Raw genomic sequence first — 72,089 nt, forward strand, 5'->3', positions numbered from 1 at the left:
GGTGTGGTTCAGCTCAACTTAATAGCTTAAATATTTAGATACTAAATATTATGAGAATAGGAATATAAGGACATTACTGAAGCTTGTCTTCACAAGGATCATGTAATGGAGTGGCATTCCATAGTACATTTGGCATTACAATTTTTGTTACTATTTTGACAATTTTCTGTCAGTTCCTACTCCTAACATTATAATTCAGGAGCCAGAACTTATGCATTTACCTCCAATAATCAAGCAAAAGACATAATAACTCAAACAAATGCATTTATTAAATTGGTATGGTATGGTATGAAGCGATAGCAACCATACATTTTCCCTGTAAATCTGAAGTTACATTGTCCCACAAACACACACACACACTATCAGTTCAAAGAGTGGGCAGATATACAAAGGACACCAGTGAAGAGTCATACATATACAGAACACATTATCAACACATTTCACACGCCTGGTCCTTGGGAACCCTGATATACTTTCTCTCCTTGTGATGTCCTCTTGTTTGTCTCCTAGGGAACTGGGCAGGTTGCTTAGCTGGGATTCCTCAGCTTGTCTTCTCCACAGTTTAGCTCCCAACTGCCAGAACTAATTCCAGGCCTGGAAAGCTTATATTGGCTAACAGCCCAATAATTGTGTTAAATTTGATTGAAGAATTTCTTTACTTCTTCTAAAGCAATAATACAACCATATCATTATACTTTCTTTTAAACCTTAATATCTTTTAATGTCTGTTAACTGTCCCCTGCACTCTGTAATTTCATCTAGTTAACTGAGGTGAACTCATTTGATCACATATCCTATAATCACCTCCCTGCCCTCTCCCAGTACAGACCTACTACATACATGAATGTAAGGAAGGCAAAAAAGGAAATAGTTTTCTCTGTCATACAGAGTGAGTCACTTGGAGATTATTTTTGGTCAACTAATATTTTTTAGTCTAGAACATAAACAAGGTAGCATTAGTTATTTCAAGAAATATACAATTAGAGGTTGATTAGTCGTATAGAAAGAGTAAGGGAAAACAGATGGCCAGCCTGAGGTTATACAGGTGCCTAGGAAATGTGAAAATTACCAGGGAAAGGGCTCTCATCTATTAGGGAGATCTCCTTTAGAGCACCCTTGAGAGAACATAGATAATAACTCATATGATAATAAGGTATAGGAAAATTGTGATATATACAGCACTGAGTCTAGAGTTAGGAAGATTTGATTACAAAAATAGCCTCAGACACTGAGTAGCTGCATGATTCTGAACAAGGCATTTACTTCTGACTGCCTCAGTTTCCTTAAATTTAAAATAATGCATGACAGAATCGACCTCCCAGGCTCTTAATGAGGATCAAATGAGACAATATTTAGAAAGCACTTATCAGAATGCCTGCTTTAGAATAAGTATTTAATAAGTGTTTATTTCTTTTCTTCCTATTGTGATAGAAGGGATACCCAATTTGAATGAGAATCTAAATCCACTCAGGAGTTTAAGTATAAATTTTTTATTGCTATTTTGTGTCACTTCTGTTAAATTTTCTTTTCCTTTGTTCCAGTGATAACTTGCCTCTTGTGTGTTGGCCAGAAACAATAGTTCATCTCCTTAAATCATTCATAACTCACCATGATGCATGTACTACCTCCTCATTTCAACCAGTTAGAAATAGTTTTTTTAAAGATGAAACTCAGGTGCCATTATCCTATATAAGAATTTTCCTGGTGCCTCTAGTTTTTCAAATTTCTCCCCCACTTTACAATATTCTATATAGTATATTCTTTGTGTTTACTTATTATATTCATGTTTAGTGTTCCTTCCTTCTCCATCCCTCCAGGAGAATATAAACTCTCTGAGTGTAGAGATTCTATTTTTTTGTTGTGTATCTGTTTTCACTTTCAGTTACTCCAAAATATCTTACATGAAGTAAGAGTTTGATGAATGTTTGCTGAGTGAGTTGGATTGAATTACTCCAAATAATATTCCCATCTTGAATATTATTATTTGTATCATTATTTGTTTCAAGAATTAATTTAAAAGAGATTTGTAATACTTAAAATTAGCTCAGTTTAAAAGATGAATGTTTTCCTTGAATCTTTAACTTTTTGGTCTTCAAGCATTTTTTTTTTCTTAAAGAATGTCATTATTTAGATTCTTAAAAGATAGATGACAATGTGAACATTGTGCCTCATTATTAGTGAATAAAGGAACATAGACACTCTATTGGTAAGGTGAAGATTTTTTCAGGAACAAAAAAATAGCCTATTTTTTATGTCTTTTCTTTTGATTAACCTTAATAACATGTTTCACAAATTGGCCAAGAGATATTGAAGTTCTTCTTTTATGACTTGAAGGAAGAAAGGAAAGAATAAGAGCTTGGAATTATATGACATTTCCCCCCAGAATCTCCAATTCCATTCCTCCATCTTAAATTTAGAATTAGGTAATTCAGGAGAAGCTTTGTTGAAAATGCACCCAAGGAGATCTTGTACTTGAGAGCATTTTGTAAATGGTTATACTGTTAATACTGTTACCTTTAAAGATAAGCTCTTACTACCATTACCAGAAGACAGTGGGCAGATAGTTCAAATGTGAATTTACTGTGAATCTATATTTTTCCAAACTGATTAGTGATGTAAAGATCATTAGTGATATAAATTTTATGTAAATTACACTGATTACAGTTCTTCAGTTGGGAGTACTTACTATATACAATAGAGTTGAAGCAGAATTTAGAGGTGAAATACTGGGAAATTAAAATTGAGAGGTTTTACAAATTTAATACATACATTACCTGGAGATGAAAAAATACCTAGTTACTAATTAGATCAGTATCTAGTTAACAAGAATAGTTAGTCAAAATAAAAAGCTACCTGATCCTGAGCATTTGTTGAACATTTGTATATAAATAAATACCCTCTCCTTTGAATAGAAAAGGTAAAGATGCCTTTTTATAGCTCTTCCTTGTGGTTGGCCTTGGTCATTATAATTTTACAATCTATGGTTTTGATTGTTTAGTTGTTATTTTTCTCTGAATTACATTGCTGAGGTATATTTACACAAACACATATATACACACATACATATATACAAAAATGTATATATATGTATGTGTGTACATATACTTATTTTTTTTCTGATTTTACTTACTTTCTATTTGATCATTTCATTTGTTTTTCCATACTGATCTATGTCAATTCCTTACTAAGTGACATTCCATGACATTCCATGACTTTTTCCTTGCTATTTCTCAATATCATCATTGTTTTCAGTTCTTTACTTCTAAAAGAAAATGTGCCACTATAAATAGCTATTTATTATCACTAATAACTTTCATCTATGCATCTGATAACTGGTTTGTACTTAGTTTTTGTATAACATCTCTCCCATTAATTTGTAATTCTTTGAGGAGAATCCTTGGGAAGAATTCTTCTCCTTTTTATTTGTATCTTCAGGTTTTAGATGCAGTACCTGACATACTGTAAGCTCTTTTTTTTTTTTTTTAAATTTTTATTTAATAATTACTTTATATTGACACTCGTTTCTGTTCCAATTTTTTTCCCTCCCTCCCTCCACCCCCTCCCCTAGATGGCAAGCAGTCCTTTATATGTTGGATATGTTGCAGTATATCCTAGATACAATATATGTTTGCAGAACCGAACAGTTCTCTTGTTGCATAGGGAGAATTGGATTCAGAAGGTATAAATAACCCGGGAAGAAAAACAAAAATGCAGATAGTTCACATTCGTTTCCCAGTGTTCTTTCTTTGGGTGTAGCTGCTTTTGTCCATCATTTATCAATTGAAACTCAGATCTCTTTGTCAAAGAAATCCCCTTCCATCAAAATATGTCCTCATACAATATCGTTGTCGAAATGTATAATGATCTCCTGGTTCTGCTCATTTCACTTAGCATCAGTTCATGTAAGTCTCGCCAGTCCTCTCTGTATTCATCCTGCTGGTCATTTCTTACAGAACAATAATATTCCATAACATTCATATACCATAATTTACCCAGCCATTCTCCAATTGATGGGCATCCATTCATTTTCCAGTTTCTAGCCACTACAAACAGGGCTGCTACAAACATTTTGGCACATACAGGTCCCTTTCCCTTCTTTAGTATTTCTTTGGGATATAAGCCCAATAGAAACACTGCTGGATCAAAGGGTATGCACAATTTGATAGTTTTTTGGGCATAATTCCAGATTGCTCTCCAGAATGGTTGGATTCGTTCACAACTCCACCAACAATGCAATAGTGTCCCAGTTTTCCCGCATCCCCTCCAACATTCATCATTATTTTTTCCTGTCATCTTAGCCAATCTGACAGGTGTGTAGTGGCATCTCAGAGTTGTCTTAATTTGCATTTCTCTGATCAATAATGATTTGGAACACTCTTTCACATGAGTGGTAATAGTTTCAATTTCATCCTCTGAAAATTGTCTGTTCATATCCTTTGACCATTTATCAATTGGAGAATGGCTTGATTTCTTATAAATTTGAGTCAGTTCTCTATATATTTTGGAAATGAGGTCTTTATCAGAACCTTTAACTGTGAAAATGTTTTCCCAGTTTGTTGCTTCCCTTCTAATCTTGTTTGCATTAGTTTTATTTGTACAAAGGCTTTTTAATTTGATGTAATCGAAATTTTCTATTTTGTGATCAGTAATGGTCTCTAGTTCATCTTTGGTCACAAATTTCTTTCTCCTCCACAAGTCTGAGAGATAAACTATTCTATGTTCCTCTAATTTATTTATAATCTCCATACTGTAAGCTCTTAAAAGCTTGTTGACTTGACTTGATTCCCCTCTTGCTCATCTGAGTTTGTCATAATTATTGTATTGTTTTCACATCAAGAATTACAAAGTCAACTTAAAGACTTAGTAGAGTTGACACCAGTTGCCAAAAATGTTATTTAAAACTTATCTAAGGAGATCAATTGCACAAAATGGAGTCAGATTTTGGAAATTATTGACTTACTATTGGGGGGACATCTAACCCACTATACACTTAAATCCAAGTATGGGGGTTAATTCAGTATAGTGAAGAGTTAATATTCCTCTTAATGGTCAAATACCCCCAAAGAGTGGCCATGGACTGGAAGAAACTGGCTCAGTGTGTAGCAGAATTGGATTACTGGAACTGTATAAGACTTGAAAAAACAGAATCATAGAAATTAGAAATAAAAGAGACTGTTAGATCATATTGTCCATCCCCTGCCAAGACAAATTGTTGCCGACAGTATATTATAGCTTTATACTTTGCAGTAGATTTTTACAGGCTTCCCAGGAGAGGTTTCTGATCTGTCCAGAATAATGAATGGGGGTGTATTTTTTATAGTATCTCACTGCTAGAAAGCCCAGATTTTTCTGACAACACTAGCATTGGGAACGCTGTGAAGTTCAGTACCAATTTCCATTAGTTTTTTTTTTTTTTTTTTTTTTTTTTTTTTGGCATTGCTGGGTAAAGAAATGGACTTTGCTTTTAAGGAAAGAGAAATTCTAGAAATTTCCTAGTGCTGTGGTCTGCTAATTGTTTTATAGAAAACGTACTACAGTTTATGCATTGTTCTGTTCTGTTGAAGAGCTCTTCTAAATAAGGATCATGAAAGAAAGGCACAAATGGAACACCTCAAATCATTGATTTGAGGAAATCATTCTCCTAGAACAATTTAATTTAATGGCCCAAATCATAGATTTGGGCCATTAAATTAAATTGTTCTAGGGGAATGAATCAAACACCTAGAGCCTGTTGTAGGATCAGAATGTCAGAAAACATCTTATTCTTATTTGTCATCAGCTGGTTAATGATGTTTAACTTGAGCAGATAAACTTTTATCAAAGATCCATTCAGGAGCTATGTCAACATAGAATAAGTTATTGCCTTGAATTCTACTTCTGGGAAGACAAGTGTCTGAATTCAGTACCAGTGCCTCTGGTATTACCAGAGAGCAACATGAGTGAAAAGAAGAGAGAAGTATATGGTGCTACCAGCTTACAGATCATAGAACCCTAGTGGCTTGAAGTCCCACTTCTGTAGCTCTCATTGATCTCTCCCTCCTGTCAACTCTTACTGCACTTACTGTCTGACATTCCCATCCTCGAGTGGAATGATAGCATTGTAAGATCAAAGGATCAGAGATTCAGAGCTGAAAGGGACTTCAGAAGCCATCTCATCTAACCTCTTGCTCATGTTACAGACAAGGAAACTGAGGCCCAAGGAGATTAAGGCATTTGCCCAAGGTTAAGATTTGAACACAGACCCTCTATTCCAATGCCTCCACTTTTTACAAAGGAGGAAATTGAAATACAGAAGATAAATCAGTCTGAGTGAGGTCACAAAGCTATTTAATAGTAGAGTTGTTACTAGCACCCAAGGTTTCCTTGTTCCCAGTACAGTGCTTTTCCCCTGGCATGAAGGTCTTGTGGTTGACTAAACAAAGTACTTGAAGTGGGATTTTTTATTTTTCTACCTTTTTAAAATACTAAAACTTGAGAAAAAAAAAAGGCTGTCCTGTAGAAGTGAATGAGTTTTAACAATTTCTTTGGAATCTAACCTTACAAATAGAAATTCAGGCACAAACACACAAAAACACATATACACATATGCACATACACATTTACACACATACACACACCCACACACAAACACACCATTTGAAAAATTGAACTTCTCACAGAAACCAATTCCATTTTTAGTGATGAAGTCACATTGTAGACTTTAATAACTATTATCAGAAACCAAACCATGAAACAAACTGGTGATTATTTATACTGGAAAAGAATGTAATGGATCAGTCAAGTTCCATGAGATTTTCTTTGGGAGATAGGGAGGATGTTGGGAAAATACACAATTGGAGGCTGTTATTATTAGTGAACATTCCTAAGGGGCACTCCACCCTTCTACATGCATATTTATTCAGAGACCACTATGTGTAAGAACTTCTGGGGGCAATTAAGTGGTACAGTGGATAGAGTATGGGGCCTACAGTCAGGAAAACCCCTTCCTGAGTTCAAATCTAACCTCGACATTTACTAGTTGTATGCCCCTGGGCAAGTCACTTAATCCATTTGCCTCAGTTTCCTCATCTGTAAAATGAGCTGGAAAGGGGAATGGTAATCTACTCCAATATTTTTGCTAAGAAAACCCCAAAGAGAGTTACAAATAAATGTGTGGGGGCCATAATTGAAATAACAAAACAACAAAAAAGACCAAAGAGCTCTTGTCAAATGTATAGCAGGTACTTTTGTCCATACTACCACTTAAAAGGATTGAAGAAATTTTTCATGATAGAACTCGCATGGTACAGGTTTGGAAAATGTTGCTTTCATCTGATCCACAATTGTAACCTAGGAGGTGGCAGGGTCCTACCTCCCTGCCTCCCACCCTCACTATAGAAAATTACCACACTAATGAAACAGATTCTTCCAGTATCAAATGATTTTCCTAAAAGTACCGGAAGTACTTGTGAAAATGGTATTAACTCTTTAGACCTATTTAGGAAATTTCTGATTCCTCTGTGGCACACTGGTGGTATAAATAAAGAAAAGATAAATTCCCATATTTTACTTATCTATTAGCAAGAGTATATTTGCAGCACTATGAGAATCTGATGTAAAATTATACTTAGTAAGAGCTACATATCTGCCTGTGGCTCAGCATAACATATGGAAAGAACAATGCCTATGAAATCAAAGGACCTGTTTCCAAATACTGCTTTACTTATCACCTCTAAGATTTTGGAGAATTAGTTATTCTTGTTGGAATTTATTTTCCTCATCTCTGAAACTGGAGTTGGGGGGATGGGCAGTGGGGTGAACTAAATGGCCTCTGAGGTTACTTCTAGTTATTTTATAAAATTTTGTTGCTATGTATATAAAACTGGGAACATAGGATAATGAACAAGACAGAGTATTAATTGAACAATTGAATTGAACAAATGAATTTGGATTACATAGAATTTTAATTAATTTATGTATTCAATTTGAAATTTGTATTATCCATTATATGTATGATACAATTTGGTATAGTTCATAGGTATCTTGGAATGGAAATGATATGGGTTCCCAATTCTTTCTCTTAGATTTACCAACTCTTGCCCTTGGGCAAAACTTGTAACCTTTTCACATTTTCACTACCTTTCCAGGATTTATCTGCTAAGAGATTGTATATGATATGTGTAATGGTGAAGCAATATGTTTCCTCCACAGAAGATGCATTCTTTCAGAATCATACTTTTGTGTATCAAATAACAACTTTATATATCAAAAAAGGCATTTAAATATGAATTCAATTTTTCCAATAGAATGTCAGGTTATTTATTTATTTATTTATTTTACATTATACTTTTTTTGTTTGGCATATTTTTTAATATCTGCACCTTAGCCGTTTCTAAAAATGGGAGGGCAGTAATAGTATTTACCTCTTATTTGGGGCATGAATTATTGGTGCATAGATGAATGAATACATTGATGTATTGATGGATGTTATGGTAAGGGTTAGAGAGAAAGTAGTCTTGGTGTAGAATATCTTTTATTATGCTGGTCATTCTTTATAATCTGAGCTTGGTCCTTCTCCAGGGTTTCTCCTTTGAGTTGTACCTAATCTTATCATCAATTTTCATTGAAATCTGTGGAGGAATGGGGACAATTCTGCTTTTGTTTCTTGGTTAGGAACCTCTTAATTCTGAATTCTAATACCTTTGATTGTTCATGTACATATGAATAGTTTCAATGTATACACTCGTCCCCTAATTCTGTTGCTCTCTACATTATTTTGCAAATCTTTCCATATTTTTCTACTTTTTCTATTCTTTTCTTAAAACCTTTCTCAACCAAGAATAAAGTACAACAGATAAACCTAGTTCTTAAAATGTACAGAAAAATCTTGATTAAATCCAAAATGTGCTTTCTAATAAAATAAAGATATCATATAGAAATGTATGTATGCACCCACACACACCACACACACAGAGTAATTCTCAATCACTGAATCCAAGTCCAGATATTGTTTTGTTTTGGATTTCATTAACACTGCAGCTTTGAAAAATGTATACCACTGGATAGCATACAACTATATATATACTTTGATTGCAACATTACAAATGGATACATTTATTTTATTAAATGTAAATGTCATACAACTCTGAGATACCACTACATACCTCTCAGATTGGCTAAGATGACTTGAAAAGATGATGATGAATGTTGAAAGGGATGTGGGAAAACTGGGACACTGATACACTATTGATAGAACTGTGAACAGATCCAACCATTTGGGAGAGCAATTTGGAACTATGCTTAAAGAGCTATCAACTATGTATACTCTAATCCAGCAGTGGATCAGATATATCTCAAAGAGATCTTAAAGGAGAGACAGGGATCCATGTGCAAAAATGTTGATGGCAGCCCTTTTCGTAGTGGCAAGAAATTGAAAACTGAATGGATTTCAGTTGGAGAATAGCTGAATAAGTTATGGTATATGAAAGTTATAGATTATTGCTCTATAAGAGACTATCAGGAGGATGATTTTAGAGAGGCCTGCGAAGACACATGAACTGTTGCTAAGTGAAATGAGCAGAACCAGGAAATCATTGTATCTGGCAACATTATATGATGATCAATTCTGATGAATTTGATTCTTTCCAATAATGAGATGATTGTGGTCAATTCCAATGATCTTGTGATAAAGAGAGCCATCTACACCCACAGAGAGGACTGTGGGAACTGAATGTGAACCACTATAGCATTTTAACTCTTATTGTTGTTGTTTGTTTGAATTTTGTTTTCTTACTCATTTTCTTTCCTTTTTGATCTGATTTTTTTTTTGTGCAACAAAAGAATTATATAAATGTTTATATATATTGGATTTAACATATATTTTAACATGTATAACATATATTGGATTACTTGCCATCTAGGGGAGAGGATGGGAAAAGGAAAGGGAAAATCTGAAGCACAAAGCCATGCAAGGGTCAATGTTGGAAAATTATCCATGAATATGTTTTGAAAATAAAAAGCTTTTAAAAAAACAAAAAAGGATGGTGCCAATTTAAATGTTATGAAGATAAAATGGAATTTAAGTCCCTTACAAATTCATAGCTCTTGCACTAATAAGCCATTGATTTTTCCTCTGGATCCCTGTGCCCTGCAAAACTTTTGAATTCTATTATGTGTGGGTTGTATTATGTTATACTGTGTTAGGACAGTTTAATTCCAAATCCATTTAAAGATGTCTACTCTGATGTAAAGCACTCTTTAATCTGAAGTCCAAAAGTACATCTCAGAATTGTTCTAGTTATTTTTCTAAAATTTGGTCATTAATAAATTTTAGCTATTCACAAAAGGGAAAAGTTCACATATACTGAGAAATATGCTGATAAATGTTTAACAACCAACTCTCTGAGAGATAGATATACATCTATCTGTCTATTGATCTATCTACACACATACACACACACACATATACACATATATATTCACAGCATACTTTTATGTTTAATCTGAATTATTAAGTTAGCTAGGTGGCACAGTGGATAGAGCACCAGCCCTGAAGTGAGGAGGATCTCAGTTCAACTCCGATCTCAGACACCTAACACTTCCTAGCTGTGTGACCCTGGGCAAGTCATTTAACCCCAATTGCTTCAGTAAAAAAATAAAATAAAATAAAAATAAAAATAAATCTGAATTATTGATATTTTCTCCATTACTTTCTTAAGTCTAAACAATCAATAACAAAATAAATGCAAATTTTGTAGTTTTTGCAAATATATAATATTTACACTAACAATTTAACAAAGGTCTCTGGTGAAATAGGCACTATTCGGCTCCTGCACATCCCTGAATGCATCTGTCCAATTATGAACATTATGAAGGACAATCAACCAAAATCTTTTGAAGAACTTAAATCAGTGTAATTACTTCTGAAAAGAAATTGCCCGGTGTTTTCTTGACAATTTAGAGTAGATATTTCATCAAAAAAAGCTCATCGGACACAAAGTTGTAAAACAGGCCAAATTTCTCTTTGGGGTTCATGGTCTTCCTGTCGAATCCCTTCTCCTTCCCACATCTTCTATTCTATTCCTTCTGCCCTGAGTACCTCCATATTCCCTCTATCCTCTTCCTATATAATCTCAGAATCTCCAAGCTGGAAAGGATGGCAGAGCTCAGTTAAGCCAACCCCACACATGTACAGTAGATCCCACTCAACAACATTCTCAACAAGTGTTCCTGTAGGCTCTGTTGAAGACCTGAATAAAGTGGAGGCTCCTACTTCCCAAGGTAGCTCTTACACTTTTGTGCAACTTTGACTATTAGAAAATTTTTCCTATTGAAATCTATGACTTAAACATTCACCAATTGCTTGTAATTTGTCCTCAAAACATTATCTCCTGTTTACATTATAACCCTTCAAAAACTTGAAGGAAATTATCATATCCCTCTTAAATGTTCTAATTAGCCTCTTCTCCAGGATAAACATCCTTTGTATAATCAACTGATTCTTGAAGGGCATAGTTTCCATTTCCATTAGGGGCAGCTATAGAGAATGGCAAATCTGAAGCAAGAAGACCTGAGTTCAAATGCAGCGGCAGACATTTACTAGCTGTGTGATCCTGCACAGATTACTTCCCTTGTTTGCCTTGCTTTCTTCTTCTGTAAAAGGGAAATAATAATAGCACCTACCTCCCAGGGCTGTTATAAGAATAAAATGAGATATTTGTAAAAGTACTTAGCATAGTGCCTGACACATAATAAATCCTAAATAAATATTATTGTTCTTATTCTGATCAATTCTATTTGAACATTAAATATTTACTATTTTTAAAAAGTAGACTCCTTTAGGAGCTTACTTTTTTCTAGGCATGACAGTATCAATGCAGATAAGTTATTAAGACATAATTTGAGAAGGCAGAAGCCATTATCCATCAAGAAAGTCTTCACAGAGAAAGTTGGAACTGAATTGAATCATAAAGGAAAATAAGAGGGGGAAGTGAGAATAGAAAGAAATACAGACTAGATATAGCTGTAGGAATGGGAATGGTTTATGCAAATGCAATATTTGGCCACCTTCTGGATAAAATCCAGTTTTGCAATGATTTTTCTAAAATGTGACATTCAGAACTGAATGAAGTATGCCAGAAATGATAAGTAGAATATAGCAAGACTATCACCTCTCTCTCTCTCTTTTTTTTTCCTGGACATTGTGCCTCTTGCAATGCAGTCTAAGCTCAAAACTAGTTTTTTTTTTTTTTTTGGGGGGGGCTGCCTTTTCTATAGCTAACTTACATTGAACCTTCAATCCATTGTGATACCTCTGGATTTTTAAAAATGAACTTTTGTTCATTTTTTTTTTGTTTTGTTGTTTTGTTGCAGGATTTAAAAAAAAATAGAAGTGTAATAGTTTACATTTATCTCAGTGAATTCTGCCCTATTCTTTTCATCCTGACATTCATTCAATCTGTCAAATTTATGCAAATATGATAAGCTTGCATCTATCCAAGTTTGATAAAAATGTTGGACTTCTAGGACCAAGAAAGATTTCCTGGGGCAACCCAGTACACCCCCCTTCATTTTAACAAGTAAAATATGGTATTTCCTTAAGCAGCCAGCCTAATAACTGGTGGGGAGGGGAAGAAGAGAAAGAGACTGAGACAGCCAGAGACAGGGAGAGAGACAAAAAGAGAGAAAATGAGAGAGTAAGAGAAAGGAAGAGAGGGAGAAAGACAAAGGGAGACAAAGAGACAGAGAAAACAGATAGCATTTTATAATGTTTTCCTTATGCTTTTCATAAATATAGCTTTGCATTTTGAATACTTATAAATTTTCCCTTTTAAAATGTGTACTAAAATTTTCATAAGTTATTAAAGCTAGAAGGGATCTTACCTGTGCTGCACAAATGCCTCCTTTTACAGGTGAAGAAACTAAATCCAAGAGAAAATAAGCGGCTTTCCCAAGATCAAATGGGTAGTGAGTGGGAAAGCAGAGATGTGAACTCAGGTTTTCTGACTTCAGTACTTCTATCCTCTTTCTTTCCATTGTGCCATAATGTAATTTCAGACATCAAGTCCACCAGATTGATAACTCCATCCCTAGCCCATTTTTGAACAACAGCCATAAGAAAAAAGAAAATCAATATAATAAAAGAAACTAATTAAAATAGCTTGCGTGTAAATAGTGTTTTAAGATTACAAAGCACGTTACAAATATCATCTCATTTTACCCTCACTACAATTCTGGAAAAGAGATTTATTCTACTCATTTTACAGATGAGGAAACTAAAGCAGAGCTTAAGTGACTTACTCAGAGTCATACCACTTGTGTCAGAAGTCTTCCTGACTCAGAGCCCAACACTCTATGCACTTTACCACTTAGATGCCTATAATTATTAGCATATGCCCACATATAAAGAGTGATGTGGAATTATTATAAAGACTCTGATCCCTATACATATATCCACAAAAATCCCTGAATGATTTGATTTTTCCTCATAAAGAATCAAAGATGTTAATTTATTTATGGCATCTCTACAATTGGTTTGTGATCAACTTTCTCTCTACTATTTGATGTGATTATGAAGGCTTTAGCATTCATTGGAGCATAATGAGATGGAATGGTAGCATTCATTAAAAACTGTTTCCCATTTATAAATTATAAAAATAACTGGCTTTTACATAGGGATCCCCAAAGTCTTATGCATTTTTAAGTTATTACAGCTATTAAAACTTAAAACTGCATAAGAATTTTGTAACTCCCTATATAGTGCTGTGAGTTTTGCAAAGCACTTTCTTCACTAAAGCCTGTCAGGGAGAAAATACAAATTGTATTATTGGCATTTACAGATGTGAATATTACTGCTGTGAGAGGTCACATGATTTGTCTATGATTATATAGCTAAAAAATGTATGACTAGAGTAAAATTTGAACCCAAGTCCAGTTCCCTATCATTCTATTTCACGTTGCTGTAAATAAATCTAATCAATCTATTTATGTTTGAGCAAGAATATTGAAATTCACTATAATAACTGTCCAACAGAAGTGAGCCAAGTGATTTCAATATCAATACTTGCACATAAAATTTAACATGATATTCTTTTATGAGAAATGGGAAAATGATGATTTCTGAATAGTTGTACTACATTGTTGGCATGGAAGATATCCCATTGTGCCAGATGCTAATATTTTCTCCCATACCCAAATCTAACTCTTTTTTATATTAAATGCTCACCTGCATAAGACAAAACATTTTTGAGCTAATGTCTAAATTTAAATTAAAATGTACATTTCATACTCCAACTAAAAGCATAGCTCATAAAAGCCTTATGCTTTATATTATTTCTTTGACAGATTTTTATAATACAGCTCTTCTGAGAGAAATGGAACTAAATCAATCTCCCTCCTCATACTTTTCATCATTTGGATTTGGAGGTACCCTGCTTGTGAACACTTAAAAGAGACTAAAATACTCTGCCTCTGTCAGAGATTGACAGACCGATCCGAATGTTCAGATGAGAATCTAGCCTCAATTAGGTGGAAGAGTCTTGGTTCTGCTGAATAGTAATAATAATTCTCCAACCCAGAGGTTAGACTTTGAGAAACATTCAGAAGTAATAAGCCCTCTGAGGGTTTACACCAGGGGACCATGGACATTTGCATTCCCACTCTAGCCCCAAGGAGCACTCCAGGTCTCTGCACACCCATTTTATAGTGGTAATGCATTCTGAGCACACCCAGGAGAATGCTCCTGGGGACTCAGAAAACCCTCCCCAACTCTTTTTCTCTCTCTGACCCTTCTGAGTGTGCTGTGCTCATGAGAGTTCGGGAATTCTGTTTTCTCTCTGGCTGGCACAATGCAGTTTGAAGATAGAACATGGGGGGTGAATGTGTTTCCTATCACATGGGGGAAAACTGAGTATAAAGAAATTTCTTCTCCCTAGTGTTTAAGTCATTCCCTGGGGGGGTTACAATGCAAAAATGTTATCCAGTAGTTTGAAAAAGTTAATATTACTTTTCTGACTTTCTCAATTGGTTCATGCTAGAGGGAGAGTACTGGCAATTCATTTTATATTGTAAAATTTTTAAAAATTCATATATGGATATATTTGTAGACTTATAGATTCTAAGTTGGAAAGAAACTTAGTGGTCATTTGGTTTGTCTTCCTCATTTACAGGCGAGGAAACTCAAAACCAAAATGATTTGTCCCCAGTACTAAGCGTAGTAAGTAGGTTCAGTGGACTGATTTTTCATTTTGGACCCACAGGTTCAGCAATAATCCCTGCCCTGCCATTTGATATTTGTGAAGACTTGGGCAAGAAAGTTAATATTACAACTCCTTAATTCTTGCTTTTTTGGGGGGGAATACAGCCAGGCCTGAAAAAGAACATACTGTTTATAATCATGGAACTTGGCCCCTTATTAAAGTAAAAATAATTTGACCAGGGAAATTTTCCATCTTGATTCATATGTATATATATATGTGTATATATATATATATATATATACACATACATGCATACATATACATACATATATGTGTGTGTATACATATATATATACATATATATACATACACACACACACACACACAACACACACACACACACACACACACACACACATATATATATATATTATATATATATATATATATATATATATATATATATATATATATATATATAGTGAATGAGATAGGTGGTGTCAAAGAATAGGAAAATATGGAGTCCAAGAGTTTGTGTTCAAATTCTGCAAATGCTCACTAGGGTGGGCTTCAAGTTTTCCAAAAAAGAAATTAAAGGTTAGACCAAATCGGGAATAGATGAACCTACTTACAATCCATCTTGATCTCTTGTTACCCTTCTACAGGTAGTCCTTCTGTATTTGTATTATATACTTTGCTATGAAAATCAGGAATACCTCAAAGGTACCAGTTCTCTTTCACCTAATTTTATTTTTTACATATGTATGATATCAAATAAGGTGTTTTCCAAGAAGAATATAGGCATAATGGATTTTTTTTTATAAGTAAACAACAGACAATAGGATTTCATAAAATCATAGAAGCAATCTTAGCTATCATTTATTCAGAGAGGATTTTATTGAGAATTCACAAATACAAAAAGGTCCAGGGATATGTTTCAGAGTGCTTGTGAAGAAAAAACACATCTTTATTTTCACTAACCTCCATACAAAATTTAATATTTCCTCCAGTTACTAAGGTAGGAAACAAACATACTGAAAAGGATTGGTAAGCTTCACCAGCCTGCAAATAGATCCACGACACACAAAAAGGCAAAGAAACCCTGACCAGACCTAACCCCAACATTTCTATTGACAGAGCAACTGGGAGTCAGGGTGGACAAATGATTTGCTAATTAGAGATGGGCTCAGATGGAGGAGAGCTGAAAGAGCAAAGGGAAAGAGACATGCTATTCTGTAAATTGTTCTCTTTTTGTTTCACACATGGCTTGGACATACTTTTGAATCTGAAATTCTAAAACAGTTGAAGAAGTCACAAAGCTCAGCATTACCAAGGAGGTGATTGTTGGGAGGCTTAATGCAAATTTCAAATAAGACCTAGAGAAAGCGGAGACAACAGTTTTGATTGTCCAAGTCGGCTCTGAATGGGATATTCCTTGCTTGCTTTTATCAGTGTGTTATTTGGTTAATGCATTAAATTATTCATAATGTATAGTAATAAACGCACAGCCCTTGATTTCCAACAAGGGTGCCTTTTTTTGTCTTTTGTAGGGAAGGAGGTTTGAAGGTAATATTGATAAAAGAGAAAGGAACAAAATGGCCAGTTCACACCTCAGCAAGCCTCCTAACTAGGGCCAATAAATAGCGATTTATTATGTATCTTTAAAATGCAATTACCGTATCTGGGATGACTCAAAGAAATGGTTTGCTAAAGTGAGGCAAAGCATGACTTGCCTGAGATTGTGTTTAGTCTCATGAATAATGGTCCAGCGGTATGAACAGTGCCCTCTGGAGGCTCTCCAGCTAGCTGTCTTTTTCCGAACAGCAGCAAACCATGGAACTGCACACTGAGAAAATAAATTCAACACCTGGGACACACTTATAAGCTTTAATGATTCCTTTTCCTCTTCTTAACGTGAAACACTCAGGAATCTGGTGGCTCTTTGGGAGGCTCAGATCTGACCAGGAATCTAAGAGATAGTCACCAACTGCACCTGACTCTGCCAATAATTCTCAAAGCCATTAACAACAGGAACATTTTCCTGTGATGGCCAGATGAGTCAGGCTGTTACTTGTCAAATAGAGACTCCTGCCACTCATGCAGAGATAAAGATTATCGATGGTTGTTTTGTCCTCTAGCAACTAATTTATAATATCATAATATTGAAGGCCATTTTATTTTGCCTCATTTTAGGAGAAATCAAAAATCAGCAAAAACAAACCAAAAAAAGGAACACTTCCATACCCATAAAAAACAAATGGAGGGTTGTACATGAAATGGTAAAGCTCTCTTTTAAAGTATACAACAAATTCAATGTTACCTTTAAAATTATCCTACTTGTTGGCAATTTCCAGTGCTTTCTCTTCTATTTTCTTCTATGCATTACACAAGATATTTCAATAATCATCATTTCTATTTCCTCCTTATTTTTTTGGCATCCCTATCTCTACATTCTCTCTTCCTCTCCAGTTCCCAATACTGGTAAAGAAGGACGGGTAAAGGATAGCCTTTGTAATAACAAAATGGATAGTTAAACAAAACAAATTCCCATATTACCTGTGTGCAATATTTTTGTTTTATTCTGCATCTTGAGTCCATTACTAGGTCCTTTAAAATTGTATTGATAATTCCCTTAATCAGAGTTCTTACGTTTAAAATTGTCTTTCTTTTTTTTTTTTTTAATTGTCTTTCTTTATGTTGTTGTTTTGACATGCTAATTATTTAGGTTCTCCTTACTTCATTCTATATCAATTCATACAAATCTTCTCAAGTATCTTTGAAACCAAGCCTTTAGGCATTTTATATATGCAATATTTAATTATAGATAAATGCCATTATTTGTTCAACTATTCAATTGAAGAAGATATTTTTAGGTTCTTCTTACTTCATTCTATATCAATCCATACAAATTCATACAAATCTTCTCAAGTATCTTTGAAATCATGCCTTTAGACATTTTATATATGCAATATTTAATTATAGATATATGCCATAATTTGTTCAACTATTCTTCAAATGAAGAAGAGGCTCCCCTTATTTTCCAGTTATTTACCATTACAAAGAGAACTATTATAAATACGTAGGTAATATTAGTTCTTTTCTTTGTTTCTTGATATCTTTGATATATTTGCCTAGTAATGGTATGGCTAGTTAAAAGGTATATAATTTAGCAACTTTTAGGATAGAGTTCCAAATTTCTTTCCAGAAGTTATACTAATTCCCAGTTCCAATCATGGGCTTCATAGTGCTTAATTTCATACAATTTCCTCCAATAATTGTCATTTTCCTTTGTCCCCTTTGCTAATCTGATCGGTATGATCCAGAGTTGCTTTAATTTGTTTTTAATTATTAGTGAATTAAAGCATTTCTATGTAAGCTTGCTGTTATTTTGGTTTTCTTCCTTTGAGAACTGTCTTCAATTCCTTTGACCATTTATCTATAAGAGAATGACTCTTATTCGTCTATTTTTGAATCCATTCCTTACATATCTTGTAGGTGAGACCTTTATCAGAAATTTTACAAAGATACTATCTTTCTTAAATAGTTTCCTTTTAATTTTAATTGCACTGAAGTTATTTGTGCAAAATATTAAATTTTGTTTAACTAATAGGGTTTATTTTGTCTTCTTTGATTATCTCTTCCCTTCCAAATAATTCAAATATGTTTTCTTTGATTCTTTCATTCATTTATAATTTGACCATTTTATGTTTAGAATATGTGTCCATTTGATGTTTCTTTTGACATATGATGTGAGGTATTGTTCTGATCATAATTTCTTCTAGAATATTTTATAATTTTCTGAGAATTTTCTGACAAATAATGAAATCTTATGCCAGGATTGTTGTCTCTGGATTAATTAAACTCTAGATCATCATTTGTTATATTGCTCCCATCCCCTAGGTTCTCCTTTTCCTTTTATTAGATAAGGGGGATCTTTTCTCACTGCTATTCACTCAGGCTTCTAGAATCCCCCAATTTTAGGAGGTAAAAACACTACAGTGTTTTTTTAAGTATTTACATTAGATTAATGCTTTTGTAAAGGAATATTTATTCTAAACATATAGAAAGAACAAACATAAAAAATATTTCTTCCCAAACCTGAGAGGCATAATCCCACTTATACCACCTCCTTTCTGAGTAAGATTGGGGGTAGAGTTCACAGTGTAGCTCATTTCTTATATAGTATCATTTCCACCAACTTCCATTTCCAAAGTATCCTTGAGATTCTAGCATTTCAGGGCTTTCCTAGTGAGCTACTTGTAAAATCTGGATTAGATTTCTGACTCCCAAATCCCTATGCCTCTAATTTGTGATTTTTGGAAAAAAAAACCAAAGTAAAGAAAACCAAAACTTAAGCCCATTTCTCATGGCCATCTCAGCTCTGGAAAGAATAACATAACGCTTACATTCTTCCTCTAACTACATGGTACCATGGTGCCATGCAGTACTTCCTGTGAGTGAACAGGCCTTTTATCCCTAAATCCTATAGGAAAAGAGCAGGATTATTTCTCAGTTAAATAGTTTTAAAGACTCAGCCAATTCTGGCTTCGCAGCCAATGGAAAGACATTGTTCCCCATCATGGAGCAGGTCAATGCACAATGCTGATATTTGCATCAGGAATCCTGTCTCACTGATGCAGATCTCTGGCATAACTCATCTGGCTGCCTCCATTTTAGGTGATCTAGCTATGTGCCAAACCCCTGCACTATTAATTTCCTTTTATATTTTATATTTATAATCTCTTATGCTGATTTTTTTCAAATCAGTACCAAATATTTTTAATGATTACTAAACTTTGCAGTAGTTTAAGATGTAATAATACTCAGCCTCCTTCAGTTACATTATAAAATATTATTTCTCTGCAAATTGTTGACATTTTGTTGCTCCAGATAAATTCATATTTTTTCAAGCTCAGTTAAGTAATCCTTTGGTAATTTGACTGATATGGTACTGAATTTAAAAAGTAATTTAGATAACAGTGTCATTTATATCATATTGACTTGACCTACTCATGGGCAATTAATATTTCTCTAATTATTTAAATCTATCTTTATTTCTATACATGCAATGTTTCATAGTTGCATGCATATAGATTCTGGGCCTTAATAGAGAGTTCCCCAAATATGCATTTTTAGAAAGACATACTTTACCATTTTTGGTCACTTTATGCTGAACATAGAATATCTGTACTCGGCTTGGGAGATTTTCCCAATGTTGTATCACTTGTGTATGCAAATTGCTTCTACCATGAAGATTATAGAATTTAGTACCTGTTCTGCCATTTATAATCTAAAAGACTGATTTTCTCAGGGTCACAAAGCCAGTATATATCAAAATCTGTGCTAGAACCAATAACCAATCTCTGAATTCTTTGCTCACATTGACTTACATCTTACTACTGGATTTCAATGGCTCTGGAAGAGAGAGTGAGGGTGATGACCATGCATAGCCTTATCTCACTTAAATCTAATTCACTTGCAAATCAAGACATTACCCTACCAGTTGTCATCAGTACTCTTCAAAAACAAGGGTCACACCTTGATTCCCCTGCCTAGTGTGTTCTCTATTATGTTTCTCTTCCATTAGACATCCAAAGAAAAACCAGATCAGTCCTTCCTCCTTTAAGAAATCCTTAAGATCACCCCAAGCCTTCTCATTTCTGTAAATTTCCATTGAAAATGTTTCTACAATTCACTTGGTATTTAGATAACCCGTTCTTTGTTGCATCTCAGCATCACAGATTGCATTGAGTGTACAATCATCTTTACATTTTTACATGTACATTTTTTGTACATTTACAAAATTTACATTTTTTGTAAACAAAAAATCATGAACCAGCATTCCCCCCCACTTCAGTTTTGGCCTGTTGCCTTTTTAAATTGAAGAATTTGCTCTCAGTGCAGTAGCTGATTTTAATTCCATTGAAGGCATTTGACCACATGGCTGAAAACACCAAGCTAAAAAGCATGGGAGCAAGCACACAGCCTTGTTTCACTCCATTGATGACTGGGAAAGCTTGCGGGCATTGTCCATTGTTCAGAACCCAGGCAAGCTTGCTATTGTGAAATTAATGTACTCTATATACTGATGAATTTCTCTGATTGGAGAACGCAAGACAAGGACACTTTCAAGATCTCTCTTAAGAATTTTATAATTGATTGTATGACATGGAAGTTACTGGCACAATACTATTAATCATGGCATGCCCTCATCATAGAAGGTGCTGTGCTCTATGAGCAAAGCAGAATTGAATTAGTTCAGAACAAGTGGCAATTGCATAAAATTAGAGAATCCATGATGTCTTTTTGGTCCTCTTCAAGAATGAAGGAGAAGAACAAACAAACCAATTTAGACAATGTAGTGCAGTGGAAGAAAAGCTGGGTTTAATTTATTTTTCACCAAGTTTTAAATACCAGATTTATCATTTACTGCTTCTGTGGCCTCAGTTTACTTATTTGTAAGTTGAAGGATCTGGACCATATCTTTTTAGGTCCTTTCCAATCCTAATTCTATGCTATATTGTTTAACAAAGAATTCTTGCTCAGTTATAAGTATCTCAATGAGGTAGCATGATATGTTAGAAGTTAGAATCAGAGGACCTACATTCATATCCTAATTCTTATTATGGTGAGACAGTAAGCAAATCATTGAACCTTTTGGGTCTCAGTTTTCTCATCTTCAAAATAACTTAGTTGATTAACTGATTTCCAAAGACTTTTGTAGTTTTAAAGCCTATGCATAGGTGACCTAAGATGTCTTTTTTAGATCTTAAAGTTTTATGATTTGTTTCTTTGTTCATTAGTTATCATTTTCTCCTTCTGAAGTTAAGCAAGCCTGCTCCGGGCATGGGATTGAGGTTGTTTGCTTTGGCCACCCATAACAAACCCAATGCTATTACACTTTGGGAGTTTATATAATATTTTTCTTTCTTTGAAGGGAGGTTTATGACTGAAGCCACATAATAGAAATTCCTTTGACTCAAGTGCTTAATAAACCAATTGATCTTCCTCTCCCTTTCCTTTTGCTCTCCATTTATTCTTTTTTATATCTTAGTTTCATCCCACTACTTTTCTTCTTTCATTTGAAAAATCTTTAAACATTTTGCCTGTGTTCAGACTAATAATGTTGAATAATTTGGATAGTAAAGGCTTTGCAAGATTGGAGAGGAAGCTTTAATACAGATAATGATAAATAAGGACAGTTAGGTCACATAGTGAATAGAATATCTGGCCTGGAGTCAGAAAGACTTTCTTCCTGAATTCAAATCTAACTTCAGACACTAGCTATGTAACTTTGGGCAAGTCATGTAACTCTGTTTGCTTGAGTTTCCGCAACTGTAAAATGAGCTGGAGAAAGAAATGGCAAACCACTCCAGTGTCTTGCCAAGAAAATCCTATATGGAGTCACAAGAAGTCAAACACTACTGAAAACAACTAAAAACATAACAATTACAGCAATAGCAATATGGTGAATTTGCCATAGTGACCCACATAAAAGGAGCAATGTACAAGGACACTATATTTAATTTCCTTTGATTCATTTAGTGGATGAAACTTTTTTGAAGTTGTTGAGGACTTGGAAATAATGCTGCCCAACCTCTTATTTTATACTTGAAGATGTTGAGATGAATAAAACAGATCATAACACCTTTTATGTCTAAGCGATACTAGCATTTTAATGTATTTATTGCTTAATTGAGAAGTCTGTGCAATACAACCCAGTGTTATCTGTAATTCAAAAGAGATGTTCTCATCCCAGCCCTAGATATTTTTAGGATTAATGAAAATAATTCATCTAGTATTATTTCTGCTATCCATCTCTGTGGTAATTTTTCGCCTACTAGGTTGTAAGATCAGGAACCATGACTTGCCTTGGCTAAATGTTGTGTCTCCTTTAGTACATTCCGTTAGTATATTTTGTCATCACACCTCAGTAGGAAACTCTTGGCTACAGGTCAGTCAACAAATGATCATACACATTTTTCATCAATTTATGGAAATAAATATGATAAAAGTAAAAAAAAAATCATTCACATTGGCACCTTCTAAATTAACTCCCTAATAAAATGGAGTTTCCCTTATAGTTCTTTGTATTCTCCCTCAAATCCTTGCATCTGGCAATCACTCAGTAAATATTTTTAATTGATTGATTCATTAAGGGATTAATTTCTATCTATCCCGGCCCTCTTAGGAACCTCCTCCATTTCCCCAACAGTCCATCAACACAAAATACAGTTTCCTGTTCTCACTTACCTTTATCCTGGAGTAAGAATTTGGAACCATGATGTGAAACCAGTTCTTTGTCAGTGGGAACACAGAATGATATAGAAGAGGAACAGTTAGAAATGTCAGTGAGTTTGGGCAAATGAACACTATTCTGGTACATTTAGTTTTTATTTTCAAAAGGAGAGATTGAATGCATAGTTGATAGAGAGGTGATCTTGGAGTGAAGGAAACCTAACTTCAACTGCTAACAAATATTGTCTGTGAGACCACAGGTAAGTCATTTAATTTCTTTATGCCCTAAGCAACTTCTTAAGATGATAAATTACAAAGTACTTATCTGCATTAAAAGAGTTAATTTCCTCATTTGAAAGTTGCCTACACCAAAGAATTCATGAGGGTAATCTATTGTTCTCATATTTTCCATAAAAATAAGTAGAAGAACTCTCAATATCAAAATATGTATCTTTGAATATATAGAAAAACATAGACTGATACTGCACAGATACTGATGATTTCTTATGAAAAAATTAATTTTATTTGCTAATATCTACAATAAGTAAATGGAAAAATAGTGAAAGAAAATTAAATCGATCCTGAAATGTGGCTTGTTTATACTACTCCTGGAGAACTTCCTAGCAATCAACAAACCAAGAATTTTAGTGTCTTGTTTTCCCTTCAGTGTAATGAGATCCTTAGTGGTAAATTTCCAAAGTAACATTGCCAAAACTTAGTCTCTTGATTCCCACTAAAACTAATGGTTGCTCCACAGTATTTAAATATTTAATATGAAATCTGTTCTGATAAAACCTGATCTTATCCTTCATCTGGACTGTGGCTACTTTAGAATCCTTTACTAGCTTCTCAAGACACTAGGGGAATATGTTATAATCATATATGTATAAGTTGTAGTCTTGAACCATTCACTAGAGCATAATAAAATGGAAGAAAAGGGAAGAGATAACCATATTTGAACTACCATTGTTCAATTTCTCCAAATATTCATATAACATAAAAGTATCTAGGCACTATGGCAAAGAGCAAGAAAATTTATGGATGATCATCAACAATATAAAGTTCCCTAAATTTACAAATTGGCAAAGATTCCTTCTTTATTTTACTTTGGTATTTCAAAAGATTCATAATTTCATTGGCATGTATATCTATTTTGTTTCTGCTGCTCATTCTCTCCCATAAATAACAGGATGCAAAAGTGCTTGATCACTGGGAATAAATGGAAAATTTTGTTTTGATAATTTGTTATGAAAAGAACATTCCAGTTAATTATTTTCTCCATAGAGAAACTGTTCAGGGGAGGGGTAGGTAATTAATTGCTATTCCTTTGTGTATCTGAAATAGACTAAAGATAGATGTCATAGGAATTGGAGAGACTGACAATCTAGAAAGAAGGTGATCAAAGGAGGGGAAAGATTGGCCTTCAAGAAAAATGAGATCAAGATAATCTATTTAGTGGGAAGAAAGAAATGAACTGCAGGTCTACAGATGATAGCAACAAGATTCTTTTTTTGTAAAGCTTTTTATTTTCAAAACATATGCATAGATAGTTTTCAACATTCACTCTTGCAAAACCTTGTGTTCCAATTATTTTTCTCTCTTCCTTCCTCCCACCCCCCCAAAAGACAAGTAATCTAATACATGTTAAACATGTGCAATTCTTATATACATGTTTCTACAATTATCATGCTGCACAAGAAAAATCAGATCAAAAAAGAAAAAAAAAGAAAAAGAAAACAAAATGCAAGCAAATAACAATAAAAATGTGAAAATACTATGTTGTGATCCACATTCAGTCCCCACAGTCCTCTCTCTGAGTGTAGATGACTCTCTTCATCATGATACCATTGGAACTGGACAGAATCACTCACTGTTGAATGAAAAGAGCCATTAGAATTGACCATTGTATAATCTGGTTGTTGCTGTGTAGAATGTTCTCCTGGTTTTATTCACTTCACTTAGCATCAGTTCATGTAAGTCTCTCCAGTTTCTCTGAAATCATCCTGCGGATCATTTCTTATAAAACAATAATATTCCAAAACATTCATATACTATAATTTATTCAGCCACTTTTCAATTGATGAGCATCCATTCAGTTTCCAGTTCCTTACATTACAAAAAGGGCTGCTCTACAAACATTTTTGCACATGTGGGTCTTTTTCCCTTATTAATGATATTTTTGCAATACAGGCACATGGAGATACTGCTGGATCAAAGGGTAAGCACAATTTGACAGCCCTTTGGGCATAGTTCCAAATTGCCCTCAGAATGGTCAGATCAGTTCAACAACTTCATCAACAATGTATCAGTGTCCCAGTTTTCCCACATCCCCTCCAACATTCATCATTATCTTTTCTTGTCATCTTAGCCAATCTGAGAGGTGTGTAGTGGTACCTCAGAGTTGTGTTAATTTGCATTTCTTTGGTCAGTAGTAATTTAGAGTGTTTTTCATGTAAGTAGAAATAGTTTTAATTTATTCATCTGAAAATTGTTCATATCCTTTGACCATTAATCAGTTTGACAATGGCTTGTATTCTTATAAATTTGAGTCAATTCTCTGTATATTTTAGAAATGAGGTCCTTATCAGAAGGCTTGGATGTAAATTTTTTTTTTCCCAGTTTACCAGCAGCAAGGTTCTAAACAAGGTGGAGTTAATTTTACAGGAGGAAATGTGGTCACTAATTGATGGTGACCTGCAAATATCAATGAGGAGCAAATAGTATGCCAAGAGCTACTTGTAGTCCTAAATTAGGGGATAGGAAAGAAGATATGACCAGCTTTAAAAATGAGAAAACCAAATTTCACTGACTAAAAGTAGAAGGAAATATGAAAAGTGATCTAAGATGAAGGGGAGAGATCTAAGATGTAGGACAGAGCCAAAAGGCAGTAGAAAAAGTGATCATAGGCTAGAGAGCATGAGGACTAAACTGAATAGGAATGAGAACAGAACTTAGTAAGACAAAATTGTGCACTGGCTAAATACCCCAAACTATATAAGGAATAAGAGGCACAAGACATACACTTAATCAAAGAGGATTGGGATACATTTACATCCTCATGAGACAGAGACAGAGAGAAGCTATTTGTGGAAGACACTCCAGAAGTATGTTTTAGCAGGTTTGAGGGGGTGGTAATAAGAGAAAGTTGGAAAAGAATTTTCCCCATCCATTCTGTAGCTTCTTATTTTGACTAGTTTGACTAATGAATTACTAAGCTGAATTGTTCCAATTGTACATGCCTTCTTCTCCAACTCTTTCCACAGACTGCTTGAGAACTATTGTATGTAATCTATTACCCCTTGATTCCCATTCTTCTTCTCTCCTCCCCTCACTCTGAAAGCACAGAACATGATCTAACTATTTTTACTATTGTTCCTGTATAGGTCATGTCAGTTTATTCCATTTTGATCCCAAATACCTTCCTTGTGGCTTTTACATCTCCAATACATTCTCCATTTAGAATGTACCCTTCTTGAAGTCAGAGACTATCTCTTCTTCTGAGTTATAAGCACAGTATTTAATATATAGTAAGTATACAATAATGGTTTTATCAGTAATTTATATTTATTTATTTATATGGAAGTAGTATTATAAATTGCTTAATTCTGCACAAGAAGAAAAGGTACTTTCATCTTGCCCTTGTTATAGTCAAAGGTATGAAGATGAAATGGAGAAGAATGTTTTGTTTTGACCTATGAAAAAGGCAGTTCCAAATCATAAAGGAGAGAGGAATTGAAGATTGGAACTTGTTAGCCAAAATACCCGCCAATGCCAAGTATTAGAGAAGGTATATCAGTTTTGTCATTCCAGTCACAGTGTTTTGCAAGGATTTACTCAATTTGACTTTGTGTCTCCTTAATTGTTAACAGTATGAGAGATCATTATGTATTATTATTTGTTTGACAGGAGACACACATCATAATCTTTGATAACTATTTGTTGATTACTTGGTCCAAGGCACTGCCTTCAGTGCTAGGAAGAGATAGGAAGATGAAAGACTTTGTCCAGTCATCAGAGTGTACTGTTTGTAGCAGCAAGAAAGAGGAGGAAAGAAAGAATGAGAGGACTCATAGCCACTGTGCACTACTTTGTCCACTTATATTCTGCTCAATGTGTGTGTGACCATATTATGTGACCATAGAACAGTTACTTAAATTCTCTGACTTTGTGTTTCTACATCTTGAAAATGGATTAACTTCCTACTTGACAGAGCTGTTGTGAGTAAAGTGTTTTGCAAAGTATAAAAGTATTTTTAAAAATTTAATTGTGTATATTTTTCCTTCCTCCCTTCCTCCCTTCTCTCTCCCTCCATTCTCTCTCTCTCCCTCCTCTCTCTCTCTCTCTCTCTCCTCTCTCTTCTCTCTCTCTCTCTCTCTCTCTCTCTCTCTCTCTCTCTCTCTCTCTCTCTCTCTCTCTCTCTCTCTCTCTCTCTTCTCTCTCTCTCTCTCTCTCTCTCTCTCTCTCTCTCTCTCTCTCTCTCTCTCTCTCTCTCTCTCTCTCTCTCTCTCTCTCTCTCTCTCCCTCTCTCTCCCTCTCTTTCTCTTGAACAATATGCTCTGCAACACATTTTGAGGTGATTTCCCCTAATTACAAAAAAAAAAAAAAAAAAAAAAAAAAAACCTTCAGCCAGGAACTTACATTTTAAATGTCAAAAATCATCTGCTTCAGCTGGAAGTTGATGGAGAAAAACTTAAAAATAAATAAATCAATCAAAAATTTCCTTTTTCAGCCCTCTGTCTGCCACAACAAAAGAGCTCTGGCTGCCATCTATCCAATGCTCTTTGCAATTATATCTTGTCAACATGGAAGGCTCTATTTAACTGAACAGTTAAGTTCATTATTGTGCTACAAATTATACTCTTTCCATATTATTGCATCATAGGTGGTGTAGCAAGAGCAGGCCTTATTATCTGAAAGATCTGTCTTCAAGCCTTGCTTTTGATACGCCATGGCCATGTCACCCTGGACAAATAGCTTAACCTTCCAATACCCTAGGCAAAAATCCAAGAGGGTAAATTGCAGAGAAGTTGTCTATCTGCTTTAAGGGAATTCCTCACTAGGGAGCTACATAGATCTAGACCAAAATGCCCATTATGCATATGGAGGACCATGATCTCTTAAGTGAGAGATATATGTAGATCAGAGATTCTTAACCATTTTTATTTTAATGTCATGAACCTATTTAGTAGTCAAGTGAAAGTTATGAACTGCTTCTCAGAATTATTTTTAAATATTTTAATTCAAATTGTAAAATGCAAATATATAGCATGTGATATGTTATATATCAAATTAAACATTTTGAAATCAAGATTTAATTTATCAAAATTAATGATAAAAATATTATGTCTTCTCATATGTATAGAAATTTAGGTCTGTTGTCCTCTGGTTAAGAGCTCCTCCTAAAGACATAACACCCAGTAGGGTTAAAATAGAGGAAGAAAGTTATAGACCAATTTCCCTAATGAATTTTGATGCAAAAATCTTAAATAAAATATTAGCAAAAAGATTTCAGCAAGTTATCTCCAGGATAATGCACCTTGACCAAGTAGGACTTATACCCAGGAATGCAGGACTGATTCAATATTAGCAAAACTATGAGCATAATTGACTATATCAATAACCAAACTATCAAAAATCATATGATTATCTCAATAGATGAAAAAGTATTTGACAAAATCCAATATATATTCTTATTAAAAAAACATTAAAGAGTACAGGAATAAATGCAGTTTTCTATAAAATGATCAATAGCATTTATTTAAAGCCATCAGCAAGCATCATATAATGGGGATAAACCCCAATAAGATCAGGGGTGAAACAAGATTGGTCACTATCACCATTACTATTCACTATGGTATTAGAAAGGTTGGCTTTGGCAATAAGAGAAGAAAAAAAGATTAAAGGAATTAAAAGTAATTCCTTTAATGACTGGTAACTGAGTAGATGATCATCAGTTGGAGAGTGGCTGAACAAGTTATGATATATGAATGTTATGGAATATTATTGTTCTATAAGAAATGATGAGCAGGATGATTTTAGAGGCCTGAACTTATATGAATTGATGCTAAGTGAAGTGAGCAGAACCAGGAGATCATTCTACACAGCAATAGCAACATTATATGATGATCAGTTCTGACAGACATGGATTTCATCAACAGTGAGGAGATTCAGATCAGTTCCAATGGTCTTGTGATGAAGAAAGCCATCTGCACTCAGAGAGAAGAAGCAGGAACTGAATATGGACCACAACATAGTATTTTCATTCTTTTTGTTGTTGTTTGGTTGCATTTTATTTTGTTTCTCTCTTTTTTTTTTTCTTTTTGATCTGATTTTTCTGGAGCAGCATAATATTTGTGGAAATATGTATAGAGGAATTGCACATTTTCAACCTATATTGGATTACTTGCCAACTGAGAACGAAGGGAAGGAAAAGCATTAGAACACATGGTTTTGTAGGAGTGAATGTTGAAAATTATCTGTGTATATATTTTAAAAATAAAAAGGTTTAAATAAAAAAAATATAGGGAAGATGCAAAAAAAAAAGACATAACACCCAAGCCACCCTGTCTTACACAAGGGCCTTCAGGTCTGCTATATTCAACATGGTAGCACCCACTCAAAACTATAATCCACAAGCCCTCATCAAGATATATAGTTTTATAGGCTAAAGAACATATTAATTCAAAACAAAATAGTCAAATAGTACAGCAAATAGAAATGGGGAGAGAGGGGAATAAGTATTTATACAATGTCTACCCTGTATCAGCCACTGTTATAAACACTTTTTTAATAAATATTATCTCATTTACTCTTCACAAAACACTTAAAATAAGAGCTGTTATTATCTCTATTTTACATTGGGGGAAATTGAGGCAAAATTACTTGTCTGAAGTCAAAGCTATTAAGTGTCTGAGACCAGATTCAAATTTAGGAAGTCCTTACTATAAACCCAGCAGTTCTATCCAATGTATCAATCTAGCTGCCACATGAAGTAACAATAAAAATTCCCCCATTCATTCATGGATTATCCTTTTCCACACTCATAGCATTCTCATAACCATAAAATATATATGAAAACCATACACATAAGGCTTGGCAAGAAAGATTATCACATGTTCTTAAGCTGAAGCAACACTAATGAAGGAAGATGAAGATGTAGAGAGATCATGAGATATGAGAGAGGAAATATGTCAAAGAAGCACATATCTGCTAGCCTCCATCTTCCTAGATACATCAGAGATGCTGTCCTCTGCTGGATGACAAAGGGGTTAAATGGAGACCTGAATGACCAGGGCACACAGCTGATTGCCACTCTCCTCTGGTCATTTTATTATACTGTTCTCTGACAAGTATCTAATCTTAACTGTCCACTATCAGGCAACATCTTCCCAGTGGAGCATCATATTGTCTCTATTGGTTTCTCTGGTTCTTCAGCTGCATACTGCTGCAGAGGTCATCATTTACTCTCTCTTGTCTACTAAGATGTGGTGACTAAAAGCATCTTCCTAACAAGAGCTGACTGGTAGCTTTTTAATCCATAGCTAAGGCTATGAAGTACCATACCTAATTTAGGGCAGAGACATGGAGGAAAAGCCTCTGAACAGTCAGTGAAGGTTTTACTTCTTTCAATTACTTCTCTTTGGTTCTAATTTAAAGTCAGGTTCTTTTTTTTTTTTTTTTTTTTGAGACAGCTACAGGATCAGGGTCAGACTTAGGTTAGAAAGTTCCTTGTAAATTTTATTTAATGCCTTAAGGAAAGAAGGAAGGAAGGAAAGAAGGAAGAAAGGAAGGAAGGAAGGAAGGAAGGAAGGAAGGAAGGAAGGAAGGAAGGAAGGAAGGAAGGAAGGAAGGAAGGAAGGAAGGAAGGAAGGAAGAAGAGGAGGGAAAAGTGAGTGAGAGAGAGAGAGAGAGAGAGAGAGAGAGAGAGAGAGAATATAAACAACAAAAAAGGAGATGAGCATAGGTTTGGATGATATACAACCTGCATCACTCCACAAAAAACAAAGCCAAGTGAAGAATGCAAGGCCATTTTTCTTCATGATTGTTACTCATATTCATTCATTCATTCTTTCATTTTCTTTATCTCTGTCTCTGTTCTCTTCCCCCTCCCACCTCTGTCTATCTCTTTCTCTGTGTGTCTCTCTTTGTCTTTGTGTCTCTGTGTCTCTTTCTGTCTCTCTCTGTGTGTCTTTCTGTTTCAGTCTGTCTCTCTGTCTCTGTTCTTAGCCCGTGTGTCTCCCTATCTCTATCTCTCTGCCTCTCTTCCTGTCTCTGTCTCCCTGTCTCTGTGTCCATCTCTGTCTCTATCTTTTCCTGTCCGTCTCTCTTTCTCTTTGTCTGTCTTCCCATATCTTCCTATCTCTATGTTTTCTACAACAATTGTATGAAAAGAATACTAGCCTTTTCTGTACCTAATTCTGAACTGCTGTATGCTACTGGGATTTTAAAGGAAAAATCAGATTGTCTTATCCCTACTAAGCCCTTAGTATTGCTCAATGAGCCACTTTTCCATTACTGATTCACTCCCTATCACATTGTCCAAAGGTGATAGTTCCAAACATCCTCTTTCCTCAAACATCCATTTCTTTATTACCAAGCCCTTATCTACCACCACATGACAATGCCTTTTATTTTACTAAGAAGATAAGCCAGTCCCTCCATTGGTGGCCCTATCTTCATCTATATCTTAAATATTTTATTTCATCAACCTTTTCTTCTTCATCTTCAATTTTTTTCTTTCTATTGGGACCCTTTCCATTCATTGCCTTTGATCATGCTTAGGACTCCTCCATCTTCAAAATTTGAGCATCCATATGGCACAATTGATTAGAGCACCAGACCTTGAATAAGGAAGATAAGTTTAAATACAGCCTTAGACATTTAGTAGCCATGGGACTCTGGGAAAGTCAGTTTTTTAAATGTGTAAAATGAGCTGGAGAAGGAAATGACAAATCACTATCTTTATGAGGAAAATCACAAATGGGGTAAGAAAGAGTAAGGTATGACTGAAAGCCCTGAAGAACAAAAATCTTTAAAAAAAACTAACTCAAAAAGACAAGCTTTAGATCCACCTATTCCCTTAAGTTGTTGTATCCTTTGTCCTTATGTTTCCATTACTGAGCTTTTAAGTTTAAGGTATGGTCCTTTAAGAAAGAAAGAAAGAAAGAAAGAAAAAAGAAAGAAAGAAAGAAAGAAAGAAAGAAAGAAAGAAAGAAAGAAAGAAAGAAAAAAGAAAGAAAGAAAGAAAGAAAGAAAGAAAAAAGAAAGAAAGAAAGAAAGAAGGAAGGAAGGAAGGAAGGAAGGAAGGAAGGAAGGAAGGAAGGAAGGAAGGAAGGAAGGAAGGAAGGAAGGAAGGAAGGAAGGAAGAGAAGGAAAGGAAGGAAGGAAGAGAAGGAAGGAAGGAAGGAAGGAAGGAAGGAAGGAAGGAAGGAGGAAGGAAGGAAGGAGGGAAGGAAGGAAGGAAGGAAGGAGGGAGGGAAGGAGAGAAAGAGGGAAAGAAGGAGGGAAGGAAGGAAAGAATGAGGGAAGGAAGGAAGGAACAATGTAGAAGAGGAAGGAAGGAAGTAACAAAGTAGGAAGGAGGGAAGGAAGGAAAGAGGGAGGGAAGGAGAGGAGGAGGGAGAGAAGGAGGGAAGGAAGGAAAGAATGAGGGAAGGAAGGAAAGAACCAAGTAGAGAAGGAGGGAAGGAAGGAAAAAAGGAAAGGAGGAAGCAAGGAAGGAAGGAAGGAGGGAGAGGAGGAGAGAAGGAGGGAGAGAAGGAGGAAGGAAGGAAAGAATGAGGGAAGGAAGAAAGGAACAATGTAGAAGAGGAAGGAAGGAAGTAACAAAGTAGAGAAGGAGGGAAGGAAGAAAGAAGGAAAGAAGGAGGAAGGAAGGAAGGAAAGAAGGAAGAAAGGAAGGAAAGAGGGAGAGGAGGAGAGAAGGAAGGAGAGAGGGAAGGAAGGAAGGAAGGAGGGAGTTGTGTTTCCCAACTGGAACTGGCCATTTGGATCCCTTAGACCTAAATCATTCTATCACTGGTTGACCAATAATAGTTCCCAGCCCAAGTCTACCTTGGTCATTGTTTAGATTCTAATTGCTCAGATTATTGTTATTTGTCCTTCATTGTTGGAGATGACCATGACAAGAGGGAATTAATGCCACTACATGCAAGTGAACTGAATTTAAGTGAGGCAGGGTTGATTGTGCAAAGTCATCATGTTCACATTCCAGGTAGAGAGCAGGATGACTGGAGATGGCTCTGGCTACAGTGGGAGACTTGGATCTTTTTAAGTTAAGAACTTCAATATGTCTCAGTTTGGTTTCTGAGTTGTAAATGATAGTGCTGAAAATTTAGAAAAAAAGTTTTCCGTAGCCAAATATGAGCTGGCTCCAGCATACTGCTGGTTAAACTGTGAGTATTTTAAAAGTTCAAGTGTGAAGAAGAATGAAGGTAAGATGGATCAGTAGGTATCAGTCATGACTCAACAATTTGTTTTGTAATTGAAGCACTGAGGACATTGATCTTCCTCTAACATAAAATAAACACATTTCCTCTAAACTCCCATCTATTCCATTTCACATTTCTGGGACATCACACTGCCTCTAGGGATCAGCTCATTGTTTCCATTGGAAAAATATGACCTCTTCCTCCACTCTCCCCTTAATGAGCATCACCGAGTCCCATTTTGTCAGAAACAGAGAAAAAGAGAAATATCAACACTGAAAGAGTAGTCCCTTGTCTCATAATTTTCATAATCTTAAAAAATATCCTTTCCTAGCAGACTACTAGCTTTCGAGAGAGTTTTGCTTTATTAGCCCTGATTATTATAAAGAAATTGAACCCTTCCCCCTTCCCAATTTTCCTTCATTACTAATGGCATGTTGATCATACAAAGAAGAGCTCACTAGAGAACAGACTTGACTCAGCTGTTCTCATTTCAGCCAGGTGGTAAAAGGAAAAATAATGTGCTTACCTGTGAAATCAGGTTGCCTATAAATCAAAAGAGGTCAAGTCATGTCCACCAGATGGAGGATTTAAAATCTTAATGTGTGAGTTATGAAATAAATGAATAACTCCTGAGGAATTTTAGTAAAGTTCAATCATTTTGGTTTCTTTGGGGATAAATAAGAATAAAAATGGTTGATGTTAAAGTGATTTTAAAAAATAAAGAATTTAGGTTCTCATCTTTGCCTTTATTTTTGCATCTACTCACAAAAGATGAGGTTTTGACCCATTCATTTACAACACTATGCATAATTATTTACTATGACAGCTCACATGGAGAACTGTCATTTCTCTACTATGTTTATATAGCTTCATTGAGTCAAGTACTGGATTTAGACTAAGATTAGTTGAATATATATATATATATATATATATATATATATATATATTATATATATATATTCAACTAATATATATATATATATATATATATTATATATATATATATATATATATATATATATACACACTTTTTTTTAAGGTCCAGTTATCTAAGTTCTAGGTCTGTTCTCCTTTGCCTTGTTATTTTGTCATCCCTAAAGTACCCTCAGAAGAGCAGGAGCAAGGAATAAAGGGAAAAAAGGAACCAAATTAGGCTGGTTCTCTATTTTAGCAGTTCTAGTGAATGGTCTGTTAAAGGGGGATGTTGAAATTACTTCCTAAAATGGAAACTTGGGATTACCTATGGCTTTCATTTATGTATGTGCAGCTACCTGAGCTAACTGGATGGACAGATTTTAGCTTGGATGTTATGTAGGATGGAAAGCACAGTTGCTGCCCAACTTGAAACAATCCATGAGTGACAAAAGGTATTATCAAGAATGCTTACTCATCCATATGCATGAAAAGAGTACCAGTAAGAAATAAATGGTTTTAGATCATTTTAAAGGTTCATTCCAACTGGGGATTTTGAATATCTTCTTCAATCACTTGGTCTTTTAGCTATAAAACTCCATGGTGTACTTGTCTCTCAACACCCTTTGCAGAGAAGTGTGAAAATTTAAATAATAACATGTTTCTTTCCTGGCATGCTGGGAGAATTTAGTTGTTCCTTTTTTGCATCTCTATTGCTAGCTGATTAGCTTAACAATTTGCTCCAGTAAGGTTTCCAGCAGGGGACATGACATTTTGGGTGAGGGGACATTTTGGTAAGTGGACTATTCAGTATGCAGATTCCCCTCAGGTCTCCTGCTTGATGCTCTGCTTTCCCTATCTTGAATCCTGTGCTATTATTAAAATCACCACCATTATCTTCTATATATTCCAATATTAATTTTTCCTCTGTTATGATTTTTCTTTTATTTATAGCTTTTCGGCTCTTTTACATATAAAAGGGAATCTGTTTGAAGAGCCCTAAACTTTTTTTTAATGAAAAAAAAATTAAATCATAGTGATGGATATTCTTAATGGAAAGGAATGAAATAATATCTGCCTTTAACTTTCTTTAGTAAAGTGGCTTTTAATGAGAACAATGGAAGTACAAGTTCTGTTACTATGTGTAACTTCTATTTTGACACAGTCATTTGATTTGAATCCACTTAATTGTATGTACCCTTAAGTGATAAAGGACAAGGCTAAAATCATCTTTCCTCCAAGCTCTGTTTTTAGTTACATTATAAAGTGAGGGTAAATTTTTATTGCAATTTGCTTTGTAGGATCATTATGTTTTTTTCAGATTTAAAGACTTTAAAGCATGCCATTTTCTTTCTTCTAATCTTATTTTAAATATCAAAGAAAACTCAAATAATTTCAAACCAGAACATTATAAGTTGTCTTTAAAGCAAATATAAGGACACAATTTAAAATGTAGGAATCAAGCACTCTCTTAGAAAGTGGGAAAAACTTTTCCAGTGAAAACTAATGCATATTTGAATTTCTGATTTTTTAAAATAAAAATTTATTATTTTGACATATAATTTAACCTTCATTTTTATGGAATTTTATTTTTGTAAAAAAAAATAGAATTTGTTGTGTTTAATGCCACAATTATGCTAGAGTGGATGGTAATAAAACTGTCACAAAACATTTAGGTGGGCGGGGGAGAAGACCCCAAACTGGATCCAAACTTTAGGTGGCTTACATTCCTTATGTACCACATTCAATCTCCTATCTCAGCGTCTCTGTATTGAGTGTCCTCATTAGTGAGAATACTCTCTCTGTTCATCTCAACTTAGAATATCTGCTCCCTTCAAATTTGAGCTTAAACCACCTCCTATAGTTAGCTTTACCTGGTATCTCAGCTCATTGTATTCTCAAAAATTGCTTTAAACTGGGAATTCTTAATTTGTTTTGTGGTATGATACAGGCCTCAGATTCATGTTTTTAAATACCTAAAACAAATCACACAGGATTCAAAAGCAAACCAATAACATTCATTTGTATAATATAATATTCATATATACTACAGCATAGATAATATAATTATACATCTGTGAAATACATAATATATGTGTGTACACACATACACATACACATATCTGTATGTATAATTTCACACAACCTGAGTTAAGAGCTTGTTTTACATTAACTTCATTTTTATGCCACATTTATTTATAACATATATATCTCCATTAGAATGGAAGCTTCTTGAGAGGAAGGGATGTTTTATCTTTATATCTACAATGCCTTGCACAAAATAAGAGATTTATAAATACTTCATTGAAGTATGTTTTGCATAAATAAATTCCTGGACTTAATTATTTATTATCTTAGTTTAGCACAACAGAGATATAACCAGACATGAAAACAAAACTTCAACATTCCTTTAAATTATCTGAAAGCTCTGAGTCAAGAATTTGTGGTTCAAGTGTCCAAGGCATCATGTAAGATGACACTCAGTTTGTTCCTACAATCATCCAGGCAAAAATGAACATGGAAAAAAGTAACACCTCCCCCCCGCCCTTCATTTCATCAGTATTTTTTTTTATCCTTGAGGTATTCCATTTGGAGCTTAAGGAAAGATTTTATAAACACTGAAACTGTGAAAATAAAAGGCACAATTCCCTTTTCTTTTTTTTTCAATGCCTCATTGGCCTTTTCCTTGTGTGGAAGGTTCTTTGAAGTCAGTAGGAGTACTACGGGGTAAAAGCACAAATTAGAATCTGGCACAATATTTCTCTCCTTGAAGATTTGGCTCTTTTCCAGTCTAAAAACAGTAGTGAAGTCCCTGGTGTCTTTTTTAGATATCAAGTCAGTGAGGGACTGTTTCATTTACTTGTAACATTATCAACTACTCTGTGAGGGTTTAGGGAAAAGGACAGAATGGATTTTTAGTGTCTGCTCCTTCTGAAACAAGAAAATACAAACTGAAATATTTTAAAGATTCTTTCTTTATAGTTCTCTATCACTCACAATAGATAAATATATTAAATATATATACACATATGTATATATTTTGCAAGATATATATATGTATATAAAATATATACATACATGTATATTTTACAAGATATATATATATACATATGGATATATATAATCCATATGTTACAAATTATTCCTATTCATTGAAATTTTCATAATTATGTTTGTTGAATTTCATGGATGGAATATGTACTGACTTAAGTTGTTAAAACTCTATAAGAAGTTAAGGATATGGTTATATGAAGAAATAATCATAAGAACTTGAATGGTTTATTTAAGATAACAACACCACAGTTTACATTTGGGATAGACAGAGCATTACCATAAATAGTAATCCCAAAAGTCCTATGAAAAGGGTAGGAAAGACAGTGAAATGGAAGGGGAAAGGGAAACTGATGTATGGAGATATGAGCATCAAGAAATAAGAACCAGGTGATGTATAATAACAATGGCATTTGAAAGTAAATTCTGTAAGTTGGTTTCTGAAAAGAACCAAGTATCCAATACTCCAATATTTCAATTTGTGATTTTCTTGATGTATTTGCAGTGTGAGTGTTAAGACACTAATATATGTTGTTATAATAATAGTTCACATGTATGATACTTTAAGGTTGACAAAGCTCTTTGCTTACAATAGATCTGTTAGATAAGTATCAAAATGGTCATTATCCTCGTTTGACAAAAGGAAAAATAGAGATTCAGAAAAGTGAATTGGATTGCTCATTTAGTAACTAGTAAGAAAGCCAAAAACTAAATCCAGGATTTCTGACTCTGATTTCAATACTGCTTCCATTACAGGAAGGTACAAAATCTGTTTAGCAATTTGTCTTAGTACTGAATGTCAGTATTTTATTCCTGACCCATAATCCCATTTTCCCAGGTTTATAAAGAAATTCCATCTATCTTGCTTCTCATATTATTGAAATAAACTGTGGGTAATAGTGGACCTATATTGTGCCTTATAGATACTTTAGCTTTCTATAGGGATTACTAGACCTTGATAAGAACAATCAGGTGTGGTACAAAGAATTGCCACAGCCCAAATAAAATTTGCAGCTTCTAATATAAGGAACTTCAAGAGCAAGTGAGAAAGCATCCAGGAAAGTTTTATATCTTGCATGTCCACTCACATAGTGGACTTCCAGGTCCTATTTTTGATGGAAATTCAAAGGCAGATAGCCTTTTAACTATGTTAGCCAGTATGCCTTTATTTCAGGAGGCCCAGGAATCCCATTCTAAATACCATCAGGCTGCTCGAGCTTTGCGTTTACAATTTGGGATAATAAAAGAGGAAGCTAGGAGCATAGTAAAAACTGTACAGCTTGTCTTCCTTTCCACCCTCCTACGCTCCTTCCAGGGAAGAAACCTTGTGGTTTGAGACCCAATGAAATCTGGCAAATGGATGTGACCCATTATAAATCTTTTGGTCGTCTGTCTTTTATCCACATTGTGGTAGACACCTTTTTAGGATTCACTTTTGCAATACCAGCAGCAAAAGAATCAGCCCGAGTGGTCACTGAATTCCTCATTCAAGCATTCACAATTATGGGTGTGCCACAAGAAATAAAAACAGATAATGGACCTGCATATACTTCCAAACATTTTGAACACTTTTGTACACAGTATCCCTTACTCTGAGTGACTCAATAAAGAATTGCTTCATGGCATAGCATGAATCAGGGAGTATATACTTTATAGGCAATGCCAATCTCATATTTGTTGAATATTGCTCTGCAGTGATTGGGGGATCTTAAAATAATAAATAGTATAACCACTGTAGCCAAAACGTGGCTCATATTAAAATCCTTTTTTCCAATTGCCTCTTCCCCCTTCAGTGCTGGGGTAGAATATAGAGTGGTGACTTTTCTTCAAAAATGAATGATCCTATCTCTACCAAGTCCTCAACCCATTGGTAAAACTCTTTTGTCACATTTGTTAAATGTATCTGACCGGGTCACTGGTTTGTGTTTCTTTCTGCCATAGTGACTTGAGAGCATTTTTTATCCCTTACCCCAGGGAAATCACAAAAATATAGAAATAATACTTTTTACTAAAATTTTTCTCTGGAAATTATTTAAATGACTATTATTTCATGAGAATAATAAAGAGAAAATAGCATAAGCATTTTCACAAGAATTCAGATACAGAATTATCTTAAAGATTGTTGACTGTACAACTAGAATGAGCCTATGTCAAGAACTAGGTTCAAGTGTAGCCTGTGTGACCAATATTGGGGACCTTAACCTCTCATTATCCCAGACAACTAATTCATTGCGACTATAAATTACAGAGGAACTACTAAACTGAATTGGTGGAACATCATAGATCAAGAGTTTTGAAAGACTTTAGGGCTCATCTCATCCAGCCTACTACTTTTAAAGATAAAGAAATCAAGGCAAAGGGAGATTAAATTATTTGACCACCGTCATGTAGATGAATAACAAAGGTAGCTGTTGTTTTTTTTTTTTAACACCAATTTAATTGCATAGACCTGACCAAAAAAATATAAAATAATAAGCAGAAAAATAACTACTCAATTGTCATTATTTTGTGTAAAACGACTGAAATTCTGAGCTGAGCTGGGGCTAGTATATTTTTTCAAAAATAGTCAAATATTATTTTAAATCTGTATTATTCCCAAAGAAATATTGAAGCACTCAATTGGACTGACTTCGGAATACTGGAACTTAAAATGTTGCCCTCAAGGAATTGTCTGATCTCCTTAGTCCTTTTCCACTGTGCCACTCACAGGCTTCAGGAAAAGAGCATCAGGTCATCGTTAAGCATTTTTAAATGGCCAGTTACAAATTCCAGTTGATTCTCCTAAATTATTAAACAGATACCCTGGCTCATACTAAAATGTGCAACAACACTTGACCCCAGCCCCAGCTGATTGTTCAGGCTCACCCTCAAGGTGACCTTTACAATATCAGTTTAGGTAAGAGCAGATCTCTAATGGCCACTATAAGCTATGACTAGATTCAATTCTACACATAACAGTGCCAGATACAATACTGCAACTATATCATTCAAATAATTTCAGAATGCATAATCAGTTCCCTAAATAGTTTTCAAATAGCTAGGCAGCAGAAAGACCTCTTAGAAAGATGTCTGGTGAATAACATATTATTTCTTCTCATGTTCCCATTGCCTAATTTTTCATTCTACATCCTTCTCATCTTTAATCCTTTTTTACTGACTTCTTTCTTATTGTCTACAAACATATTCAGGCTTTTCATACTTTAAAACACACACACACACACACACACACACACACACACACACACACATACACAGACACACACGGACACACACATCATGGGACCTCATCAATAAGTCAGTCATACCCAAGTTAATCTCTTTGCTCTTTGATTGCCAAACTTTTACATTCACTAGCTTCACTGCATCACCACTCACCCAAATTTTAATATCTTGAAATAGTGCTTCCAATCCCAGAAACCTAGTGGTACTGCTCCTTTTAACATTATCAAAGACCTCTTTTAAAAATATATTTATATATTTTCCATAATGTCTGAATTTCAGTAATTCAATTGTATCGCTCTCTCTTTCTCTTTCTTTCATCTAAAAGAGATACCATCTCATCTCATGTAACAAAGAATTAAAAAAAATAAAGGAAAAAAGAAAAAAAATCAGCAAGATCAATCAAATTAGCAAAAAGACCTCAATTTTTGTGCATTGTTCTACATTCATGCATTTTCAACCTCTTCAAAAGATTGGAGGGAAGGGAGATAGTTCTCTTATTTTTCTTTTGGGTTCAAGCTTTTCTTTATAATTTTACATGATTCTTTTTTTTTATTATTCTGAGTTTCATTGTATATATTATTTTCTTGGCTCTGCTGACTTCATTTTGCATATGTTCCTGTGTTTCTCCATACTTCTGTAACTTCATCTTAGTCCTAATGTCTTATAGAGCATTAATATTCCATGACAACAATGTACTACAATTTGTAGATCCATTACCCAATTGGTATCTACTTTATATCTGGTATCTAATTTGTAGATGCTATCTATGGATCTTGGTTACCACCAAAAAAAAGATATTATTATATTTTGATATATCTAGGTCTTTAAAAAAAATCAAATGCCAAACTAGTGATTGCTTTTCAGATACACTTGATGGCTCTTTTTCCTTAGTCCTCATATTTTGGGACCTTATCTAGCTTTTGATACTGAGGCAGCCCTTTCTCCTAGATATTCTTTCTTTCCTTGGCTTCCATGGCAATGCTGTTTCTATTTCTACCACCCTCCCTATCTGATTATTCCTCCTGTATCATTTGCCAGTTCATCATCCAATTTCCTGCCCATGTATCATGGTACACAACATTCTACTTCCACATTTTATATATTGCTTCTTACGCAATCTTATCTCCATATCTTCTATATTTCAGAATATATGTCTTCTTTTAAAACTGAGCTTTGCTGCCATCTGCTTTGTGGTGTCCTTTCTTATGCCCCTAAGTGATAATGATATATCTCAATTTTTCTCCTATTTTATTTGTCTATATATTATATGCCCTTTGTAGAATGATGGCTCCTTAAGGAAAGGATAGAGGAAGTGCTCATCTAATTATTATAATTATACAATGCTAATGACTTTGCTCTGGAAAGTGTATGTTCTTTGAAATTTAAGCATATTCAGGGAATACTTGTTTATCTACTTTGTTTCAGGTACTGTACAAAGTGCTGAAATTAAATGTACAAAGAAATTTTCATCCTTTATAATTGAAGAAAATGACCTGACCCTCCAAGGATTCCTTGAACTCACAAGATACCTGTTTTCTGATCAATTTCTCTACTCTCCCTTCCCTCACTACTAAAGATCTGGATGATCAGTCTTTCTAGAATCTAAACCTATTTCAGTATAAACTTGAACCTACACAGGTCTCTAGAAGAGAAAAGAAAATGGCCAATAGCTGCAGAGTGCCCAGTTGGTCTGTAGTTAAATGGGCACACATCCAGCTGGCCATATGCCTGGAGGTTTCAGCACCCCATTCAAGGCAAGAAATTGTTATACCAGCCTTCCAAACTTAATCAGGAATTGAAAGAAACTGATTTTGTTTTGTGTTTTGGCTTCTTCATGCTTATTAAAATGGATGAAATCAATGGAGGAGAGGATGAACCAAAAGATTAAAAGAACAGCAGGGTATAAGAACTATAAATCTTATTTTTATGCACTCAATGGAAGAACCAACTCTGTTATTGACAGTGTTTTTCATATACATGCCTGATCTTGCAGTCACTGAAAAATACCACAAGGAACTGAATTCCCTGGAACAATGCAGTCCCTTGTGAAGTGTTTCCTCCCCGAAGAACAGCAAAGTGTCAAAGAGACAGAAGTAGTAAAAATTATGTCTCCAGACAACAGCAATGCATGAATAACTTTGGAATATCCTCCCTTCCACCTTACACAAAGACTGTCATCCATCAATTATCTCATAAATACAAAGAAGTATTATATTTAATAAAGGATAAAAAATCTTAATTTTCCAATGAGCTTTCATTTTCCAAAACAATGTGATCATTGTACATAATTATAATGATAATGCCTCTGTTTGCATAACATCTTTGTATAAAAATTCACATGCTTAACAAACACTTACAACTGATTTTTTTTTTCAATACACCCATGAGGGTATATTGTATTGAAATTGGAACCATATCTAAAAATCTCAATCTAAAAAACTCCTTACTATTTAATGGCCTCCAGAGGCTGATACAATCCAATTAAGTGGGAAATATATGAAGCAAAAAAATAACTGCCATCCAATTTTACTTTTCAATCCAGTACTTTCTGTCTTTGAACTTGGGTAGGAGATTTTGGCCACTATCAAAAATAAATAAAATAAGTTGGAAACATTCTCCCTGATTAAATCCAAATATGTCATCTAATTTCCTCTACAATGTATCATGTACCATCCTCATATTTCCCAATATTTCTTATTTTTTTCCTGCCTTATGCAAGTCTCATCTTTATTATTTGAGAATGAGACTTGGATTTTCAAGTGAGTGATTATAGTCATCCCTTCATGATGTTTGGTTTCTTCAGTCTTGTCAACTATTTGATAGTGATGTTTGTTTTTCATTTGATAATAATGATCTCAAAATGTCAGTTTTGTCTCTATCTATTAAGTATAGCACCCAACATCACAGGACATTGTATAGTAAACAGCAAACTACCTCTGTTTCTTACAAGGATAGTGGTATTTCTCTCTATAATTTTTATGTGGACTTTATGAATCAAATCTTGCCTGCTGGCTGTTCCCATTTGACAGCTCATTGGCTATATCCATTAATCCATTTTAAAAAGCATATTTTAATTCTTTAGTTAGAAATATTTGGATGAATAACATAGGCAGCTTCAATGCCCCCAGTGTGAGCATTCCTTAACTCTGTATGATCTTTCTTGGACAAGACAATAAACCCCATTCCTGTTCTCTTTTTTCTTCAATAAGACAAAGCAAAATAGTCCTATCAGAACATCTACTTTCAAGATTTTCCATTCATAGCCCCCAGTGGGTAAATGAATACTCACTGTGAGGAAGGTATTTCCTTTTCTTGGTCTCTCAAGTGTTATAAGCTCCACAGGCAGACTTCATGTAGTGCTAATATTTTCTCTCTCTAACCTTGGGTTCTATTCTTCAATCCAAGTCTTTTAGTGTTGAGAACTAGGCTTAAGTTGATGTTGATAGGAATGGGATAATACAAAAAGCAAAGGGATGTTTATTTGAATGCTGTTCCTTTAACAGAAAATGAAAAAAAAATGGACAGGTGTAATTTTGGAAGTATCCTTTAGGCATCTAGATATGTAGATCCATGGCTCGGAGAGATCAGGGATGAAGTTACTGAAATATGAGTCACCCGGACTGAGGTTTCAGTTGAAGTCCTAGAGGTAAATGGTAATGATAAAAGAAAGATTTTAGAAAAAGAAGAGAATAAAAGATAGACACTTGGTGAACATTTAAATTTAACACAAATAGTAGGTGCTTAATAATTTTCTTTTGAACATGCACTGAATAAAACAGATGTGGAATACTGAAAGAAACAGGAGGATAGCCATTGTATCTGTGAAGTCAAGGAAAGAGAGAAAGTCTGATAATAGAGTGGTCAAGAGTATAACAAACAACAGAAAGGATCAGAAGGCTAAAGATCTTTTGGATTTGATGACTAAGAAGTGACTTGAAAGTTCAAAAAGAGCAATTTCAGTAAAATATTCTTTACTATAAGGTTACTATAGCACAGGAAATTTCAGAACCTCACAGGAATAGCAAGAGAGAGAGACAGAGACACAGAGAGAGATACAGACACAGAGACGGAGATAGAGAGAGAAACAGAGACAGAGACAGAGAGAGACAGATACAGACACAGACATAAACAGAGAGAACAGAGAGAGAGAAAGAGAGAGAGAGAGAGAAGGGAAAGGGGGAAAAGGAGAGAGAGGGAAAAGGAGGAGAGGGAGGGAGGGAGGAATGGAGGGAATAATAGATATTAACTAAGAAAAGCCTTAGCATATGGTCCTCCTTGCCCTTGGTTTGAGGGAAGCATGCAGTAGGATAGCTTCTGGAGTTGGAATTACATAATTATTTTTACACTGAGGTTGAAAGCACAGAAACCATCAGAGGTCAAAGTTGTATACTATGTTGGACAAAAAAAAATAGGCAACAATAAGCATTTACGCCACCAGGTACACACACTCCTGGAAAATAATGAGACGTAGGACTTTGTCCAATGAATCCATTTCGTGTTCAAGTTAAAACATCATCCTCTGCTGTCATTAGTCTTCTTAAAAAACAAAGGATAAACAACAATAAACATATATCTTGAAAATACCCATATTTGCACATTTTCTCTTTCATTAGAATGAAGATTCTTGAGAGCAAGGACAATTCTTTTTCATTGTATCTTCAGCACAACAAATGTTTCTTATATTTTGCTTTATTACATTGCATTATTAAATGCTTGTTAATTGATGAATGGGCAGTGATGGTGGTGGTGGAAACAAAAATGGTAGAATTTGAGGAGATAGAAGGACAAGCCTGTATAAAGTGTATGCATGTTTATCAATCAAGTTGGCAGTTAAGGGAAGAAATGGAGTGTGACAGTAACTGGATATAAAAGTTAAAAAAAAGAATTATGAATTATTTTTAATGTTGAGGCCCGAGTATAGCTGTAGGAAAATGGGAAGGAATCAATGGAAAACAAAAAGTCAGATTCTAAGAAATAAAGGATGATGGGAAATCAAAGGAGTAGTTGAAAGGACTTTATTGAAGAGTAGAATACATTATTTGGGAAGAGGAAAGAGTGAGTGATCATGTTTGAAATTTTTAGAGGAAATAAGGAAGGAACCTAAGAGCATGAATTTTGAATGGCATCTATCCTCTCTGTGAAATAGGAAGTTAGGTCTACCCGTCTAATCATTTGTGTATGTGTTGGAGGGAGGGAGGGTAAGACCAGGATCAAGTGTGTGGGGTGAGAGTGAGATGCAGTTGCGAGTGGGAAAAAAATAAAATAAAAATTCTCCAGTGATCACTATTTGGAATAACACACACCGATAAGGGTACATGTCCTAGCTATCTCATCATGTTACACCAACTGCTCAGTCATCCTATGACATATTCTCTTTTCCCTCTTCCAACATCCCCCTAGCAGTACTATCTTCCCTTCACAGGATTACTCCCGCTCATCCTTTCCGAATCTTGGATTAACAGAAGGTCGTGACACTATTCAATAGGGATTGACAGTGACTATAGGTAATAAATGGCAAATATCTGGGAATAAATTTTTTTAAATGTTCCATATTTTAAACATTTCTTATTCTTAAAAAAAAAAAAAAGAAACAAACTACCTAATACAAAAGCCGATGCAAATTTTGTAAGAAGAGAGAAATATTATTGTGTGATGATGAGTTATGTTTAGGTCAATACAAATGGCTCCTTTTACTCTAAGTATAGCAATATGTAAGATTAAAAAGCTAAAAATGTATACGGGACCAAATCTTGAATTTGTACTTGAATTTCCAGGGCTTTTATTTCAAGTAATTTAGTATTTTTTCTCTTTTCTGCTCTATATTTCTCTTTGAAATTTGAATTTTTGTGGATTTCTCAGTCCCTATAGAATTCATTAAATCTATATCTGGAGTAAAAAAGGGCCAATTTAGATGTAGCAGTGTTTGTGTAATTCTCATTTTGAGCACAAATGTCTAATCAACACCTGCAGTCTAGATGTGCATTAGTTAGTTTACTCTGCATGCTGCCTGGAAAGTATAACCTAATGATGCTTTTGATAGACTAAACACTTGCAAATGAGAATTCCACTGCATATATTCTCCATGTGGTATAAAGCAAATAAGGTTTAGTTTGATGTCCCCTACTTTCATTATTTATTATGATAAATATAATAAGTTAGTATTATTTTTACATACCAGCAGCCTAGACATCTGTTATTGAAAATGCCTTCTATTCATGTGATTGAGACGAAGGGGGTAGGATAGGAATGCAATTTAAATATCTTGGTATTTATGTGTTTTCTTTTTCTGTGCCTTCAATTCAGATTTTCAGTCACAACGAGGACTCTAGTGATGTTACTCCTACTCATTTAAAAAGGATTGTTTTGAAAATAGAGCTCGTTCATAAAAGAGCATTTTAAATTTTTTTATTTAATCTTAGTCATGGAATTCAGTTAATATTATTATATAAATAATGCACTGTGTGAAAAGAAGAAATGCACAAATTTCTCACTGGATGAAAATGTCATAGATAAATCTTAATTGTAAGAAAAAGAGAGTACATAGTCAATAAACATTCGCTAAGTACCTGTTATGTGCCAGGCATTGTGCTAAGCACTGGGGATACAAATATTAGAACACGGATTAATTTCTTTTCAGAGATTCAGAAAGCAAACAATAATAAAATTTCAATTCTGTCTTTAAAAACTAATGAAAACTTTTTTTTCTTTGTAATTTCCCCTAACAAAATCCTGAGATTCGACAGACAACAGATTGAAGTCCTCTATTTTTACTTTCCTTGAAACCAAAAGTTCAAGTCTTGAGTCAAAAAAACAAACACAACTTTGCTCCTTTGTAGAGAAAACACTGTAATGTAGCATCTTGGAGTAAAGGATGAAATATGGAGTGTTCTGCTTGCTACTTGTGATTTTATTTTCTTTCTGGTAAATAAAGAGATTGACTTTCCCTAGAGTCAATAGGGCTTTTTCTGCTCAGTGTGAATTGGATTAGTTCACCTCAGTCTAGAATTCATGAACTTATATAAGACATCTGTTGATGAGCAAAGAAAAGCATCTAAAGCGTGAAAGTATTTCTTCTCTATTTGACCAGTTTAGAGGAGAAGTGGGAGTATCTAGCTCAGGGTCCAGAAGCGATTGCCATCGAATCACAATTTTCTTCATAAACATCCATCAGTCTATTCATTCTGAGTGAGCCCACCCAAGATTCTGGTTCTAAAAGTGGTACTTGTGATCTTGAGAGATGCAATCTTATTGTTCCAGGATGTTCCTTGATCAAGAGAATTGCATGTTGTCACTGTTGATATTTAGGAATAATAGTTATTGTTTAAACAGATGCTCAAGGGAATTCATAAAGAAATACAATCATATAAACAATAGAATTCTTGGATTTTTGATAGTGTAAAGGATAGTGTAAAAGAGCTCTATAAAACTTAAGACATCTACCAAAAGATTCTAGAACTATCTGCCATAACAAAAAGCTAGTGTGATTCAGCTTAAAGTGGGGAATATATATATATTGCTTTGGTGTGTTACATTCAGAAATGAATTACTTCATTTCAATTGAAAATTATTTTTGATATTGTTTCTGGAGCATTGTGGTACCCAGTTAATAAATAGAAATCAATCATGATCTTACAATTATTTTTCTAGCAATTTGTCATATTTTTATGACCCTCAAAAATCCCTGCCTCATCAATATACTTATCTTGAACCTGTCTCTTGACATAATGTCCCAAAATATTATAACATGCCAACTTCAGGATTTTCTCATTCTTAAAGCAAAATAATGTAATAGAAAAAAATATTGGTCATGTATTCTGACCACTGTGTTTCTTTAACTGCAAAATAAGAAGATTGATTTCCAAATTCCTGCCTAATTCTAACATTCCGTCATTTTATTAAGTTCAAGCCCCTTTTCTGGCAGTTGCATAACTGGGAAACTTGTTAGCCTTTCTGAACCTCAGTATCTCATGAGGATGTTGTGATGATCAAATGAGATAACGTATATAGAGTGTTTTGGAAGTATTGAGTGTTCCCCTTTAATATTGTAACATATATGTAAAAAACATTTTTAACAAAAAAAAAAAAAAGAGTTCCCCTCAATGGCACAGATTAAAAACCTTTTGTATTAGTGTAAGAAAGACATAGCTCATGCTCAAAAGGCATTTTCATAGATATAAAATTGTTGTTGATAAAAGAAAACTAACATGAAGACATATGCCGATCTGATAATGAGACTCTTTAGTCCTAATTGAGGACATCTGGCAACATTTATGAGGTCCCTCCAGGATGGTCAGCTTTTCCAGGACAGCAGAATAATGTTAATGCCACATGAATTAAAAAAAAAGGGGGGGATTTGTTTAGCACTCATTATATACTAAGCACTGGAGATAATAAAAGTAGAAAAATAAGACAGTCTGTGTTCTCTAGGAGTTCACATTCCAAGGATTTAATGGCAAGTGAGATGGAAAAGTCCCATGGTCCTTATGGTACATGGGCAAAAGTAAATGAATAATTCTTCTTTATATCATTTCCTCTGATTAAATGCTGCCAGGTTCTATATTAATCTTTTTGATAGTTCCAGAAACTTCAGTGGTAATAACTTTATTTCCTAGGTCATCAGAAGCTTCTTTAGCTCCTTTAGAAGCAATTACTAGGTTTCATCATCACAGAAGTTGGTTCCAAGGTTGATGGCTATGGACATTGGGCTGGAATCATTAGTATTCTAAAGGTTCTTGGATTTATGGCTCTGGCCTATCTCCATTAGAAGCTGAGGGAAATGACAGTCATGATGGTAGTAGATATGCCTGACATATATTGCTTCCTGTTTTTCCCTCAGGGTATCCTGCTGTGGTCTGCTGATGACATTTGGTTGACAGTTGGTGGAGAAAAGCTGGCTTTTGGCTAAGAAGGGCAGACTGTGAGGATCAGAGGTGTTGCTTCCCCAGGTGATGGCAGTGAGGGTCAGGCTGAAATCAAATCAGTTGGTCGAGGGAGTGCCGCTATTCCTAGGGTTCCTGTGACTGTCTGCCTATTGGTGGTCAGGTTCAAGGTCTGAATTGTTGCTAGTGGTGTTATGGAAGGTGGGACTCTTTTGCTCATTGATTTCTCTTCCTCAAAACAGCCACTGTTGGGGATATGAGTTATGAAAATTGGGATCCACATTAATTATCAGGAGGACTAATACGCTATTTAAAAGGAAGCAACCCCCTCAAACTCACTCTTATCTTTGAATCCACAAATCAAGAAAAATTTAAATTTAAAAAAGGACTTGTGAAAATCACAATAGGTTTTCATGAATATACTTATGAGCTTAGTCCCTTGAAGATCATTTCTCCTCTTTCTTTTGGGAATACAGCCTTTACTAGCCCAAATTCTTACATTTTTTGACTTAGATAATAATTCTAAGAATTGTTATTGGATAAGGAAGAATTATCACTTTATAGAGAAGTTAACGTCAGTCTTTTATTTATTTATTTTGTTGCTGTGATATCCTCAAATGTCAAACATTTTGACTGTTATATCAATGCAGAGGTAGCTTGAAACTCAGACACTTACAAGTTGTTTGACCTTGGGCATATAGATCCCTTAATCTTGAAGAGCTTCCAAATTCTTATAGATCAATCGATAAAACAGTGAATCAACAAATATACACTAAAGCACTGTTTTAAGCACTGGGATTCTAAGAATGAATTCTAAAGAATAAAATTATCCCTACTCATAAGGAGCTTATTGGGAAATAGGCAGTTAGAAGCACTGGGGAGGGGGAATGGCAAAAAAAGCACATCTAGAAATGAATACAACATAAATATAAAGTGATTTAAAACAAATCTGTTCAAAGTAATTAGATACAAAGTAGTTTGGGAGGGAGGGAGCCAGCAGCTGTGGGAATCATAAAGGTTTTCGATGCAAAAGATGGTGCTTGTGCTGCATCTGAAAGGAAGAAAGCAATTCTGTGAGGTGGAGTTTAAGAAGGAATGCATTCTAGGCAAAGGGGACAGCCATTGCAGAGGCAAATGGGCAGGGATGGAGTGACATATGTGCATATGAGCAAAGAGGAGTTTGGCTGCTTTGCAGAGTTCATGGCAGGGCATAATGTCCAATGAGGCTGGAAAAATAGACTAGGACCAAATTGTAAAGGGCTTTAAAAGCTAAAGAGAGGAGTTTTTATTTTGTTCTAAAGGCAATAGGAAGCCACTAGAGTTTATTGAGTAGGAGAGTCACATGATCAGATCTGCGCTTAAGGAAAATTACTTTGGCAGCAGTGTATAGGATATGAGTGGAGCAGTGAGAGACTTAAGCCCAGGAGACCAATTAGGAGGGTTTTGCAATAATCAAAGTGAGAGACGATGAGGGTCTACATTCTAACAATGGCTATGTGAGTGCAGACAAGGTGTAATGGGGAAATATTTGTGTCAGGTATATACAACTTTTTCAATAAGTTTAATATATGTCAAAAGATGTTACGAAGTATATATGGACATCTAGGATGGCAGAGAAAGAAGAGTTTGAGATGTCAAGGTTGTAAACCAGGGAAACTGAAAGGTTAGTAGGGGTTTTTGTTTCTTTTTGTGGGTCTTTTTTTGACAGACATAGTTATGTTTAGAAAACAAGGAGGCCTAGGGGAAAGATAATAAATTCAGTTTGTGATATTGAGTTTGAAAAGTCACGGGTACATCCAGTTCGAAAAGTCCAATAGGTGATAGGAGATTAAAGGGAGAAATCATGGCTGTTATTTTTCATGAGTCATTAAGTACATTTTGAAGGGGCAATCAGACAAATTGGAAAAGAACCTGGGGAAAGTAGTAGGTGGAATTTTCAGGATGAAATAATAGTCAACAGTATCAAACACAACACATGGGTCAATAAGGATGAGGCTTGAAAAAGGGCCATCATATTTGACCTCATCCTTGCCCATTTTCTCAAGAAGATTGCATCCTCAATCATCCTCTGTGCCCCTCTCTGTCCTTCTCCAAGAGAGATCTTTGATAAATTTGGTTAGAATAGGTTTAGTTGAGTGAAAAAGTCAGATTGCTAAAGATTGAGAAATGCCTGAAAGAGTAGAAAGTGGAGCAGCACTTTAGACAACTTTTGGGTAAAGACATATAAAACAATAGTCTGAGGAAATGATAGGTCCTCCTGATGGATTTTTAAAAGATAAAGGAGACTTCCATGTTTTGAAGGCAGTAGTGAAGGAACTAGTAGATGAAGGAGAAATCAGAGATATGAGAGTGACAGAATGATTGGGGATGCTATCTGATGAAGAAGATAAGAGATGAGTTGCCCTTAACAAGAAAGACTTTCTCTTTGTCAAAGATTTTGGGAGAGGAGAGAATGTGATAAATTATTTTAATGGATTTTCACATGACAATAAAAGAAGAAGAAATTCTTGTCAAGTTGCCTCAATTTTATCAGGATCTATATATTGTGGATAAAAATAATTGAAATACCTACTTCATTTGGTCTTTTGCAACTCCATGTTATTATATGTATTAGTTATTACTATATTATTTATATTATTATTAGTGGTGTTATAAATGTATTTTACATGTGCAAATTATTTTTCTCATGCTGATCCTCTTCTATCTTTTACCTGATGAATTTTTTAGAACTGAGTTCTTCCTCCCCTAACCTTATTCTCCTATTTCTCTTCATCACTGGAATGAGCACTAGTTTTATAATCAGAGGATTTGTAATCAAATCCTGCTTGTTTGACCTTAGGCAAGTAATTTAATGTCCACTAACCTCTGTTTTCTTATCTATAAAATGAAGGAACTTATCTAGATGGTCTCTAAATAGTCTCACTGATTTGAAAATCTCTAGTCCTGTACCCAATAAGAAAGGAAAATGTCCAAATTGGTACTCAAGAAATCTCACTGCTTTTCATTTTAGTTTTATGAAATTGCTTAATAATATAGATACTATTTTTAATTTATAAATACTACCAACATGGGTAGTGTTAACATAATAGTCATTCAGTGAAGTTTGGTCAATGCTGATGATTAGTGAGGTATTTTATTCTGGGAAAATGTGATCAAGAAAATGGAAGAAAAAGAAAAAAAAATGTCCAAATAAAATAGACTACAACAAATCAGCAAATAATGTGTTCCAAGGGGAGCTTCCTCACCTCAAAATCCCTGACTCTCTGGTACTTCAGACTGACCTTACCAGATGATTTGAAGAAACCTGGCAGAATCAAAAACTGTCAAAATTTGAGTGGAGGCTCACTTTATTCTAAATGAAAACCATCAGAGATGTTCTATGTCCACAGAATAACGATTCCTTCTTCACTCCTTAAGGCATCCCAGGCAGATCTCAAGAGATCTGAGTTCATAAGCCCTAAGAATTTAGAGAGAGAAGAATTTGGAATAATTTTGGAATTCAGAGTAATTCCTTTTTGCTACATTGGGTTTCTTCTGGCAGTTCCAGAACAATGTTGAAATAAGACTTGTCTGATTTTACCCAACTTTTTTTTTTAACTCTAATCATTAGACATACACTTTTTTTCTTTTTTTAAAAAAAGGAAGGTATTTGTCAATAGAAATATCAGAAAATGAAATTTGTGTATGTGGAGAGGGGAGGTATAACAACTTGTAACTGCACATCTTTCTCTGCTAGTGGTCTCTTTTCACATATGAAATGGAAATGGTACAGGCACTAAGTAACCAGTATATATTAGAATAATTATAGTGCAGTACAATATTTGTTCCATTCAATTTACGATTATTGAAGAAAAGAATCCCATAAATTTGTCAACTTTTTTCCTTTCATTCTTCACAGTCTAATTCTTGAGAGTTGATTGTAACATATGTGCTTAACAAGTCACTGAATGATTCTAGGCAAGCTAAATGATGACTTAACAGAACAAAAAAAAAGCTCCTAAAATTATTTTTTAAAAGAAAATATATATAAAATTACTGTGCCTTATAATCTTAATACAGCTGAGCTCAGAACCCTGCGCTGCTTCCATGTCATGAGTTTTCATTTTCACTGTTGTGAAGTTGTCTTTACATGGGTCCAAACCAAGCAACTTGCCTCTTTTTTGGCTCAGATAAACATGTGTGTGTACTCTATTTTCAGACTTCTTTGTTACTTTGTATTTTTTAGAAATAGTACCTATTTCTAAGAAGCAGAATGGAAATTGTGTGTGTGTCTGTGTGTGTGTGTGTAAATTGATCCATTGTTCTTAGTAAAATGCAGTCTCACAGGACTTCAGAATGCCTTGTTCTAACAACAATTCTAATTGGTCTTCAAACTCTGTCATATCATAAGGATCAAATGTCACTTAGTGTGATTTCTTTTCTAAGTTGCAGACAGTTTTTGATTATACAAATGCATGCTATTTTTATTAAAATCAAAATTAAAGGCTTCATTGAATGGTGCTTTTTTTGAATTATAGTATAATACAACCTTAAAATAAGAATCATTCATTCTAATAACACCAAGGACAAGTGTAACAAGGACGAGAGAATAAAGACCAAGGAAGTCCAATTCTTCAGAGACAATGAGATTGGATCAGAACATAAATGTATGCAAAATTATAGGAATTAATGATGTTAATAATAATAATGTATAGCTAACTATGAGATTCTTTCCCCATGAGTTTTATTTATATTATGGAACCAATAATTTTATAACTGTGTCTGCAGGATATTAATACTCTCAGTTGAAAGATGAAAAAATCAGAAAACCATTTTGTTTGGGTGGTAGACTTAGTACAGTGACAGGTAACCAATTTTATCCCCTACCCCATGTTTTCAATATATTTTTGGACTAGAATAGATAGAAAATAGACAATGAGTATGGAAAACCCAAGATAAGTCAGAAAACGCAAAAAAAAGATGCATGGTTACCTTCAATGAGTTCAATGTCTATATGTAGAAGGAAGGGAAGATGATAAGGAGCATTCATTAAACACCTACTATGTGCGAAGTGTTTCACAAATATTGTTGTTATTTTTCCAACCTGTCCCACCCTTTGTGGTCTCTTTTGGGGTTTTCTTGGCTCAGATACTGGAGTGATTTTTAAAAATTCATTCACTCATTTTTAATACACATTGTTTTATGAATCATGTTGGGAGAGAAAAATCAGAATAGAAGGAAAAAAAAAAAACATGGGAGAGGAAAAAAAACAAAAAATGAAGTGAACATCGCATCTGTTGATTTACATTCAATATCCATAGTTCTGTTTTCTGTTTTTTCTGTTTTCTATCTAAAGTCTATTGGGATTGCCTTGGGTCATTGAACCACTGACTGAGAAGAACCAAGTCTTTCTAGTTGATCACTGCACATTCTTGTTGTTATTGTGTGCAATGTATTCCTGGTTCTGCTTGTTTTGTTAGCATCAGTTCTTGTAAATCTTTCCAGGCTTTTCTAAAATCATCTTGTTCATCATTTTTTTAGAGAACAATAACATTCCATTAACTTCATGTACCATAGCTTATTCAACCATTCCCCAATTAATAGCATCTACTCATTTTCCAATTCTTTGCTACCACAAAAAGATCTATTACAAACATTTCTGAACATGTGGGTCCTTTTCACTCTTTTATGATTTCCTTGGGATACAGACCCAGGAGTGGCACTGCTGGTTTTATAGCCCTTTGAACATAGTTCCAAATGTCTCTCCAGAAGGATTGGATCATTTCAAAACTCCACCAACAATCCATTAATGTCTCAGTTTTTCCATATCCCCTCCAACATGTATCATTGTCTTTTCCTGTCATCTTAGCCAATCTGAGAAGTGTAAAGTAGTACTCAGAATTGTTTTAATTTGCATTTCTCTAATCAATTTAGAACATTTTTTCATATGACTATAAATACCTTTAATTTTGTCCTCTGAAAACGATCTGTTCATATCCCCAATTTATTAATTAGGGAATGGCTTGTATCCTTATAAATTTGATATAGCTCTTTATATATTTTAAAAATGAGATCTTTATCAGAAACCCTGGCTGTAAATTTTTTTTCAGCTTTATATTTCCCTTTTCGTCTTATTTCTGTTGGTTTTGTTGGTGCAAAACCTTTTTAATTTAATATAATCAAAGTTGTCCATTTTGCCTTTTATAATGTTCTCTAATTCTTCTTTGGTCATAAACTTTTCTCTTCTCCAAAGATCTGATAGGTAAATTATCCCTTGCTCTGCTGGAATGATTTTTAATTTCATTCTCCAGCTTATTTTATGGGTGAGAAAAGTCATTCAAACAGGGTTAAGTTACTTCAAGCTCCCACAGCGAGGAATCATCTGAAGCAGGATTTGAACTCAGGAAGATGTCTTCTTGACTCCAGGCTCAGCAATCCATACACTGTGACACCTAATGTCCATTATAAATATTATCTCCTTTAATTCTTGTGATATTGGGGGACAGAATAGAGGTTATTGTACCCATTATATAGATGAGGAAACCGAGGCAGACAGTGATTAAGCAACTTCCTGCAGGTCACACAATCAGAAAATGTCTGAAGCCATATTTGAAAGAACTATTAGATGTGATCACTGAACAAAGTTCACTGTCAGTGTTCTTTGGGGGAAAAATTGTGGAGAATGGAAAAATAGCCCTAGAATTTAGAATATGTTATACTAGATAATAGCTGAATGAAGGACATTGTTTCCTGGAAAAATTCTAGAATTTATTATTAAATGATTTTATGAGCTTTTGGAAAGGAAGGTGATTTTTTTAGGAAAGCCTTTTAAAGTGCCTTTGAGGCACTCGATTATAACACTAAAGCCTAAAACTGGACACTATAACTTTTGGAACACATTTTATAGATATTTAAATGTTTCAACTGTTCTTAGAATTGGTGACTTTTGATTACCATAAGCCAATTAGATGTCAGTCCTGTATCTGACCAGTCCTTTTTAAGAACCAAAAGGCTCAGTATAAAAAAAAAAAAGTCTAGACCTATGACTACAGAAACATTATTTTAGCACCCCCACCTTTTATGTTAAAGCTTGGTATTTTTTCATGACCCTTTGGATTTTCTCCTCAGACATCATCTCTCAGCTTGGCTAACTAAGGGATCAAGTAGTCTCAGAAGTCCTTACCTTTGGGCCTATGCCTCATGCTCCTTAGTCCTTCTTTTAATCTGTTCCCTCAAAATGTGGTTCCTATAAAAATAGATTTTCATTCAGTCATATTGCCTTGACTTCCTATATTATTGCCTAGTAAATTTCAGGGGTCCTCAAACTACAGTCCGTGGGCCAGATGCGGCAGCTGAGGACATTTAACCCCCTCACCCAGGGCTATGAAGTTTCTTTACTTAAAGGCCCACAAAACAGTGTTTTTGTTTTTACTGTAGTCCGGCCCTCCAACAGTCTGAGGGACAGTGAACTGGCCCCCTATTTAAGAAGTTTGAGGACCCCTGCTAACATAAAAATGGACATCAGCCATAAGCAGTGTCCCTTTTAGCCTTCATTATTGGCTCCATGGACTCTTAGCCGATACAAGATTCCACTTTCTAACTTCTTTAGTTTAACCTTCCTATCCCAAGCTTCTTTTGAATTATGGTACCAACTATCTCCAGATCTCGACTTGGCATTATTTTGTGGTGAAATTGATTTGATATTTTAAGTGAGATTGACTTGATAAATGCAGGTGAAAATGGAAACAAAAGCATATGAGAAATCTGTACACAATAGATATTTAACAAACATTTATGAAACTTCATACTCTGGTGCCAGAAAGATGAAGATAAATATAGTAGTCTCTCCTAATGCAATCCATAAAACCAAACATATTTAGTCTCCTTTTCATATTTCATATTTAGTTTCCTTTTCTAGGAATTCAAATCATGCTAAAATTATATCATTTTGTTACTACTTTCATCATAGCTAAGTTTTTAATTAAAAAAATTAAAATTAAAGTTAAAATTTAAAATATTTTCTTTTGAATTCTTTTTTGCACATAAATTGTTCTTTAAGTTTGTGCTTATATTGCCTTTAGATTACATTATAAATGCAAACCGTGTTTTTGTTTGGGGGATGAGGGAGATGATGTATCAACATTTGAATATTTAGCATCTTGTTTTAAACAGTAAGGCACAAAATACATTATATTTAGTTGAGTCATGTGCTTAAGTTTACTGAAATATCTCATTGTAAGATTTTAATCCATTTTTTCCTATATAGTTAGGTCTAAATCAGAAATTCTTAGTCTGGGATAATCACTTTCTTGTTTATGTGTGTATCTATCTATCTATCTATCTATACATATATACACACACATATATTTATAATATTTTTATTTTTTTATAATACTATTAATTTTATTTTATTCCCTTTAAAACAAGATTTAGAGAAGGGGTTCAAAGTTTCAAAGAGGTGTGTGACCCACAAATCATTTAAGAACCTATGGTCTAACTTGAAATGGAAAATTTCTGTGTCATATTAAGATTAGATCAAAGTTCAACAATCTTCTCTTAACATTAGTTTCTCTTTTTGACATTGGTAGCATGAAATAATAGAAAAATATTTAGCAACATAGTCACTGTTCTATAAACAGTTTTCTATCAGTGATAGGCAAGTTGTAATATAAACTTTATTTTATGTAACCTGATCTGTAAATTCATCAGGATAATATCATAATATCACCAGGATAATCTGGTAACAGATTTTCTCTATCAATATAAATTGTCACCTGCTCTGCAACTTATATTTTTGGGAAATGTCTGAGGGCACTGAAAGATTAAGTGATTTGTCTATAATCCCACAGATGGTCCATGTCAGGAACATCATTTGAACTAGACTCCTAACTTGGAGGCCAATCCTTTATCTGATTTAGAGCTATACTGACTCTCACTTTAACAGTAATATTTCACTGTAGGATAGGTTGCTAATATATCTGGAATTTAAATTCATAATACTTTAACAAGCAATGCATCTAAAAGCAAATACTTTTTATTAATGGCAAAAAATGACAATTTAATCATTGTTCCAAATGTAATATTTATCATTGAACCAGAATGTCCTGAAATAAATTCATTGCCTCAAAAATATACACAGTAAGTACATTTTAGTAAAAATGCAAGTTTGAGAACACCCATGGTTACCTAATCCCCTTGCATAATCATTCTGACTTGGTGCAGAAGGAGTGTTGTATGGACATTACCTTCCTTGAGGGAATGCTGTGAGGGATTAGAGAAACATCTGAGAAAAATGATTTGAGCTCCTTTGAGAAAGATGCTATTAATCCAAGATGGTATTTTTATTTGAATGAGCAGGAGACTGAAAAAAGATTATTTCTTCAAATGAAGAGTAGGGCCAGTGGTGAAGAAATCAAAGGATCCACCTTAAGAAAGATGTATCACCATGATATCAAGCTGATATTCAACTACATTAGAGATGAATTGAAGAAGCAAGACACTATTTAATTGTTTGCATTATTATTATAATTTTATAATTTCGAAGTCCTTAAATGCACACAAATTTTTTTTTTCTTGATCCTTTACAAGAATCCTGTGAAAAGGCTAGAAAATGTATTATTATCTCCATCTTATGGATTAGAAGACTGAGACAGAGAGATTTTAAAGGAGTTGTCCAAAATTAGTCAAATGAAAAACAGCAGAGTTAAGAAAAGAATAGCTATACATTCAGTATTTTTTCTATCGACAATTGTAATAGTCACATCTAATACATCCATCTGACAAATCTTATGAAGTTCTCACTCTTGAGTATTATACAAAGACATGGATAGTAGTTGGATCCAATATTGTCAATAACTGATTATATTGCTGCTAGATACATAAGTTATTCTTATTTTTATCACTCAATTTCCTGAGATTTTGAATTAGCTATGCAGACAAAGTTCTTTGAATTTCAGTTCTTCAGTTATAAAAGTGTTACTAATGAAATCATACTTTGTAAACCTTAAAAGACGATAAAAATGTGACATTGTTCTTTTTGTTGATATTCGAATATTTAACAACATTTTTGTTATACTAATTAGAATTTTTACTCTAGTGAGTTGGAGTTCTAACTAGACATAGAGATAAAGAATTACTATGACATGAATAATGAATGGCCTCCTGTTTGTTAAAATATGATTTAATTTTGTGTTATTCAGTACTTGTTATTCCTAGCACCTTCTGATTATTCTCTCAAAAAAATTTTCATGAATTATTGGCACAAGTCATCTGTTCAGCCTTCAAGTCTTTGGCCTCTTTCATTCTTTATTTCTGAACCATAATTTTCACATTTATGGGTATTTTGTGTACATATTTATGTAACTTGTATCATAATATGCAGAATGTCCCCAAAAGCATAAAAATATATGACACAAGATATAATACTCTGTACCATAATATAGAGGACCTACCAAGAGTATAGTTTTAAGCTATAATAGTTTAAAATTGTACTAAAATTGGGGACACTATATATTTTGAAGGGTCTGAAAAATGCAGAGAATATAAATCCCACTTTTATTAATTTGTTTATTATAAATAAGAGGAATTCCATTTAACAGAACAAAACATTTTTTTAAAGAATCTCACTCTATAAAGTCTCCCATTCAAACATCAAAAACAAAAGAATCCAAAAAAACAAAAGTAAACTTGTTTGATGACCCTCTGATCATTGACAAAACAAGAAGCATAAAACAGGGAGTGTTTGCTCGACAAGAGTGTTCAACCCTATTGTGAAGGAGATCCATTGTTCAAAGTGAAAGATTCCTCAGCTTTGATGAGGCTTTCCAGATGTTTCTCTTTGCAGGCTAGATTTTGGTTGTATTGAGACAAAGAACATTGCAAAGCCTTCTGGAGAAAAACAATATACTTCTATAATAGATAGATGAAGAATGTTTATTTTTCTACATTTAGATTGTCATGCTGTTGCATGTAAAATCTGTAGATCTTGTCCATCAATATGGGCAAGTCTCTGAAAATGAACTATGAGTTGGAAACAGAATTAAACAGCAAAATAGATTGGAAAGCAGGCTGGATTGCTTATGAAAAATTAAATAACTCCTTTATTGATCTCAAACATACATATTTTTTAAAATAGTATTTTATTTTTTAAAAATATGTGTGTTTGAGATCAATAAAGGAGTTATTTAATTTCCCCCCCTCTCCTTCACCCTCCCCAAGACAGCAAGCTATCCAATAAAAGTTAAACATGTACAATTCTTCTAAACATATTTTCATATTTATCATGTTGAACAAGAAAAATCACATCAAAAAGGAATAAAACATGAGAAAGGAAAAAAAAATAAGCAAATAACAGCTACAAAAAAGGTGAAAATATTAGGCTTCGATCCACATTCAGTGTCCATAGTACTCTCTTTGGATGTGGATGGCACTTTCTATCACAACAAAGATCCATCTTTTTGAATGTCAGTATTTTATCAGCATTTTTGCTTGGCTGTTGAGTCATAGAACTCCAGTCTCTCTGGAATATTGACCCGAACGTTACTCTGAGGGCAAATGAAATGCTCACTGTGGATGTGAACAGATCCTACTGTAGAATAATTATAGCTGATGTTTATATATAACTTTAAGTTTACAAAGTATTATGTACATGCCATCTCAATTGAATCTGTGTAACAAATAAGAAACTATAAAGAAAAGCTTGAAAACAAATGGTTAATATAGTGAAAGAGAGTGATAAGGATTACATACTCTTGTGATCCATTGGAATCCTTGACATATCAGCCTCTATGGAGAATTTATAGTAGGACATAGACAAGGTGAGTTACTGTTTGTTTGCCTCATTGGAGGGACTTCCTAAAACAATGAAATTTCAGATCCATTTGAGAATTTGAATGATCATATTATTAAGAATAATATAATTTTAGTAAGACTATTGTGTGAGGGGGGAGCTTTTCCAGAATATAAGTGCCAAAAGTTTTGATGCAGTTTTAAGCTTATCTTAAATATCTTGTATGGTAATAATTAATATCCTTGAAATGTAAAAAATCTCAAATAAAATATATTAGAATTCAAGCCATTAACTTGTAATTGATATATTCAAAATCATATGTAAATATATACATACATTTGCTCGAGGCATGAGAACCCATCTGAAACTAGTTGGTTTCAACTGAAACCCCACTGATATCAGTAAACCAGCATGAAACTGCCTGATATTGTTTCTACATAATGTAATACATAATAAAGGCTTGACTTTAAAGCTGGCAAATTGAAAGTTTTATAGGCTGTTACTTTCACTAGCACCTTCCAGTTCTGTTGAATTCTCTTATTTTTTGTTTTTCTCTATGAAATATACAGTCTCAAATTTAGTGTTGTCAATTAACATTTTCTTTAATGGAGAAACCAAAGTTGGTCTCAGAGCACAGTGATTTGAATGGAAAGTAGTCCCAAATCTGTTAACCAAACTTCTGCTACAAACTCAGGTAAGCTAAATGAAACAAAATGAGCCTGTAATACTTAACCTCATTTAAGGAAAGCGAGATGTGGGAAAGAGAAAATATTCCTCAGTTTTAAAATGGGAATGCCAAGATATTTGTCAAAAGGAAAAGAGACCCAAAATCCTTCTGTAGTCCAGATCTCAAGTGATAAAAATTGTTAAGCAATGAAAAAAAGCAAAAGATTTAGATATGGAAAGTGTTTGACATGGACAGAACAATAAACTTTAAGTTCCTATTATTATAGAAGATTTTATTAGTTGGTTTATGGAATAAAAGAAGAAGAAAACAAATGACAATGATAACAACAAGAACCTATGACCTAATACTCAGTGACATAGCTCATTATATTCAAGAATTAAAATAGATCCAATAATCAGTCTTTCTTCTGTGTCATATCATTTGTCTGATTCTGGTCCATATTTAATAATTAGCTCACTAAAGATGATGCATTGAACTTGTTGGGGTCCTTCTTCGTTTTTTCCTTGACATTGCAAGAATATTGATAGTCTATCCATCTATCTTCCTTCATTCTTGCCATAAGACCAGTTTGTCTTTGTTTTTGCTCATGAATTTCTTTGAAAACAACTTCATAATTCCTCATCTGTAATGTAATGTGACCTGTTCATTCCCTCTTTGTGCTTCTCCCTTACTTTTTTGGATGATGTGCAATTCCAGTTGCTTAGAGACCGTCCTATTCCATGACTTGCAACCTTAAAGCAATATTGTGAAGATCATCATACAAATTCAAATACACCATGAACCCAGTTGTCTTCCTTTAATTGTGAAAATGACATGCACTAAATACCATTAAATGTAATGTGAATGTAGTTGAATCCTCAATACCAATATGATTTAAAATAATTTTATTGTCCTTGAAATTTCAATAAGTAGAAAAGTAAAACCACATATGTTTGTAAGTCCATGTTGTCTCCCTCTCTATGAATTGCTTGAGGTCAGGAATTATTTCATTTTTATTTTCATTTCCCCAGAACATAACATATTATCTAGAAATTAATAAGAATTTAATAAATATTTGTCAATTGATTCTTGATTATATATACAATATTACATATTGATATATAATTATATATAATATATATGTATATATGATATATAATAATGACTACATTCTAGCTGTGTAGCTATGTAGCTATATAATATCTAGTAAGAAGAGTGATCGGACTTTGGTAGTGTGAAGAAGATGATGACAAATAATTGGGAAATGTGCAAATGAGGTATAGTTTGACCAGAAATATCAAAAAGAAATTGGATTTGTGGGAGAAAGAAAGGTAAAAGCTTTTCCTACAAAGGAATAGCCTACTGAAACCATTTGCTATTGAATTTGAGTTGACGATAATCTTAGAAATCACTGAGACCAAGGGACAAATATGACTCACATTCCATAATGTAAATTGGATTAAAATATAATTGTATAAAATAATAATTATATTATAAATATGATTATATTTATAACAATTAAAATGAATAATGTGAGTGTATAGTCTCAAACAATATGCTACTTGTAGGAAATATATATTGTACAATTATGTACAATTGAGTGGCCTTAGTTCTATTTGAATTTAGCACCAGTAATCTAGCCCAACCTATTCCCTCTTTTAGCAGATAGAGAAATAGACGCCAAGATTAAAAAAAAAAGAATAACTTATCTACTTCATACAACTAAGTGGGCACACTTAATGGAAGAGGCAGGATCAGACAATAAGTGATGTTCAATAAAAGATTAGTTAGTGGAAGATTTGAGACAAACAATTTGTAGAGTTTCATTTAGTTGTATTGAATAATTTGATAAAAGAAAGCAGATTTTTTTTTTCTTAAAGATCTTAGTTTCTTGAAAAATCTTAGTCCAAAAACATCATTTTTTTCCCAAGTAAACCATGCTCAAGTCTTCTCAGGTACTCCCATCTTGATGTCTGTTGTACTGTATAGCCTTTTCTCTGAACTCCCTAGGATACTTGAAAATAAAAATACTTAATAGAAATATTTGTTTCAATGCTTATAGCATGTCCAATAGAATATCAGGGGAAGTGACATTATTTTATTTCTAAATAATATATTTCTTAATTTTCTATATAATTATGTTTTTACACAAACTTAAAGCAAATATTCAGAATATATTAACTAAAATGAAAATTAGTAAATGTCAGTCTGGCTAATAATTGGTTTTTATAATGACTATTTTTATAATATATTTTTACATGAAATGAAATCAACCAAACAGAGCTTGGCTTTTCCAATCTTTGTCCCCCTACCCAGATACAACTATTCTCTTTTTGCGGGGGAGGGGAGAATTGAGCAAGTAAGTTTAAAAGTACATGTCAGAATTGCCCCAATATGTGTTGTAATTCCATTCCAATGTGACAGTACATTTCAGGAGAAACTGTTCCGGAGGTGATCTGGGATAGGTTACAATGCTAATCTCACAGCTGTCTCGGCAGCTATCGGTGCTCATAAATCATGTGGTCTGTAATAAGAGAAGTAAGTTTGAGAGGTTAGAAATCTTAAGAAAATTGTGACAGAGGTGATAGATGATATAAAATGACTACATTCTGAAGATCTTATATAAAAAGGGAATGTGTTGCATTTGAGATAAGTACCTCCTGAATTTTTTCTTTTTTTTTCTTTCTTTCTTTCTTTCTTTTCTTTTTTTTTTTTTAAACTTCTCCCTGAAACCAAAAGAATAAAAGAATATCAGCAATGTGATACAAGGAAGGTTCAGGAGAATTATTTGATAATGTTTGAGCAGCTGTACATTCAAAAGATATCTTTATGTAGAACAATGGATCATCTAAGGTTTGGGCAAATGCTAAGAGCTATTCTAAGTTGTTCTGGAGTTCTGTAAAGATGTCTTTATCTTCTTTAAAAAGTATATGTGTTTGACAAAGGGAATAAAAAGAGGTGATGTTTGATTAAATCTGAATTCATTGAACACTTTTTAGAAATCTGGTATTTTTACATAAAATGGAAATCTTTTTTTTTTTAATTGAAAACCACCTATTGGTCAATGCTTGTTTTGAACTGAACTGGCATGGCTACTGGTCAGAATTAGAAAATAAATCTTGAATACTATTGTCCCAATAGCTCCCACCCTTTCAGTCTACAAAAATAGTTCACACAAGTAGGCCAATCTGCTGTTTCTGTTTTTCCTTTTAGATCTGTGCATAGAATAACCCCAGTGATTAAAATAAATAATTATGAAATAGTTTAAGACCCTTTAATTGTTTGACACATGTAAGCATTTTTCCCACTTCAGAAATAATCTATTGAACACATCTGTGAATAATAGCCTGTGGATAGATCAGTAGGGTAAATTGCTGAATTCAAGGAAAAACTCACTAAGGAATTGATACAGAGAACATGTATTTTATTTATCCTCAATATTTTGTTTTATGATGGACTACAACGCTATTATATTGCTAATGGTATAATCAATCTTTACATTCTTTGGAAATACCTGGGTATGCCATGGGTGCCTTTTGACTATATTATTATAATACAGATTACCAGGAAAACAAATGAATATATGATATATATGAGATGGTGTAGCGGTTAAGTACTGAATTTGGAACAGCCTTTTCTCATTTTACATAACTCCATAAAAGCATTGCTATTAAGAATATTGGTCTACAATATTTCCATACTAGCAAATATATATATTTAGTTTAGTATCATTTTTCATAATGAATTACTATGTTTATTGTCAGCTAATTGGTGATAATGACAAATGTAGCTCTATAAAATTAATTCCTCGATATATTATTTATGTATGTAGAATATAATTCAGGGATATTACTATGTTTAATATTTTCCAAATTCAGTATCCAAATACACTTAAAATTGTTTCTGGGATTTAGCTTTCCCACAATTAATAAGTATAAATAGAGTAAGAGATAGCATGATAAAGATCAGATGCATTAAAAACCATATGAGGCCTGAATCAGATTAAAATGTAAATGGGAAATGCAGCTAGGCAGTACAGTGCATAAAGTGCTCTGGAATCTTGAGGACCTGTACAAATCCAGCCTCAATCACTTGACATTTCCTGTGTAATGCTGGGCAAGTCTTGTCTCAAAAAAAAAAGTAAATTGGAAATATTGAACAAAAATAAAAATACAACAGAACATAGATAATGTTAACATGTGGTTTTGAAAGTCAGTATGAGATTTAACATATATGGGACTGCTTGCCATCTAGGGGAGGGGGTGGAGGGAGGGAGGAGAAAAATCAGAACAGAAGCGAGTGCAAGGGATAATATTGTAAAAAAATTACCCTGGCATGGGTTCTGTCAATAAAAAGTTATTATAAAATAAAATAAAATAAAAAAGAGTAAGGAAAAGAAAAAAAAAGTCAGTATGAGGCCATCAGGGATGCTTATGTGTGGTTCAGTGGTTTCAATTTTTATTTTAATTTCATACCATAGATAGAGAGCTGAGTTTGTAAGGAGGAGGGTAAGATCCAAACTGTACCTTTCACACTTTAGCTATGAAATATCAGTCAAATTACCTAGGGATCTCTATATGCTCCATCTAAATCTTCAAGACTTGTTGACTAGCTCCTAGATGTACCTAGATCTGCATTGGAGGATAGGTTTCCTCATATTATGAATATCAAAGGGCTTTTGCATATTCATTTGTACAGCCAGATAGGTTAATGGTTTCCATTGTTTTTGGTAAAGAAAATTTCTCTATTAACCAGAATCCTAGCATCAAAGATAGGAAAACCCATCAAGGAGGGGTAAAATCCTGTAATGTATGTGTATTTTACTATCTCTTTGATTTAATTGCAGTATGGTTTGTTAAACACCTGATTCTGACTCTTATTTTAGCCATCCCTCATATGAAAATCCTTTTTTTAAAAAAAAGGTTTATAGGTTTATATTTAGAATCATTTGGATCAGTCAGATTCACAAAGCAGACAAATTTCTCCTTGATTTCACTGAAATCTCTCCTCAAAAGGAAAACAGTCTGCTAAAATTGTCCTTTCTTCCCACCCACCTCCAATTTAATGAGCTACATTATACAAAGTGACCCTGACCCATTATACTGAATGGAGGTTCTATAACAGCAGTGAGGCACCTTGGTTGCCTAACTGAAGTGGAACAAGTTAGATTATGTTTCTGCTTGAAATGAGCTGTGTGTAGCCTCCCATTCAGCTATTGTTTGTTGCAACAACCAACAATGGATACTTCCAGTTGTTTCACATCTTTGTCAGGGCAAAGGACACCAGATTTGGGGCCTTTACATATTTTCCCCTCATAGTAAACTCTGTTTACTAAGGAGTGCTTTGTTTGTAGGCTAATAAGTATTGAATCTGGCATAGCAAAATCTGTCTTTAGGAAGCTTCTCGAATGAGGCAGTTTCCTACATGCACATCAAAGTCCTGCAAGATATTTTGAAAATAAAGATCATTTTTTTTTCAAAGCCTCTCTGATTGCTAACTAGTCAGTGATTCACAAAACAGAGAGAAGTACCCTTAGGAAAGGAGTTTGCCACCATCATGGAGGTTTGCATTACAGACTCAATGATAAAAAGGCATGACTACATAATGAATTTAATAGGAAAAACATCATTATTTACCATAGAACTGCTTTACAGATTTTCTTCCAGTTGTTTTGATATAATATTTAGAAAGTAAATTGAGTCACGATGGAAAAACACAGAAAGGAATGAATGCAATACAATAATGAGATACAATTTGTCAAATCATTAATCATGTTCAAGGTGGTATAGATGGGAGATCTTATAGATCAGAGATGACAAACACATGAGGGTCACACTGCAGAGGCAAGACTCTTCAGGGAAGCCAAAACCAGATGGGAACTGTTTAGCGCAACAAATATAAAAATAATAGGTGATTGGTAATATTAGATGTGGTTTTCTGAGTCAACATGCAGCCCAGAGAGGAATCCTGATGTTTGGTTAAGTGGTCCCAGTTTCTAGTTGAATTTTATACCACTGTTTCTATTCTCATATTTGTAGATGGCGTTGTATAATTGGCATTTTGTTGATTGCAGCAAATCCTGGGAAAATATTGTTGATGTTTAGTCATTTAGTTGTGTCTAACTCTTCATGATTCCATGAACCATAGAATGACAATGTTGTCTCTGTTTTTTGTTTCAGTTTGGGTTTTGGTTTTTTGGTAAAGATACTGAAGTAGTTTGCCATTTCCTTCTCTGCTACTTGAAGGCAAACAGAGTTAAAATGATTTGCTCAGGCTCACACAACTAGAAGATATCTAAGGTCATATTTTAATTCAAATATTTCTTAGTATAGAGCCAGCATTCTATCTACTAAACCACCTTTCTACTTAGCTGGAACAATATAGTCCTTCCTAAATGAGCTTCATAATAATTCAGAAGAGATACACCAAACTATCTATACAAGAAAAACAGTCTTTTTTGAACACCTATTTTTCTTGTTCATAGATAAATAGATGTCTTACAAAATTTATCCACAAGTATTTATGTCTTGGACAGACATCACAGACGTAGAGTTCTAGAAATGGAGGAGGAGGGGTGAATGGAGATATAGTACATTGACTTTGGGGGAAAATGCAAAGATTTCCTCCTCCTCCTTCCTCCCCCCACCCCAAGCCTATCTTTTTACAATATTCTGCTACTGATGCTGGAATGCTCTATTAGTATAAATAATTCTCTAAAGAATTAAAATTGAGGTTACCCAAAATGAGGCACATGCTAACAAACAACTGCACAGAAACAGTGGTTAAATCCTATTAAGGACCTCGTCAGAGAAGTGTGACTGTAAAAGGACATCTTTGACCTAGCAAGAGCAAAGGATAAAGTATTGACAATCTCCATACATTATTTACAGCCATGTAACATCAAAAGGTCTAAAAGAAGGCTCTCAACATATTGGTGGACTTCCTTCAAAAGATTTGCAAAAAGACAATTACAAGCCTTGAAGAATAAATAGGGTCATCATCTGGACAATTGTCAGAAAAGGTATACTCACGTTGATGAAATCACACATTGCACAACAATAAATGAACTCCTCCATCCTTTCTTTTCTATCCTTTTCATCAAGTGTTGAAGAACTGAAGAAAAAAAAAGCAATATTTAGATACTATAACAATTTGAAACATTTCTAATTGGACACAACTTAGAATGAATCTATAAGTTAAACATTTTTAAATAGCTTAAGGTTGTTTCAATTTATATTTTTCTAGTCAATAATGATTCATAACATTTTTCATATGACTATAAATTGTTTTGATTTCTTCATTGGGAAACTGCCTATTTACATCCTTTAACCAATTTATCAATTGAAGAATTACTCATATTCCTATAGATTTTACACAGTCCTTTATATATTTGGATAGGAGATCTTTATCTGAAAAACTATAAAAAATTTTCCCCATTTTTCTGCCTTCCTTCTGATCTTGGTTACATTTGTTTTATTGTTTTGTTTTGGTTTTGTATTTTTTTTTATGGCTTTAGTGATCCTTGCAAAAGGAAAATCCACCAGAAATTTCGTGACCTGACAAATTATTTATCACATTCCTTTCTGTGTTCCTCCATCTTACCTGAATTTACTTTCTAAATATTATATCAGGACAACTGGATGAGAATATGTAATACACTCTTATGGCAAATAACAATGTGCTATTCCTATCAAATTCACTATTTATGTCCATTATAGCAAATAACATAGCAAATATAGCATATATTTATAGCATATATTATATATATATAGCAAAATCCATGGTGTGTGTGTGTGTGTGTGTGTGTGTGTGTGTGTATCATAATGTAGCAAAATGAGGAAACTGAGAGATAAAATGACTTGCCAGGGATTACCCAGAAATTTGTAGGAATACACCAAATGTCACTCCATCCTGGATTTTATCCACTACATCATGAAGTCTCTTACCATGAACCATCTTATTTATATAACCTTTTCCAGATTTGCAAATAATAATTTTGGTGAATAAATATTTCTTAGAGAAGTGTTTACTGTCTTATCTGACAAACAAATATTGTCTGTATCACCTCAGCTACTTATAGAGATTATGGATATGCAGTGTTGGCAGCTGCAGCTGCATAAGATTTTAATGGTCCAGATGGCCCATTCTCTGAAATTATGCATTAGAATATCAGAGGTCCTCAAACTACGGCCTGCCGGCCAGATGCAGTAGCTGAGGACATTTATCTCCCTCACCCAGGGTTATGAAGTATCTTTATTTAAAGGCCCACAAAACAAAGTTTTTGTTTTTAGTATAATCTGGCCCTCCAACAGTCTGAGGGACAGTGAACTGGCCCCCTATTTTAAAAGTTTGAGGACCCTTGCTTAGATAATCTATACTTTGAGTTAAGGCCATTGAATTTCTAGATGTTTCTTTTTTATCTAATAATTAAACCATTATCAACTAGTGACATCATTATTGACTACTAATGCTTTCCCAGATATTGGTCTGTCAGATTTCTTTCTAGGTAATAGCTAGTTGAGAATATTTCCCTAAAAGAATGGGACATGGATTCCTCAATTAGCCTCTGAAGCCTCCCTTTAATTTAATTCAATTTAACCTAGTTTAACAAACTAGATTTGATTTTGATGCCATAAAGATTTGATACATAATACCTTCCTTTTAAGTTTATTATAGAATATAAAAGAAAAGAAGTAGTAGCAATAATGTTTATTAATCAGAGTTCAGAGTAGTTAATATAAAGTAAGTGCTAAATAAGTATTCTTTTTCTTGACCAGACTTGGATTTTGACTTTAAGAAAGTATAAGATTATAGAGAAGATATAGAGCTACAGCTATTTAGGCAATGGGAGAAGGCATTTAAAATTTCAAAGGTGAGGCAAAGTAAGGACAAAATTGGGACATAATGATCTACACTGGATGGAATTTTTAAAATGTAAAGAGGAGCAGGGAAGAAGAGAAGCAAACGTAATCAGCATTTATATAGCACCAGTATGCATTAGGCAATATACTAAGTACTTTGTGAATGTTCTCTTATTTGATCTTCAGAAGTAGACAATATTATTATCACTATGTTACAGTTGACAAAGAATCACACAGCTAGTAAATATTTAAAGTCAGATTTCAGATCAGGCCTTCCAGACCTCAGCACTCTTATCAACTGCATCATCAACTATGAAAAGTTCAAAGAGGAAATTGGAGTTAGATGTAGAAACCATCTGAAGGTGTTTGAGCAGGGAATGTCTCTAAGCAAGTTTAGTACTTTTGGATTTCCAGTTTGTAATATTTTATGTCTTAGTCCAATCTTCCATTACATTTTTCTTATGCTATGTGTTTTTCCTTATAATTTTCCATGATAAATTCTTCCTTTTGTCTTACATCATATAGCATATAGGCAAAATGTCATTACTCTATGTCCATATTGTAGTGTAGATAAGTGATACAAACAATGGGTAGGGATAAGGTAGAGTAGGTAAGGATGATAAGAATTCATTCTGGTCTGTATTTTAGATTAAGATAAGCATCATGGAGAGACAATCTTCTCCTAGAGAGAAAAACAAAATTAACTAATATCTAACTAGTTAACTAACAGGACAACTTGACAGTTGGGTTTTTTATGGTGCCAAAATCTATGGTATTAAAAATCAGTAGAACTAAGGAAACAGGTTATAAAAATAATTAGGTAGGCCAGATTCCTCCTACCAATTCTGAAAACAAGATGAAAGGAATTTCTTAGAAATGCACATAA

The sequence above is a fragment of the Antechinus flavipes genome, chromosome 6, assembly GCF_016432865.1.
Source record: "Antechinus flavipes isolate AdamAnt ecotype Samford, QLD, Australia chromosome 6, AdamAnt_v2, whole genome shotgun sequence".
NCBI classification, from domain to species: Eukaryota; Metazoa; Chordata; class Mammalia; order Dasyuromorphia; family Dasyuridae; genus Antechinus; species Antechinus flavipes.